At 37.8% G+C, this 70107-nt stretch overlaps 2 protein-coding genes across 2 annotated transcripts; one reads left to right on the forward strand and one right to left on the reverse strand.

Moving 5' to 3' along the window:
• The first annotated feature begins 14340 nt into the window (after positions 1-14340).
• Positions 14341-31040, forward strand: LOC145772056 (solute carrier family 35 member F6-like). Its single transcript, XM_082583865.1, has 8 exons — positions 14341-14473; positions 15924-15996; positions 16823-16986; positions 19386-19606; positions 21474-21584; positions 22180-22408; positions 25844-25925; positions 27551-31040. The coding sequence occupies exons 1-8, from the start codon at positions 14400-14402 to the stop codon at positions 27746-27748; spliced, it is 1152 nt and encodes a 383-aa protein (XP_082439991.1). The 5' UTR covers positions 14341-14399; the 3' UTR covers positions 27749-31040.
• A 2089-nt stretch (positions 31041-33129) lies between these two features.
• On the reverse strand, positions 33130-52830 carry LOC145772553 (uncharacterized). Its single transcript, XM_082584415.1, has 11 exons — positions 52494-52830; positions 50701-50762; positions 49374-49516; positions 46012-46122; positions 44225-44300; positions 43378-43528; positions 38961-39157; positions 37429-37563; positions 35990-36118; positions 35063-35174; positions 33130-34605 (listed from the first exon to the last, which is right to left on the reverse strand). The coding sequence occupies exons 1-11, from the start codon at positions 52828-52830 to the stop codon at positions 34307-34309; spliced, it is 1752 nt and encodes a 583-aa protein (XP_082440541.1). The 3' UTR covers positions 33130-34306.
• Positions 52831-70107: the final 17277 nt, after the last annotated feature.

Consider the following 70107-nt stretch of genomic DNA (forward strand, 5'->3'; position numbering starts at 1 on the left):
GTAGTTGCGCATCCCGATATTCTACTGCCCCTAAATACTTGAAAGACTCAATCGGAGTTCATCTTCGACTTCAAGCCGAGAAGAAAACTTTGTTTTTATTGTAACCAGTGCATAAAATCCACATTCACAAAGATAAGATGTCGCAAAAGATAAAAGTATTTTCAAAGCTTTCTGAGACAGTTGTGGATACTCGTGTGAAGCTTGTATCCAAAATTTTATCAAGCTCACTCTCAGATGGATGCAACATATTCAAAGTAGTGTCACTGGTCAATTCACGGATTGGAAACCCATGAGAAACTCTGAACGTTCAAATCACCAGAGTAGAAATTAAATTTATCCTGCAGTGACTGAGTAGCCTACGGTCAGAAAAAAAAAATCATCAACAGTTGTTTATTGATTTCAGCATTTTATGGTTTCTCAGTGGATTCGTACAATTGATCAAACATGTCAAATTTGCCCTGCAATAATCTTGTCTTCCAAAGATAAAGTTTTTTCGTAAAATCAGACACTTTATCACTGAGGTTAATTAAATTTGTCTGCTTTCCTTGCAGCGATGAATCAAGTTTATTCAGTTGTTTAAAAATGTCAGCCAAATAAGCCAGAACAGCAATTCAGAAGTTATCGTTGAAATGAGCAACAAGCTTGAATTTTTTATCCAAGAAACTCTCTCGCCGCATCACGTAACTCAAGCAGTTGGTTCAACACTTTTCCCCTTGACAACCAGCGAACTTTGAGTATAGGCCTACATCAGTGGCTGTTCATGATCAAAATCCTTATTCAAACATAATGAAGCAAAGAGACGACAATTTAGTGGATGAGCTTTGATAAAATTAACAACTTTTATGCAAAGGGTTAAAAAACAACGATTTCAGACTTTGCTCGCGGACCACCAGGCAAATGCCCGCGGACCACTAATGGTCCGCGGACCATAGGTTGAGAACCGCTGGGCTAGTAGTAGCCTAGACAGATTTATCATTATATCTGCAAAATAGAACAATCTGTAGCAAAAGCAAACTTGCAAGCAATTTCCAAAGTTGTATTCATAGTTAGTTTTGTAGAGGTCGGTGGGTGTGAACAAATCACTGGAAAAATCACGATAATGAGACAATTACATTTTAATCTAATTGAGACAGTAGCCTACATGAGATTTCAGCAGTGTTGTACGTTGACGCCGTCAACTTTTTGTTGACGCTGAGGCTATAGCGCCGTCAGTTTATTTTTTTGTTGACGAAAGTGATAGCGCCGTCAACTATTTTGCCGATTTTAAGCGTCAAGCGCTATGCGTCATTTTTTGTTTTCATGGAAAATCTCGTTTCACAATAAGAGTTTCACAATGTATTCTGGCCAGCGCGACTCATCCAAATTACCCGCTTTCGCGTTGGTTGGAATGGCTCCCTGGAATACAAGCGGAAGAAGTTCGCCAAATGGTGATCACTCATATCGTGAGCAGTATCGAAAACGAGGGATCAAAGAGAGAAAGCGAAAAATCAATGTAGGCTATGTCATCGCCGAGGTTGAAGATACTTTATTTCAAGACCTCTATGCCCCTGAAAAGAGCGATGTTGGTGCAGTGGACCCAGGGAGTGGACCTCGTTAAAATAAGATTTACCGTATATAGCCTAGGCTATAGGCTATATTAGGGACAGTGGAATAACGGGACGACTCGCTTTATTGATTTTTCTTGCGATATGGACAGCTGGAGGGTCACTGCAAAATTTAAAAATTGGCAGAATTGCGAAAAGTTTTGCTTGCTTTTACGCAAATTCATTTTTAACAAATGAAATGCTATATTTTGCGCGAGGTTTAGGATGCTAGAACATCGACAGAACCTTGCTGCAGCAGTGTGAGGTTAACTACTGTTACCACTGTAGCGTGAAATCTATTGCTGCATTATTATAACTATAGTATAGCATTTCATAAGCATGATATCACATATTTTCATAAGTTTATTTTGGCAATACACACTTTGTACACTCGTAGACAGGTCAAACACGCTGCACCTGGGTTTGCGACATATGGCGGTAGACCTCAAGCTGTAGTTGCACCAAACTTTGTCATAACACTATTTTGTTTGTCGTATCCAGGCTTACACCTGGTGGTTGAAGATGTAGATTAAGTGGACGGGAAGGCAAGGAAGCCAATTTTCGTGTCCACCTTCAGGCGTGCCTTAAAGTGTCCTGCCAAAGACACAGCCGCATGCTCTTGAGCGGTGTCGAACCGGCGCCCTTTCGATTGCCGTTCCAGGCAGGGGCGCCGGAAGCGGGGGGGCAGGGGGGGCGGATGCTCCCTCTGCCCTCAATTTTTCTGCAGATGGAGGGGCAGGGGGGGCAATGGTGCCCTTTTAAAGTCATGTAAGCTACTGCACATTTTGCAATATAACAATTTCTGCTATTCGCTTTTAGCCTAATTAACTTATAATCTTTCATTTTTGCCTCAAAATAATATATACGGCACAAAATTTTGCAACACAGTAGGCTACAAGCTTTAAAACTCGTTTTTTTTTTCAGCAGCCATCGTGGCATACCGGGAGCTCCTTCTCGGCGGCCAAATCTGCGTGCTTGGAGGCCAAAATACAAAATAATGATAGCATAAGTAAATAGAATTAAACTTGCAACAACGCTAAAATGATCACTAGGCGTTGTTGAAGTCTGGGCCTGGGCGACATCCTACAATAGAATCGTTGCACCACGCAATAACTGCTTAATCGGGATTGTAATCCAGTACTGCGGGACCATCTAAGGACACTCGCACGAGTGTCTCCAATGTGGCTGATTTTAAAGAAGTTTGCCACTCCCCTAGAATTCTGTTTAGCTACGAAAAACAACGTCATCGTCAACATGTGTTGACGATGACGGCAAGGTAATAAAATAAGTATTTCAATGATGTGAAGGACATTACTAAAAGAAGCATAATTTTTGGAAAATATGATCAAAAAATGTTTTCCCCTCGGATGTCAACTAACCTAGTTCTCCTTTTTAACAACGATTCAATGTCCGACAACATCGAATCGACATAAAAGCGACAATATTGCCAGCAGATGTAAATTAGCACTTCGGATTAAGACTTTGTTAAAATAAACGTCTGGAATTACAAACAAGACTTACAGCGCTGGTGATCGCAGATGGATATATTCCATCAATAACAAATATTCTCGCACAATGCAACAGTGGCGATTATGACGCGCTGACCTAATTTTGCGCCACTCTTTGATACGGTACTACATATTTTCGACAGTTAATCCACGATCATTCTATTGCGAAATTAAATAATTGGCTAGAAGAGACCGACGGCTAAACTTGGCCGATTGAGGAGGTAGCTCCGATGGTCATTCAAGCACTACTTAGCGACCATGGCCACAGGCTGCTTTAAGGCTTGACAGTAGGTTACATCATTATAACATAGCATGATGCCCTTCTTTGTATACCGGACACTTGTAGGTTATCATTAGGCCTACTCAATACATAGTGAGCTGATAGATTAGCATTGTCGCTATATCTTATCTTAAAACTTGAAAAAAAATTGGCCTTTTAGTAAACAAAAGTGCCCTTTTTTCGTAATCTTGCCCCCCCAGTCAAAAATCGTTCCGGCGCCCCTGGTTCCAGGGTTCTCACCACTCGGCTATGCAGCCGGCATAACACTATGACCAGTGCCGGTCTTAGGGTATTTCGGGCCCTGTGCGGAATATGCTTTGCAGGCCCCAATGACAATGATCCAATTCAGTAGTGTAGGTAGGCATTTTGAAAGGGGAGGGGGTTGGTTTGACGGTCGGCGGGCGAAGCCTGACGGCGTGATCGCCGAAGGCGACACCCAGCGGCCGGGGGTCTACCCCAGAAAATTTTGAATTACTTTGGATTTGGGCATTCTGAGAGCATGTTCAACAAAAATTTAGGTATGAATATTGCTGTAAAATGGTGCTGTCCGTTGGCATAGAAAAAGGATCATGCTTACTTTGGCATTGGCATTTTTCGGAAATAAAGCTATGTCTCTATGTTGAGTCTGGATGCAACCTATTTCGTTCCCTGAAAAATTCGTACCCTGAAATCGGAGTAACAAAATCAAATTTTGTCCCCTGAAAAGATCGAGAGAAATTTTGAAAGGTTTGCGGCAACTCCGATCAGCTCCTTCGGCTCTGTTGTTTTTTTTCTCGATCTTTTTCAGGGTACGAAATAGGTTGCACCTGTTGAGTCTGTAGGCTATGTTTTCTTGTTGCTAATTCCTTTGTTCAATTCGCTTGTTGAACTTTTCCATTGGAAATGACAAAATTACTGCATTTTCTGGGTAAATTGCGGGCCCCCAAATTTGCGGGCCCTGTGCAATCGCACGGTTTGCACACCCCAAAGACCGGCACTGACTATGACCCTCCAGTTGTTCACCTTCTTTTTGAGTGAGCAATCCCCTACTTCTACCATCCCTATAGGCTATATGCTAAGCCATCACAGGCTTCACAGCACGCTTGAAACAGTGATAGGCTACCTTTCCGAGTAAACGTTTTCAAGGGTTGTTTTTAAATACAACACATCAATACCATTCAACGCTGTTGTGGAACGCATTTCGCTTGGAAAGGATATTATGCGTCCCAAACGCAGCAGATTGTCAGACAAACGTTTTGAAATGCTTGTATTTCTACAAAGATGTAGGCCTATGCCTAACTAATAAGCTAAAGCAGCTAATTACAATACAGTCTCAAAACATAAAACCTGCTTTTGAAACAATTCTGTTTTGTAAGACCCTGGCTAAAATAGCGCTAGAAATTAGCGCTGACGCCGTCAATTTTTTTAAGAGCTGACGCAGTAGGCTACTTTACGCCGTAAAGTTTTTAGGCAATTCGCGTTGACGCTGACGACGTCAATTTATTTCATTGACGCGTACAACACTGGATTTCAGTTTAATACAGAACGTGGAATATAGGTTTGAGTATCGATAGGCTTACCATACGTCCCGTTTTAGGCGGGACAGTCCCGCTTTTTAACGTCTTGTCCCGGCGTCCCGACCGGTCAGCCAAACGTCCGGCTTGGGCGTTCAGCCAGCCAGCATAATACACGAACATTACCAATTAGCATGTTCTCGTTACCGTATTGTTGTTGCTGTGTGGCGTACCGGTAGCCTACTTGCTGAAGGTGAATGCGTGATTTTGGGCAAATAATGGGCAAAACAATGCAAAGGTAAAAGGGCAAAATAATGTTTTCTTTGAAGTGAAAGAAAAGATCGAAAGAGATCTGACAGGGATCGGATGTGCAGCTCATATTGTTCACAACTGCCTCCAACATGCTGTGGATACTCTCCCTGTATGTGTCGAAAGTCTTGTGAAAATCTATAAATTTTTTCACATTTACACAATTCAATTCAATTTATTTTTTGCTGCTGGTGCAAACACGTACAAAACGGCAAAGTAAACATACGAATTTGACACCAACAAAAGGGAAAGATGGCAAAACCCAAAAGTTTAAAATATACATCGATAAAACAGTGTTACCACCATCTTAAAATTGCACAATGCACAGCCACCAAACCTAGAAGCGAAATAGAAAAAAAAAACTTTAGTTTTTGGAAAATAGTCCTACAATTACAATTAACACTTACAAGTGCAAGGGAGATTAAACTTTTTAACACAAAGAAAAAATCCAAAAGGTGACAAGTTTCCTGAACTTTCGCTTTGTGAGTCATCAAAAGCATTTAAAAAAAAAGTGATGCTATAAGAGACTCAGCAAGGCAAAATTACAGGAAACCGGCTCAGAGTGACTGCACAAATTTAGAAAAAAAAATACAAAAAGCAAAATTACGATTAAATATTTAAAAAAATACATAGGCTACATAGCCATATTACATTTTTTTTTCTTAGTTTTACAAGAAAACAAAAACGTGCATACTGTACAATTTTATTAAGTTACAGTATTAACACTTGCAACAAGGGCGATTTAAACTTTACCAAATTCATGACGTGAAAAGTTTCCCAAGCTTTTAAATTATGAAGTCTCAAGACAATTAACAAAATGAAAGTGTGATGTCATAAAGGAATGAGTCAAAGTGACAAAAGTTACATAAAAACGGCTCAGTGTGACCATATGAATTCAGAAAAACAAAATAATAAAAAGTGAGATATAATTAAGCGTAATAAAAAAAACCATAAGTGCTATTTACTTTTTTTTTTAGTTAAAGTTGTATTAATCAAATTCAATTCAAAATTTCCAAAGCTTTATGAAAATCACAAATAAAACAATTTTTTTGTAATTTAAATCGATTTACAATGTCATCAAAAGGTAGCCATAAGTGATAAAAAGTTAAAAACAAGTATTTAAAAGCAAATTAAGAAGAAAGATTATTGTTCTAACAGTTTGCACAAAAAATTAAGGCTACAAAAACCAGTTACGGTGATACGAATTTCAGTACATTATAATAGATCTAAGCACGTCTGGCAACACTACTTTCAAAACACAGGAGGCTAGTAATGAACCTTTGTTTAGTGACAGTATAATAAAAATTTAGTATAATTTAAAGTTCTATTTTAATCATAATGAATTGCAAATTTGTCTAGAACAGTTTACTTTTTAGAAGTCAATTTCCATTTGTAAGCCCACTTCATGTCTTTATCCACTTGTTGTTCCAGCAAATTTTTAACATTTCTTCAAATCGCTTTTTCTTCAACAATTCCTGATCAATTTTGAAAATGTTTTCTTCGCAGTAACCACAAACAAATCCTTTTATCAAAGTTTTCCAACTTAATGTGTCTCCAGGCCTTGATTATTTATTAGTCTATTTTTTAAAATTGGACCTGGAGAGCACAAATTTAGCTGCCCACGTTGAAAAGCGTGGGAAAAAAAATACACCGTTCGAGTTACTGAGCTGAAGATTTTTTGCGACTCTGTAGATATTGAGTATCAGCGTATCTTGCAACATGGCAATGCAAGATTTGTCTCTTTGCTACCAGCTTTGCAAAGAATACTTGAAATGTTTGAGGGATTGAAAAGTTACTTCAACTCCCAAGAAGGTTGTCCTAATCTCATCAAAAAATGCTTCGAAGAACCAACACAAGCGCTCTATTTGAATTTTGTTCATGGGCAGTTGAAATACTTCAACGAGACTATTCTAAAGTTAGAAAAGGAAAACGCTAGTGCCGTAGGCCTAGATGTGGAATATGTTCTGTCAGAGCTAAAGCTAAACTTACTTGAAAAGAAAGAAAACAACTTCATCCCATCTGCAGCATTGACTCTCTTAGGCAAACTAGAAGAAGCAGGTGAAGTAAACGTAAACTTGTTTTACAAAGAAGCAAGAGATTTTTACGATAAATGCTTATCGTATCTGGATCTTTATGATGGTTCTTATAAAGATGTGCTTCCTCGTCTTTGGATCGACCTAAACAAAGAAATATCCTGGGGGCGGGTGTGTGAGTCTGCGGAAAAGATCAACATAATGTTTGGGAAGCAGGTGATCCACAACAACTCTCTTTTTGACGAACAAGTAGCCTACTAGTGAAACGGCACATGTCTGAACGTTGTAAGGAAGAGAGCTGGCAAAATGCGTCTTTGGAACAAAAGTGAGTCGAGATGTTTAAAGAATTTGAAAAAAAAATGCATACGCGTTTCAAACTTTCAAAAGCTGGTAGAGTTCATATTTTGTTTACCCGGAACATCCGCACCCGTTGAAAGATTTTTTTCCATCATGAAGAGCATGTGGTCTGAGAGCAGAAGCAGGATGCTGGAGCAGAACGTGAAAGCCGCTATCACATGTAAAATCAATACTGATTGGTCCTGCTCTGACTTTTACGAGAATGTAAAATTGAACAATGTCTTTTTGAACAAGGTGTTATCTACAGAAAAGTATGATTGGGCGAATAGCCTAAGTAAATTCGCAAATGCTTGTACGCAGTGTTGGGTAAATTCAGTGCAATTGGGAGTTACTTATCGACTTGAAAACCGCAGGCTATTTTATTATTCTTTCTTCCTTTTGCTTTACAGAAAAAATCTAAATTCGAATTATTTTGTATCGTTAACGTCAATTCCTTTCTATTTTTCAAACTGAAACCGATTTTTAGACAGAGAATATGCGCATAAACTCTTGATGACAATACGCTCAATGAAGACAGCCGGGATGGCTTTAATGTAGGCCTATGTAATAATATCGGAAAATGTAAAGTTAAAAAGTCACAGCTAAGTGGTCTTGGTCTTTGGAGGCGTCCCGTTTTGAAGTCACAAAAATATGGTAAGCCTAAGTATCGACAATACCGTACTTTTAGGAAGACTATTCCATACTTTAACTTTAACAGCACTAACTATAGACTAACTTAAATAGTTTGTTGAGTTAGCGTCTTTGAGTAAAAGGGAAGGAAAATACGATCATTGTTCCATGTGGAAATTAATAGGGTACCGTATAGCCTACTTTATTGTGGCAATGGAATAAACTGTGTAAACATTCTGACTGTTTGTTGTGTTTCAGCTAAAACATAAAATTTTCCAGTTTTCACTGCAGTCTGCAGGCTCTATAAAAAAAGGATGATATCTGGATGAATACCTTGGGGGTCGTGTTTAGCAATCATTGTCATAAATTTGTCCTGCCCGCCCAGATAGCTCCATTGATTAGCGCGTGACTTCTCGAACGAAGAAGCTTCAAAATCAAGTGGCGCTGGTTCGACGCTCGAGGTGTGCGCTTGAGCAACTCACGTTAAGGACTGCTCTCCATTCAGCGGCATCTAATGGATGGAATAATTACCCAGCAACAAAACTTCAACAATCGGAAACTTCATTCTGTCAATCTCGGTGACCGAGCCTGTAGCCTATTAGTGATTCAAAGCCTTTACAAGTATGCAAAACTGCCAGGATTAAGCTCTGCAAGAAGCTTTCCCAGTCCGAGGATAAAGATTCAATCAATCTTTCTTGGTAGTCGAGTGTAGCAAGAATTTACAGATATATACACGTGTTTCGTCCATGAGGCTGGGCTAATCAGTATCCCACCACTAATTCATGCCATGCTGACGCCAGGAAGATCGCTCCTTCTCAACATCTCTTGCTCTACCATTTTGGAATATTGGTATTACTCTTGAGGGTAGTTGGGTTTAAGAAAATTCACCGAGAAATTGGCTTAAAAAGGTAGCCTAGTCTGAAAATTTTGCTTGTGTTGGTGGTATATTGTTCACCAGATTATAAGCTGCTGATAAAAAAATATTGTTGAATTGATCAGTTTTTGAAATGATCATCTCCTAACCACGAGGTGTTTAACCATTGAACAGACAACTTTCTTATCCCTCCTCAAATTTTGATCTGCATATTTCAATTTGAAAAATCACGTGATCGACCAGCCGATTACAAAGAAATTTAGAAAATGTTTTTGTTTGCTCAGTTGAGCACGCTCGGTCTCGGTGTTGCCCGATTAGCCACAGAGAATGAGAGTTCATGAACATGTCAGCAACTTCAAATAAGCTTTTTTGAGAGATAAACTTGAGATATTGGCAAACACAGCAGCACTAATGCTGCAAAAGTAGACAATCCATTAAATTGCCAGTGCTAGCTGCATGCTGATAAGTGTATGATTGAGGTACGGTACTAATTAGTTACAACTCCCTGAGAAAACAGTGTTAAGCTACAATACTAGTCTAGGATTCCATTTGCAAAGGCTGAGTTTTGAAACACAAATCATGGGTACTCTATGGAAACTACGTAGAAATCAGCAAATCTAGCCTATTCAGACTTTTGCCCTAGCAGATGAAATGAATTTGTCCACCCTGATAGCTCAGTTGGTTAGCACATGACTTTGTGAATAAAGAAGCTTCAAGATAAAATTGCTCTGGTTTTACTCTCGGGGAGTGCGCTTGAGAAACGCACATAAAGGACTGCTCTCCATTCAGCTGCTCCTTATGAATGGAATAATTCCCGGCAACAAGACTTTCCCGAAGGAATAATTCCCGGCAATCGGTAAACTTCACTCTGCCGATCTTGGTAACTGGCCCTACGTCAAAAGCCTCTAGAAGAATGCAAATCTACCAGGAATAACCTATCATGGCTTTGTCAGTCCGAGGATAAACATTCAAAAGCAAACCAATTGAGCTATTCTAATCCAGCAGCTTTAACTTGGGAAAAACTTTAAGAGCTTCTTGGATTATATAGTCTACGCACTTTGTTGAATATAGTTTTTTGGAATCTTTACAAGTATCCAATTCAGCTGTTAGATGAATTTCAACTGTACTTTTACTGTACTAGTAAATTCCACCTTTAGGTCATGGCGACATATACACGGGCCTTAGCCAACATGCAATTGCAAATCCATAAAAATGACTGGAGGCTGATGTAATTTTGGTTTTAAACATTCTTCTTTTGTTGGTAATCAATTATTAATTTGTTATGCGCCATCACCAACCTTTAACTTATAACAACCTATAAATAACCCCTTTTCTACAAATAAAAAATTCCCAACTTTTCTCTACAAAATTGAAAATTTTTGGAAAACTTCCAGCACTGCTTTAATTTTAGTTCGGTAGCCTACTTAGATTAAGTGATAAACTTTGTCATTTTCCAACCAACATAATTATACAGTATCTTTACCGTCACTATTTTACTGGTGTAATTATTTTTGGTGTTTGACAAATTGTTCGTAAGCGATTGTTTGTAAAGCAATTGTTCGTAAGCAATTGTTCGTATAACAATTGTTCGTAAAATTAATTTTTCGTAAAACCATTTCTCCCCTAAAACATTTTTTCGTGCATGCAGTTAAAATTTGATGTATACGAAGAAATGCTTTACAAAGAATTGTTTTACGGATTTCATTTTACGAAAAACAGTTTATGAACAATTGTTTTACAAACAATTGCTTTACGAACAATTTGCCTATAACCATTATTTTTTTCTAGCATATCTCCAAGACAGCAAAACTCTAACAATTTCTGTCTCATCCTAATTTCACATACTTTTTATTAGAGCTCGATTGATATCACTTTTTCAGGCCGATACCGATATTTATGAATTTTTTTGGCCAATGCCAATATATTTAAACCGATATATATCAAGTACGAACAATTTTTTACCAACAAAGTTATTAAGCAACAAACCAGTCCAAGAAAGTTTATGCATTGGTTGCTGTAATGGAAAAATCATTCTTAATCTTAACACTAATCACAAAAAAACACTAAACAAAAAAGAAACAACCAAATGCAATACTGTTTTGTGTTCAATTCAATAATCGAAGTTCAACAGTTTCAAATTGTAGTTCAAAAAACATAGTTTCTCAGCATTCATGCCAAGAAGAAAACATCTTTTGTAATCGTAAATCAGTCCAACACGACAAGAGTTTCTGCTAGGATTCACACAAAGACCGGCATCACCGCCACTACTCACTAGCCCGATAAATAGAAGCACAACCAGACAGCACCAACTAAATAGACAGCTAGAAGAGCGCCCTTCCACATGCACAAAACAAGACATTCAAAAGCATACCCACATGCTGCGTGCAAAAATCGATTGTGTGCAGCCCCTTGCACGTAATTAAAACGAGAGAGTGTAAATGCGTGTTTGAGCAGTTTGTGTTTCTTAAGGCATGTATGACTGGTTTTGAGTGTGCTTTTGCTGGCCGATGTTTATTGGTGAAAAATAGCCGATACAATATATCGGCTACTCCTGATATCGGCTGACCGATATATCGGTCGAGCTCTACTTTTTATCAGCTACAATCCTTTTCTTTACTTTTTACAATACATTTTATCAACTACTTTACATATTCATAATGTATTGCAATTATCAGTCTTCAATGAATACATCAACACACTTATGTACCCAATAGTTCAATAGTTAATCAGACATCTTCAATATAATCAATAACCCAAGAACCACTGGTAATACGTCTCCTTTAGCCGTGACTGGGGCTAAAGTAGCGTGTGCTACAGTTACCAATTAATAAAACTAGCGTGCTACCTAGAACTCAGGCTAGAGTAGCACAGGTCCAACCTATTTCTTCCCCTGAACACTTCGTCCCTTGAAAAGATCAAGAAAAAAACAAAACAGAGTCAAAGTCGCTGATCGGAGTTGCTGCAAATATTTCAAAATTTCAAAATTTTTTCAAGGGACGAAATAGATTGAATCCTTATTGAGAGTTAGAATTAGGTTAGGGTTATTTGTATTAGGTTATTTCTAACCCTTAATAAGGCTTCAACCTATTGGTTAGGGTTAGAAATGTTTCTATGCAATATGTTTCTATTCTAGAAATGTTTCTATGCAATATGTTTCTATTCTAGAAATGTTTCTATTTTTAACCCTAACCTTACTAAGTATTCAACCTATTTCGTCCCCTGAACACTTCGTCCCTCGATTTTGGGGGACAAAGTGTTCAGGGAATGAAATAAGTTGTATCCAAATAGCGCTACTGCTACTTCTCATGCTTTGTCTTAAACTGACATAGAAAGCACTTTGTGATGTCAATATGACTTCGAAATCGAATGTTATTTGTTTACACTGCCATTTCAATGTGGTTATACTAAACACATTCTAGGTGAAATTTATTGGTATGCAAATACGCATCTTTCAAAAACATTTCAAAATGCGAGTCGCTGAGTCCTGCTCGCTTTGGCTTCACCTTATCTTTTCCTATGGAGAAAAGTCTCTCCAACGCAGCACTGGAAGGATTTTGTATTTAAGTATGATACTTTTAAATTGGCACCAGAAAAGCTCAAGGATTTTCCTCTGCCTGAAAAAGGGGCCTCCACAATTAACTTTTTCTGTATCGACGTTTCATGCAATGGCACCAACACATCAAAAATTTCATCCTTAGAGTCATGACCGGTGTTGGTATCACTCTTGTTGCCTGTCGGTATCAACATCATCATGACTTGATGTTTCCCCGCAATAGTCAAATGATTTCTGCCATTTTATACAATGAATCATCATCATCGGCCATGCCTGAATAAGGCGTCGGCTACCGTGAGTCTCCACAACGATCGATTGTCCATACTTCTAATTAGGTTTTCAAAATTTTGGTTTGTCCATGTTGAAAGATTTTTGAAGATTTCCAAACGTGGACGTCCCCTGTGCCTCTAACCAGGAAATCGCCCCATCATTGCCGAGTGTTCAATTCCGCGTTTGCGGTAGACATGCCCGATAAATGTCATTTGCCTTTTTTTGATAGTTGTGATGAGGACGCCAGGGGTGCACCCAGAGCGTCTCCACACTTCTTCGTTAGTGATTTTATCCGTCCAGTTTATTCCCATCATTCTACGAATGAACCAAATTTCAGCACTGTTGATCTTCTCTATCTTCGGGCATACAGTCCAGGATTCACAGCCATATAGCAGAACTGACCAAATGTACACATGTAAAATTCTTATTCTAGTGTTTAGAGAGATTGAATTAGATTTCAGTATTTTGTCCATTTTGATGAAAGCTTGTTTGGATTGTGCAATTCTTGATTTTACGTCGCTCCAGCATCGACCATTCGAAGTGACCATAGAACCCAGATAGTTGAAACTATTTACTTGTGAGACTGTTGTATTTTGTATTTTGATAGTGCATACTGGAGTTATTTCTTTTGATGAAGTGGTTACAAAATTTCAGCTTACAAAATTTACTCGACATAGTCATTAAGCAAAGCGAGAACCTTGGACTTAATTTGAATGCAACAAAAACCTTCTGCATACAATGAATACAGTTAGCAAATTTATTTTGATGAACGCTTTCAGCCAGGGCTTTGGAGCAGGCGTAAATGTTAAATTGCTCCAGCTTCAGCTCCGGGGCTTTCTTTTATCATACATTAGCTTCTGCTTCGGCTTCTTTACGTCAAAAGTACCAAATGGGTCCATCGATACTATCAGTTGCAGCTATGAACAATTGAACATGTGACTGCTCTGCTGTCAAAATCCCTAGCAACTTAATAAGTTAGAAAGGTGGCGTTAAAGGGACAACAAATCTTTATTTTGTGAAGGGTTGCTGTTAAATTATGTGAATTCAGCCAATAGTAGTAGCATCAGTTTAAGAAATACATTGGAGCCGGAGCTATCTTTCAAACAACTGGCTCCAGCTGCACTTGAATTTCACATAAAAAACCTCTGGCTCCAGCTATGTTAAATTATACACGGCTCTGGCTCCAAAGCCTTGCAGTTTCCACAGATTTAAGTGATAATATCAGCCAAATTTTGTGAAATTTTTTGCTGGCCGATAGCAATATATCGTTACATCTCCAGCTTGAATGTGTATTTAACACAGATTTTATTCTCAATTCATTCTTGAACCATAACCTCAGAGGTTTTGGTTTCCTGTTGCAATACCTTTAACTGCAGTACTTGATATTTTTGACAGTAGAAAAATAAATAGCTGGCATAAATTTGTTCTTTATTATCGAATAAGCTGCAATTTGCAATTGTGTTTTATTGCAGATTCATGGTAGCTTTTTGGGTAATACTTTTGCATTAAAGTTTGATATAAAGCAGCAAGATGTGGACAACATACCAGTTGTTTATAGCTTTTGGAATGGTTGTTACTGGGTCGATCAATACTTTAGCTACCAAGTATGTTAGCTTGATTGTCAATTTTTAATATATATATACATAATATTTAGAAGGCTACTGCCATTATTTTGTATTTGTGGTAAACAAATATGTAAATTGTGCTGTCATAGACAAAAATCTTGAACAATGAATGTAAAAAAGTACAAAATTTGCAAGTCAGAAAATTTAGCTTTTATCATAGTAGTTATCAAATTTAATTCATATTTTTTATCTGAATTGAAAGAGTATTGGTATATACTATATATAAGTATAAAACATGTGAATTTCAGTTCTTAAGTTTTTTACCCATTTTTTATAGGCCCTCAAAGTTTGGCCTCCGAAAAATACATGTAGCAAATTGAAACCTATATAATCCCATTAATTAGTTCTCTGTAAACTTTTTAATCTACATTTTTGGATTCCTTGGGTCTTAAAATGTCTGTCTAGCAATTTTCAGCCAGTTTGTATGATCATAGGTTAAGAAATTAGAAATATGATAAGAAATCAGGCAAAACCACTGAAGCGGAACATGCAAAAATGGCGATTTTTCTGATGACCATAACTCTACTAATACTTAAAAAATTTAAAATTTTTTTTGCATTCTTCGTATTTCTTTGAAATCTACAAGTATGCCAAATTTCAATAAAATCTGTGGCATGGTGTAACCCATTTGCTCATTTGGCATGGAATGACCCAATGGCCAGATTATGCTACAAATGCGTTTATGAGACGGGTCGGGTTAATACTTCAAATGTTACATATACACCAAAAATTGCTTATTCTCAAGTTAAATATTTGTGCTTTTTAGTGCCCCCCAGTGAGTTAGTCTATGCCACTGCACTGGCCTGAATAAGTCACAGTGCGCACCTATTTGGCAGGCACTTATCTGTTCACCTAAAAGACGTGGGCCCTAAATCTGAGTGCCAAACTGCCAAACTTACTAGTAAAGTCAGAAACTAATGAAGCAGATTACTTTGAATGCATTTTTGTAAATGTGTTACTTTACCTGTTTAGCCAATACATTTATTAATAAAGTATATATATAACTAACTAACTATGGAACAAAAAACTTGCCTTTTATTTGTGGGTATTGTGTGCTGTCACTTACAGACTCTAGTAAATTAACAAAAATTCAGCTTTGTAAGCCTACCTGATTTTGAGGCGAAGTTATGAAGCTGTGAGCCTGCGACTACTCTATCAAGATCACTCGGCTTTTGTGCTGGCTTAGGCCAACGTAGGCAACATTAACTATTAATCTACACAACTTGAGTTTTGCTATTGTTGAACAATGAACATGTTTTGGTTTATTTCTGTTGGAATTTGTATATTTTGTATCCTTTTCACTCATAAACTCTTGTGAGCCATTTGTTGTAGACCAACAGTGGTTCACATGAACCAATTTGTGGTCTACCACTGAACTAACTGTGTAGAATAATATGACTTTATTTATATTGTCTACATATTTCTTAAGGTGGGCAGATTTACAATCAGCACCTGGTCCAAATGGGGCTCCATCCCACAAATTCGACCATCCTTTTTTACAGGTTAGTTGCAGTTGTCTTACTATGCACAAGTTAAATACACACTTATTTCAATATATACATACTTAAGATAGGTATTTTAACTAGTCTAAGCTTATTTCATTCCACTCACTTCAATACGATATAATTATTTAATGTAACACATGTTAGTTGATCATCTTTTTTTCTCAAAAACGCACAGGTTCTATGATTGAAGCTGATAGTTCACTTTTTAAATGACGTTTTAAGGCCAAGCTATATTTATTTTAAATGGTATATATACATAGTCAAGACAACAACGTGTCAAAGACAGTAATAACAACGTGTCATCATTGTGTTAGTTAGCCACTTGTCAATTTATTTAAGTCCAAGTTCGGTCTATTTAAGATAAAAGTTCGGTCTTTGATCATCAACAATCAGTGCCACGCCAACTTTGAATTTAAAATTATTGCCAAAGAAAATGATGCGATACTGGTACAATTACACTTGAGGCCATATTCATAAGCAGACAGAATCCAAAAATCAACAACCGTGCCGAAAGTGAAGAACTATGTCATCTAATCTACTAATCAACTGATTCAACAAAATTTCACAGCAATAACGTCTAACAGCACAGAGACTCAACAGCCAGCAGCCTCAAGCTAAACCAAAGAGCCACATTAAAGAACCACTCACTGACTTCAACACCATTTGTCATAGCACACGACTGGGGAACTGTGTTCCGAAAGCTAGTGAAATTCGATATTGCCACAGCGAACTCGCAGCATCAGGCTAAAACAGATTGTTAAAATCTACACTGTGACATTTGCATGTATGTTTGTTGCTTTAATAGCTTTGTCTATTTCTGTAGGCGGTTGGGATGTTTATTGGAGAATTTTCCTGCTTGATAGTGTTTCAAATCTGGTATTGTTATTTGAAACGCGGCCAAAGAGAAGAAGATGCTGGGAACCAAAACTTTTCACCTATTTTGTTTTTAGCCCCTGCCGCATGTGACATGACCGCTACATCCCTAATGTAAGTGTTTTTGACAGCAAATCATATCAATTGTATTTTTATGTAATAGTATTGCATATTGTACAGTTGTGTTGAACAGAACTTTTACAATGGTGGTTTTAAAATTCTAAGTAAGACCAAGCCAGGCCACACAATCACACATTATTGATATTCCTTGCTATCTTTAGATAAACATTTTTAATCTACCTGGAAATGTTTTGATTTTATTTACGGTACGTACAGCCTAAAAGTTGCTCCCATTGCAAAAAAACTGTTTCAGTAGTTTTTTTTCATTTTCATATAGTTTTTGTAATGCAGTAGTTTCTGTTTACATTGGTTTGAGAAACAAGTTAGTAAGGTACGTCATAGTGCCACTCGCCTAAATGTTTACTGAAACGCTGTGAAAAATATTGATCAATCATGTTTGCCTTGCCTCATTCTGTTGGAGGCTACGTTGTTGTTCAATTCTCTCTTGAATAACGTAATGAAACATGTAGCACTCTGTGGTGGAAATGTAAGGTTATTTCTCAATAACAGCGTGTTGCAGTGCCCATAGAAGCATTTTGTAAAGAGGTTTGTGCTCAGTCACAGTAGATGCACCATGCCGCGATTTTAAAAGTTTAATGCTGACACAATAGCGCCCTAGCATGAACTGCTGATCATGGCTTAAAAAAATGCAGTTTGTAATAATTGCATAACAGATTCTGCACAATTTGGCATTCTAGGCAAGCAGTTGTCATTCACATGCAATATCTGCTTATTAATTACTTTTCAGTGCGCAATGTGCATGCATCAGCATATGTCATGTGATTACAAATAAAACTAGCCAGTGCAACTTGAAAGAAAATCTTCAAAAGCAAACCTTAAGCGCTTTGTTCAAGCAGTGTTTAACACTGTTTACGTACTGTACAGCATCGTCACAACCCGTGTTAGGACACAATCCATTTCATAAAGATTATTGTGACTTGGGATCTCCGTTTGTTCTCAATGAATCTTAGTTGACGAGTGTATTGTGAATTGTGATTCTGAAACGTGACTCTACAACTTGAGTAGATCAGAATTTGGATATCGTTTTAATTAGTTTTGTTCTCTGTTTTTAATGTCATCGAAAAAGTTTCAACAAGACTTGATTTTGCTGTTATCTTGCAAAGCTTTGAAGTCTCAAATACATACATTTCTGCAAAGGAAGGCCTGTTTGTGAATGATTAATTTACTGCAAAAGTGAGACAATTTGTTCCAAGTTCTGCGACTTTGGAAGTAAAATTCGCTCGACGCAGCAAATTAACAAAATCAGTAATTAGCGCAATTTAAATTATACATACCTTCTTGAACTTATTAGTTAATAAATATTTCAGTGCATGACGACAACACGGTTCGACTTCCATACAGAACTGCTATGTTTTAAATAGCTCTTTTGACTTCAATTTTTGTACTTCCGAACCCGAATGGCTCGTTTCAGTGCCGCCTGGTGGGAATCATTTTCGATGCTGTTTCTGTTTATTTGGAGAAAGTGTGGAGATCATTTACTTCTAAGGCGAACTGTTTTGCAGTGAGCCGCCACTGTTATAATCAGGGTGGTAAAACACGTTTCTTTTTAATAAAACCCAGCCAGCCGGATTTCTATGGGCTAAAATGGGATTTTTGGCAAAAAAACCCTTACCCACTACAACCCTGGTTATAATATTAATTGGCTGCTGCGAAAAAAGGATGTACGATAAACCTAAACACAATGTACAGTAAAACTGTTGAAAAGATGGCATAATTGCTGTCATCTTGCGAGTGGTTCTCAGCCTTTCAGTTTGTTGCCGAGCTATGCATTGATAAAATGTGACAAAAGATAAGAAAACTTTTAGCAATAACACCAGGCGTTCAGTTGCTCTTGCTCTACCAAAAAATAGTTTTGATTTTTGTTGTACCGCATCTTTTAATTGTTGAACCGCATCTTTTAATTGTTGAAAGCAGTTGCGTTTATCTTTTTGTAACGTTTGTGTTTAGCCACGTAAACAAGTTCGAAGTGCAATTGTGCGATTTTGAAAGAGTTTTTAAACTGTTCAACGAGAAGGCTAAACGTTCTTTCTTGAAATTTTTCTAAGCTTTCAAAGCCGCTGGAGCTGAGCTCTAAGATACACATTGTCAGAATAAGTAGGTTGATTTGATGATTAGAAATTTTAAGATAGTTGTTTGCTTTTCAAATCCTTGCACTCCAATTTTTATCAAGTATTGTATTACTGTATGGAAAATTTCAACTACAAGCACAAGTGGGCCATCATAAAACACAAAATTCTTTTTTAAGTCATGCCAAAGTTTACTTAATTGTCCAACTTCAAAAATGTCATGGTCATTACCAAATGAAAAACATCCGATTCGAATTTATTGAAACATTTATGTGCCAGCACTAATTCATAACATATTTGGCTCAGGTACATTGGGTTGAACTACACCTATGCTTCAAGCTTCCAAATGCTCCGTGGGGCAATTATTGTCTTCACTGCTTTGTTATCGGTGGCTTTCCTTCGAAGACATATCCAGAACAAGTCTTGGTTTGGAATATTTCTCGTTGTTGTCGGCCTGGCGTTGGTCGGTATCTCCGACCTTGCATTTGCACAGCACAGTGGTCATGGTATCAACGAGATTTTAACAGGTACAGTTTTCTGATGACATTCGCCGACTTGCAGACGTTATCCAACCAATGCATTTTGAGATATCTAACATTCTTACTGCATCTTTATTAGTTTCACGCTTCGTTTTAAACACTTTTTGGTTAACAATGGCATGATAACCATTCAGTATGATGCGTTAGATGATTATAAAATAGGGGTATGAACATTTTTTCACTTTATATCCCCATATCATATTTTGTGGAGTTTTATTGTGCGAATCTTGAATATGTAGGAATTTTTTTTATTTTACTTAAAAAAAACTTCATCCTCTAATTGTGAAAACGATCATCTGACTTTACAATACTAATTGCATAAACAAATGAATTAAATTACTCTTTCAATAACGCGCATTTGTAAAAGGACATTTAATATGCTGTTTTTCAGTGGATTTACAGTGTGGAAGCAAGTTTTGCATTGCATATCTGTGCACGCTTTGCACAGATATCTGAATGTTGTATCGGTATAGGCGTTAGCTCTATAGACCCAAACTACTTAAATGACTTCAAAATCCTTCGGCACTTTTTACACGTTTCTGATAAATTGCCAACATCAGCAGGATTGAAAGCACTGAGCAGAAACTCAGCTCACATGCCGCTTCAGCTGTCTACATACCAGGAACATAGCCAGGGGTAGGGGTTTGAGGAAGCAATCGCCCACACAAAATTCATCTTGTCTTTAATACTATTAAAATACTTTAAGTTTAATGACATTGCATTACATGGTGAATGGCGTTTTGACAACGGTTTTATTTTTTTCGCTGAGACATCATTATTTGATTAACTATGATATTATAATCTTATTTTTTTGAATAAACAGATACCGCTGTTAGATTTCAGAAATCTCCGAAAAAGGCTGTCTCTGAATTGGATTCTCCAAATAGTAGCAGGCCAGTTTTACTTTGCCTGTTATCAACACAACTCTCTTCTTTTTACTTTTCACACATAAACATAAAGTTTTGTATCTATCCAAGATATATTGTTCTTTGGAATTCATAGCATTTAATCGGGACTATCCGCATTCCGCAGTTGTATGCTTTTTCCAAGTCTTATCTTGGAATCGCACCAAATTTAAAGATGTTTTCTTTTTTTTTCCTTTGGAGGTGCAGTGCATTGTTTCAAATTTTTAGCTCTCATGTTTAAAATACTGCACGAAAACCGTTAAAACACACTTACTTTAATATATTTTATTAGCATGCAATGAGAGAATATACGTGTAAACGTTTTCAATATGGAGGGTGAAGTTTTTTACTTGCTAAGCTTTGTTAGTACTGTAGTAGTAGTCCAGTTTTAATCCGGTGATTTTAATTTGATTTTAATTTGTTACTGATATTTTATTTCAAAATATGAAAACCCCCACTCATGATAGCATGCCATGGGCAATGAAAAATTCGCCAAACAAATTTTTTCATATCCCTAGGCTATTGTAACCAAATCGAACAGTCCTACACGGGAAGGTGGTGGCATTTTGACCTTTGTTTTTAACTTTTGATTAAACATACTGATTACGATAAATTATCTCGTTTGTATGTATTTAAGATTTCGTTCCATAAAACAATCTTTGCGAAACAGCTCCTGGAAGTGTGCATTTGCTGAAAAGCAGCTCTAAGAAATTCTAATTTATTGCATGTGATCGTTACTCAAATGCTCAGCTATCTTGGCAGTCAACACCCAGCATTGCGCAACTACCATTGCAGAAGCTGCCCAGTTTATTTTTGTGTAACGGCTTGTCACGATTTGTCAAAATCCTACAAGTTTCGTTGTTGTCAGATGTCAACACTCGTTAGTTGATCAAGTGGCAGGTTTTTTCTCCGTTTTACGTTGCGTAATGTAGCAATTTTATCTGTTATAGGTGACTTGATTATTCTGGTCGCGCAAGTTGTGCAAGCTGTGCAAGTCGTTGTCGAAGAGAAGTTTGTCAATGGCAAGGACATCAACCCTCTCCAAGCCGTGGGATGGGAAGGTGGGCAATATCTCAAATTTTGAACATCCTTGTATTTTTTAAAAGCAACATGCCTGTTTTTGAACGCTACCCTGTAATTTACTGCTTCTCAGGTTGGCTTTTAATCTAAAAAACTTACACGCCAACTGCGAAATGGCAACGAGAATTACACTGAGATCTATTGACCAGTATTCGCTTGTATATATATTGATATACTGATATTATATATTGATATTAGAGTGCCTGATGGTTGAAGAAGCTCTTTTTCTAATTTTTCCCGATATATCTAATATCTACAAATCAATCTGTTACCACCAGTAACGTGATTATCCCAATCATGTCCTACTAAAAAAGCATTTGCTCTTCTACACTCTTAAAATAAGGAAACGAAAAAAAAATGGATTAGCAAGCAAGGCTAGGATCGCAGCAACAAACTTCATGATTTTAAGCTGGATTAATAAAACTTCATACAAATTAAACACTTTCGCTGAGCAAAAGATTGTGCAATGTGCATGCTTCACAGTTTTGACTGTAACATTGCAAGATCTGATCTAGTCTAGATGCTGCAGGATGTTTTAAAAACCAAGCAAGGAAAACATTTATATTTTCTCTAAAGGATTTTTTGGCATGACTATTCTTGGTCTCCTCCTGATCCCGTTTTACTACATCCCTGCTGGAGAGTTTAGTGGCAATCCTCGTGGAGTCCTTGAAGATGCGATCGATGGACTTTATCAAATCGGTCAAAACAGCACCCTGGCCATCGCTCAGTTAGGCAGCATCTGCAGCATCGCTTTCTTCAACTTCTTTGGCATAAGCGTCACAAAGCAGTTGAGCGCCACTACCAGGTAACGCCTGACCCAGCAACTAAAATTCTTTCGTTACATTTTACATTTATAACATGTATAGTTGTAATAACAAAGTTATATTGTAAAGCGAGCGAATTTTACAAGCAGGAGAATGTAACAACTCTATGTTGCATTTGATTATTTCCAGTTTAACAGCGATGCACTTTGATTATATTTTGGCTGCAATCTGTGCAGAACATCCTTATGTCTGTATTAGTTCAACGGATCCGATTTGACTTCATGAAATTTTGCAAGAGAGGCATTTATCTAACTCTGTGAAACTAAGAAGCGAACGTTCTTGCACTTTTCTTAAGTGCTAGTCCGTTACTTCTTAACAAGCACAATACTATTTATATAATGCTATACTAAATATTGCATGAGTGTTACGTAGGCGCAAAACACTGGTTAGCTAATTTTAAAGAAATTGCTTGAAGAAATTTAGTACATATTCAAGGTAGAAATTACACACGTTAAACGGTACGCTTGCTAATGTTCGACTGGTTGGCGGTGCTGATACTTTAGTGAACAAACCGTAACCACATACAAAATTGCATGCGCTCCTTATCTTTATCGATAATGAAATTCTAGAAAAAATCTAGATGGGGGCGTAGAAAATGCATCCGATTGTTTTCATACATGCAAAAGTGACCTTTTTTGTTCAATAAGTTTGCACACAGCCACTCAAATGCTTTCCCAGCACGCCGTTCGAGTGCAGTAATGCGCTTTGTTGAAGTCCTGTTTTGTCTTTCGCAACGGTTCTCAACCGGGGTGCACCTTTCCAAAAGGTACCATTAAAAATCCCCTTTGCGAAACAAAAAAAAAACGCAAATCATAGTTAAATTAAGTCACTGGTTTTCTATCGGCTGACTTGGCGCAGAGGGTTAGGGCGGTGATAAGCTCTAGTCATTTCATTGACGTGGGTTTGATTCCCACCACTACTATTGCTCTTTTTCTTTTTTAATTACCTAACAAACTTCAAAGGCGATTTTTTAATGGTACCTTTTGGAAAGTTGCAACCGGGGTCGGCGAAGCGATTTCAGGAGGTCCGTGAAAGTTTCCGAGTTTGCAGTATGACTGATAAATTACAAAATTTAATAATTGGTTGCGCTTTATTTGTGTATCACCGTGATTCTCAAACTGTACGTCGCCACGCACTAGTGCGTCGTTTGAAATTACAAAGGATTCCCTACTAAAAAAATTATATAAATGAGTTAAATCTTTCAATAAGGCTATGTTGGCTATGTTTAACTTAATTCTTTTGAAGCAGCGTATTATTAATCAATGCTTAACTTAGACTGCTGACTAACGTTTCCATGTCTATCAGCACTCACAGTTTACCATGACTGTGATTACAACAAAATATTGATTACAAATGAAAAAAGGGAGAAATTCTTTGTATCGTATATTAATTTGTAACGTAAAATTCTATTACTTGATCACGTTACTCGGCTTCGTATGCCTATGGTTCAACAAGACAAACTCTCTACCGAAGCTCTAAAATTCTATTAATTTTTGATAAAATTTCTATAAAAACATTAAATCAGCATATAGACCACTGATTTTTGATCCTATGTGCCAAATAACGCATAACATAACTTTGTCAATGTCATCAATCGTCATACAATAAGAGCGTCGCGAGTTAAGCAAATTCTTCTAAGTGTGTCGCTTCGAAACTTATTATTATTTGTTATTTGCTTCAGGCAAGAATGTCCATATTCGAATTAACCTACCAAAAAACACTAAAAAAACGGCATCCAGTTTAACACAAACAGCAGCGGCGTAAAAGTAACCAGAAGAGAATTCAGCACAAACACTGGCAGTTAGGTCAGCTCAGCAAAACTTGACGGATTCTTCTCATTAAAGAATGAGAACAATGAAACATTTGATTCCGTTACGAGACGCGATATATCAAAATTCCAGATATTTTTTTTTATAGTTTCGCGACCGTTTCGAGGCACCAAAAGGAGTCCGCCAAGACAAAAAGGTTGCGAACCACATAGTTTTACTAATTGTGGACCAACAAAGATCCCTTTGATTTTTCCTTTGCTTAATTCAGGATACGTGTTGCAAAGAAATGCAAATTCATTAGAATTGCTTATCCCCAGCTGTTTAACAAAGCTCAAGGCAATTTCATATGCAATGGAAGCAATTCGTCTTTGGGCTCAACCAAAGAGGCTCTTAAAGATCTTATCGTCTCCTGAAATGCACAGTTGCACACTGTACAGGACTCTTACTGGCCAGTCTTGACAGCACAACGCTCCATCCATTTTGAATAATATTCTGTTTATTGGTAGCTTCTGTACACAACGTATTTTATTTAGCAAACGCGTTACAGTATTTACGTATTTCTTACCATTGACCGTTGATCAACAAGTAGAATGTTTTTAAAAACGCCATTGATGTCAACTATAATGCATGGTAAAATCTGCAGTTTGCAAGCTTTCATCGGCCAAACTCTCAAAATGGAAGATGGAAAAACTAAAACATATGCTTATTTGTCTAATTTGCTGCTGACCAGTGTAATGCTTTAAGTGATTTTGCAGTTAGAACATAGATTGACACCATTAAACACGGTTAACCTGCGAAAAACACAGTATTGTTATTTTATATCATTGTGATTGAAGTCATGCTAAAGAGCTTAAAAATGACTTCCATCTGCCAAATTTGAAGATACATCAATGGAACTTCAGCACTGAACGTTTAAAATTTTGTTGATTTTCCATTTCTGTCACCAAATTGCAAGGTTTTATTGTGCAACTCGCAGTCACATGTTGATGCGTTATTTAAATGCGGGCAACGATCCAAAATCAATAGGATGTTGCGAACAGGGTTGCTGAACATGCAGTTTCAAAGCAATTTGTTATTGTCTTGTTCTGCTGCAAACTTTTACTTATATTATGCACCATAGCTATGTTTGAGTCTTCACAATGTGTCATTTTTATATTGTTGATGCTTTGGTTTAACAACCGGCATAAAATATTGTCCTACTTCTTGTTTAATATTTGACCAGTGCTCCACACGTGACACGCCGAGAATTCCCAGCTAGTAAAAAAATTAACATTCTGCCAACGTCTGCAGGCGTTGGAGTAACGTAAAAAGGACTAATTTTGTCAGCTGGTGGTGTACCATTGGTGACCGGTTCGGATTTCACCTACGTCATTGTGAATAGCCCAACTGCTGATAGTGAAAAGTTACAATGATTTTTCACTTTTATTTTCAAATGTTTATTTGTTTACGAGCATCATTGGTTCGAAATGCATTGATAACCATTCTCTTGTCACAGAAGCATTTGTTAAAGCCACCATAGCTCTTTGCACACTTGATGCTATATTTCTTTTCAAAAAAATTTACATTTTCATTGTCACCAGTTGGTAATTTGTTACAAAATTATTTTGACCTGGTTTCTGACAAGCTTACTTTACACATCTTCTGCAGGATGGTTCTCGATAGCATTCGCACGTTGGTCATCTGGGCCGTCAGCCTCATCGCCCAGTGGGAAGATTTCCAATATCTGCAGGCAAGTCGACGTGACAAAAGTTTAAATAATGCACTTTCAAAACAATGTCAGAACGGTGCGCAGAGCGGTGCGCAGATAAGACACTTTCTGTTCCGTGAACCAAGTTCGACATCCGAAAATCGTTCGGATTGTCGACAAACCTGGGCATGAAACGAGGCCTATATAAACATAGGAAACTGAATAACCATGCCCGACCAAGGAAAAGGTGAAAGTTGTTTCTTTGCAGTTTATAGCAATCTGGCTTTCTAGCCTGTGCTGTGAACTAACCGGTTTATTCTTGCGCTTGATGCAGTATTTCAACAGTACATCAACGATCCACATTTGTTCAATAAATGTAAGTGCGACGATGGCCAAATTAGAGCAGTAATTTTCTAAGTGAACAATGAACTTTCAACAATGAACAATGAATGTAGTTAACAAGTTCAGTCATATTTAGTTGCCGGTTTCATCCTTCGAATTTGGCGTCGGCAATTGTCGAGGTAAAATGCCGAAGTACCGTAATCGAACAAAGTGTGAACTTCGTCGCAAATTTTTGAACACACGTGATTTACTGAAATCCAGTCAGCAAATCAGTCTGTAGATGTTGAATCAATGTAAAAAAAAAACTGCTGATTTGCTGTCTGGGTCTTCTCTCCGTTAGTATTGAAACTTCCTTTCTCCACTCGCGTTCGTTCATTCTCTTATGTATTATCGTTCATGTATTTGGAATAGATGGTCTAGACACCGTGCACAAGTCTTCAGAACTGAAGGCTGAACTCGATTGCAGATAAAAGTAAAACTTGGGTTGTACATTTGTCTTTAAAGATTTCTTCAAGTGTTTTCAGTGCTTCTTTTTTCATTTTGCAATCTGAATTTTAGCAAATTGGTAGTTAAAAAAGTAACACCCTCCAATCAAAACTATTGAATCTACATTTCTATTGTTTGAACTACAGTAATGACTTGTGTTTACACACGGCTTGATAAAATGCTATTTCTTTTATTATATAAAAGCTTCCCATGGTAAAAAAAGCATTTGAACACTGAAACAATTGAATAAAAACACTTGAAAAAAGCATTTATGCATAGATAAGACCCAAGTCACACGTTTATCTGTACTCGACTTCAGCCTTCAGTTGTGAAGACGTGTGCACGGTGTCTAGGCCATAGCAGTGCATTTAAATACAACTACAAGTATGTTTCAGGACGTTGTTGGTGCTGTTCTTACCTTAGTAAACGCAAAACACGATATCAATTAACGGATTTTTGAAAACACGAATTTTTAACGGAGTTTTTATTCTGGTTACCGGACGCGAGAATTTGGCCGCCTGGAAGCTCTGGTAGGCCATGCTTGGTCGCCGGAACGATACAGGAGCGTATAGAGACCTGAATGAACATGCAAGGCATGCTTTTAAAACGGATCCAGCAGACCTGGTTTTGATAATACACGTTACGGGTTATAAAAAATAACGCCGAACTTCGCGACTTATAAATTTTTAAAATGTATGATAATGTAATTTTTCATGTAATGTTGTTAGTCGCATCATTGCGATCATACGCTTCCTTCATCGCTGCTTCATCAAGCAGGTCAATGCTATCGGTGTGTTGGTAAAGGCGTCTCTTTTATCCTTATTTTCGTCTCTTTTCAGGTAATCGGTTTTGTTGTACTTCTTCTTGGAACAGCAGTTTACAACAACCTCATCCCACTCCCATGCTTCAAGTCTCCTGCTCCTGCAGAGCTCGGCATCAATGCAAAGAGTTACGATGATGAAGATGAAAATGAGAAAGAAAAAGCTCCTCTTTTGTATAATACAAGAGGAACCCTGACTGACAACGATGGCCAATAGTCCGATGCATTAAAATATCACAAAAGAGCAATTGCAAGTTTCGTTTTGAGATTCCACTCCGACTTACTTTTATTCAACATATTGTCATCTGATTCTTGTGACTTACACATAGGGCCGCTTGACTGTAATAAACTAGTAAGCGGTGGCCATGTTTTTAAATAACAATTTTGTAGTTTTTCTTTAGACCACGTCAGTTTCTCTCAGTTTGTTATCGTTAAAAATTTTTAAGGGCTGCTGTCTCATCAACCCCATGCTAGTTCAGCTCTGATCATAAGTTAATCGGGCGAATAATTTCAACTTAAAGTGAACAGTTTAAAGTAAGTTGACAGTAGCCTATTTTTATAATGCATTTTTATTTTTACTTTCATTAGTCGCCTTGTAGCATTTAACACATGCAAAAAGTGGTCTTTACTTTAGAGAAGTTTTACATTTTATATCAAGAAATTTTAACTATTGCATCTTTTAAACGATGTTTTAGTAGAATTACCATCAACATTTTTGGATACCTAATAATTGATGCTCGATTTTATTCTCTTTTGTTTTTTGCAAACATATTACCTGTGTAATAAGTCACAATGCGGCAGAATTCGAGCAACATTTCAGATTGCCTTTCATATGCTCTTCGTCTTGAAATGTTGATTCAATTTCATTGAGTTGTTGCGTACCATGGTATATTCTTCGTTGTCTCGCACATTTTTTCAACTTTCTAAGAAATGTGAACATAGTTTGCACTAGAACTGACATTCTTTGAAATTGGTTTGCAATACTTTAGCCAACAATAGTAAAAGTTAATGCTATTTAGACAAAATTTCCTTTCAATATGGCCACCTGTATTTTTAAATTCTAACCTACAAACTCTTTTTGGTTTGCAAGCTCAGTTTTCAATTGGTGTAGTTAACTGGTGGTACCATTTGAGTGATTCAGCAATCCGGCATACAAACGCACCTTGAATAGTCCACGTTCATCCAGCAATCTGCCATGCTTTGGCTTGTAGTTTTAGTGGGTCAACGTTTGCTGACAAAGTGTAGTGCCAAACTTTATTCGTGGTTCTGGTCCAAACGTCATACACTGGCCTTGATAAACAATGCTCACTTTACCTTGACTTTCCCAACTAAACTTTAAAGTGCACACCTCCGTTTCTTCCATTGCTTCAAAGGTAGGAAAGTTAAATTACGAACGCTGGAACATTTTTCACAGGGTATTGGAAATCTTTCCCGCACCCATGCACTTGTGTTATGGTTGTGGACACAACCAACTTCTAGTGGTCTTCTGGATGGCGTGTGGTTATTCTTAGCGTCTCTCTGCCTCGTACTGGAGAGTTGAATCAAGCTTGTGTTTTTTTTTTCCCGAAGGAACGCACAGTAGTTGGTCAGGGAAGTAACTGAGCCGGCTCATGGACAACTACCAACAATCTTTGGTTATTCTTCTTCTGTGGTCTGATTGATCATCTGTGACCTCCTTTATACACTCCTTCCATTGTGTCCTATCTTTCATTTTTGTTTTTGGTTTAAGTTTATTGAACCGAAATACCGTATCTGACATATGTACGTAAATTGTTGTCCACCCATGGTAGCCACGTTTTTCCTCCTGACAAACTTGTAGTTACGCCACTACTTCAACGTGAAAATGCAAGCAGCCACATTTTGTTGATAGTTGAGGATCTGTGGTGATATACACAGTACAGTGCCATTTGGACAGGCAAACACAATTCAACACGGCTAAATCGTAACACGAACGAATAGCAAGAAGTGATATTACATCCTTGGTGAAGTTGGTTCACAACAAGGCTAGAGTCTTCAACACTTTCAATTTTACATTCCATAAACTTGCAAAATTAAATTGAACATTGAAATCTACGTCTTTTCACGTAGCCAATACACGTCTGTGGTATTATTGGTTTGCTTCGATAAGCCCAGGGTGTAGCGGCATACGAGCATATCTGAATATGTTCGATTCAATGAAAGAAGCCATGAAATGATTTGCAACTAAACTGCTGGTACATACGCAGGGGCGCGGATGCCCCCTGCCCTCAATTTTCTTTAGATGGAGGGGCAATGGTACCCTTTTAAGGTCATGTAAGCTACTGCACATTTTACAATATAACAATTTCTGCTATTCGCTTTTAGCCTAATTATAATCTTTCACTTTTGCCTCAAAATAATATTCACCGCACAAAATTCTGCAACACAGTAGGTTACATCATTATAACATAGTCATAGCATGATGCCCTACTTTGTATACTGGACACTTGTAGGCTATCATTACTCAATAGTGAGCTGATGGATAAGCATTATCGCTATATCTTATCTTACAACTTTTAAAAAAATTGGCCTTTCAGTAAACAAAGGTGCCCTTTTTTCATATTCCTGCCCTCCAGGCAAAAATCGTTTCGGCGCCCCTGTATATACGTTTCGAAATTATACATCTTTTTGAATAGTTAATGTCAACATTGTCAAAATATGAAAATATACGCTTGTGCGTAAATTGGCAAAACAGCTTGGATTTCATTTTTCTTTGCTTAGTCCGGAAAATACAAATGTCATCCCCTATAAATCTACATGAATGTTGTCAACTCTAAGGATTGACAATGCAAAAGTATTTTATTTGCTTTTGTGTTACTTTATCGAAGCTTTGATGTTTGTGCTTGGTGGAGATTCTGTGTTTCCAGGTTATTTTGACCATTTTTTAGCATTAGCGTCTGAAAAGTGACGCAGGCACCCTTTGGTAACTGTTCATATCCCGTTCTTGCGACAGTGGAGCGAGTTTCCAAATTCACGATTTGTAAATATTTCAATCAAGCCCTTTTTCCACTTTCGTGTCGTGTGGCTACTTTGTGTCTCTGAGCACCACGCGATGCTTTGGTTGGTGTACCTCCTGTCTTGTGCATCGTGACAAATCGCGAGTAAACGCAATTGCAAAAAGATTCCAAGCAGATTGTGCAATTTAATGATCAAACTCGAATATTTGTTGCTGAAGAAGATTTACGTATTACATCTTGTCATATAAGTTGTCGTGTTTGTGAGCTGCTTGTTTAACTTTGGAGCTGTTGGAATATCATATGACACCATTTCCTCCTTCCCTATATGTCACCAAAGACAGTTTTTTTTCTACGGCCTTAGTATAACTTCCAGCTCTGACCCCTCGCCCCTCATGTACTTCATATGATATTTGAACAGCTTTGTTTTGCCTTTTCAATTAAATTGAACAGTGTTTATATAATGCGTTTTTCGCAAATATATATTGGTTATCTGTAAAATATACCATTATCATGCAATGTGTTATTTTTACGAAATTTGGCTTGAAGCTGATTTTGGATATTTCCACGAAAACAGTGTTTCTCGGCAGCCGAGTGTAGCAGGAACTCAGCGATAGACACGTGTTTCGCCCATTAGGCTGGGCTCATCAGTACCGCACCACTAGTTCCTGCCACATATTTCTCAACCGCTGCATTTGTCAGTGGTATGGTTAGCGAAACACAATGCTCGCTGTTCTATAGTGATTAGTGAGTAGTCAGGTAGTGCTGACGCCAGGAAGATCGCTCCTTTTCAACAAAACAGTGTTGTTAAAGTTAGCTGAACACGCAATTTTGAAACTGCATGCAGTTATCTACAACCTTCACCAAGCAACTATTGCACAGAGTAGACTAATGATACAGACGTGCCCAGTGGACGTGATACCGACCAATGATGACGTGCCCAGTAGTATTTAAATATTCAATTGTAGTCGCAAACATTAAAAGCAGGGGCTCCGGACACTTTCTGAGAGTGTGGGGGTAATTTAAGCAGGGGCGGGAACGATGTTTTGACATCGACAGGGGGCTTATTGGATTATCGCATCACATATACTTCTGGGAGGTCGCCACCCAGACCCTCCTTCGCATTACTGAAAGCTTCAGTTTCTTATACAACGTCTTAGGCGGCATGTTGCGCGCCGAAGGCGCATAATTTTTGCCTTTCTGCACGATTGAAAATCGAAAATTTGTTGCAACGAATCCAAAATCGCGAGCAAAAGCTCTTTAACATTTGCCCCATTTTTTGAGGTTTTTAGACAATTTTGACTGGAAGAGCGGACGTACGCAAAAATTCCTCTCTGTATTCTTCCTTGGCTCAAGTCCTCCAAATTTTGCACTTCAGACGCTAAATGGTTAGATTTAAAACAGGGGTTCCCAACCTTTTTTACACCGTGGCCCCCTTTGAAAGTTTTGAAAAATCAATGACCCCCCTATTTTTTCAACCTTTTGAGAAAATTAAGAAACGTCATTTTAATTAAAGAACTTGTTTATACAGTAACCGGTAGTTAGAATGATAAAATGTTATAAATACAACACACAATAAACATGATAGTACATTAATAATATTAGTTATTACATGTGCAATTAATGTGATGGTTAGATCTTGTTTTTGCTCTGACAATGTCTTAATTGGTGGTGGAAAGAGCAAGCCGCATGTCATATTGTATAATAATCCAAGACACTGCGCTGCTTTGTCTTCAGATTGAATTAAAGACCATTTCATGAAGATTTGGGCAAAATGCACTAGTATTTTTATTAAATTTTAATTTATTTCTTTTGTTACATAGTGTTGGAATGGACATAGAGATGATAAATTAAAAAAATTATTATTTTTCAATTTTTTTCATTGCCCCCTTGAAAAAGGCTAATGGCCCACTAGTGGGCCATGGCCCCCAGGTGGGAACCCCTGATTTAAAAGACCAAAAGCGTTAAGGTCAAAGCTTTCTATAACTTAATTTACAATTGCATGAATAGGCTACAACACGATAACCTGTGCCATAACATCCGCAGTAAAAGAAAAAGTTTCAGCATCTCTAGGGTCTATAGGCCTAACATTCAATTCAGAAAAAAATAAAGGCTAAAATGCATTAACTTTTACAACAACCGAAAACATAAAGACATTGAAACAATGACATCACACATAGCGCATTGTAATGCGTATTCAGGTATTTTTGACAGGATGCATATTGCATAGTTTGGCCATAGATGACTTGGCGTTTTCTTGCGAGTCGGAGTTTCCAAGCAAAAACCTCAAAAGTTATGCAACAAATGAAAATAAAACACAAAAGTAAGAAATATATTAAAGATGAAATTTTTATCTCTACATTAGTAGGGGGGGGGGGGGGTAATTTTGCATTGGTTACCCCCCCCCCCACTCCGATTGGTGCGGGGGTAATCACCCCCGCGCCCCCCCCAACGGAGCCCATGATTAAAAGCCACAACATGTAATCGGGAAATTATTGGAGTGTGCTACTTGACTTCTCTTATTATCTAACAGAAAAACCTAACGAACCTGATCCAGCTTCCAGATTAATAATTTTTACCATAAACAGCCAGGTAGTTATACAATACTGTCAGTTTATTGTGAACAAATTGTGTGCGTACCGGTATTAAGAACATTGTACAAGTAGGACTTATACTAATTACAGCAATACTATTTTTGCAACATAAACTAGCCTACGCAGCCATAAGGGTTTGCGTTGGTTATCTCATTTAAAGCCAAAAACATCGATACCGTACTCTAAATGTCTTTTGAAGCCACTTGCGCCGACAAAAACGGTAGGCTGAAGAAATGAAAGTATGTGTCGTTTTGTTGAAAAGTTCACATTTTTCGATTGGTGCAATCTCGATTGAAAATGGCTAAGGACGGACCTGCAGGTAGGCTATGGCCACTGAGGCGTCAGTGCGATTTTATTCGAAGAGTACGGTAATGACTTTAGTAGACTAGGCTACAAAGTAGGACTCGTTCATCTGCCTCTACACTTTTTTTACATCAAAGTTCCAGGCTACAGCATATAAAGTAAACAGCTGCAGCATGTAACTATAAGCTGCTAGCGTTGGTTTCAGTTGATCAGCAGTTTTTAATCAGTAAAACTAGGCTACTGGTGTAAGCCAAGTCAAAACATAACCTCAGCCTACTTGGCTTATAAATTAAATTTTAAAAAATCGGGCTGACAATTGGCCAGACAACTTATATTACCTACTGAAGCCTATTGTAAAAAGTAATGTCAAGTTTTTCCGCTGTGAAGCAATCATTCTTAATCTGCATGCCAAATGAAATGCTACTCAAAATAAATATTTTGAGCTCGCTAACAAATCAAAAAAATTACTACATAAAAACTGTTGTTATCAGAAATTTGTAAAAAAAAAGCAACTAATGTTCTGTTGGTTTTAATTTGTAGGCTATATCGGCTTGTTACCATACAAAAAAAGAAAGGATGATGGAACAGGCTATTCATTACTCGCTCCTCTAGAGATAAAGAAGAAAAACATGAGTGGAGCAAATACCAAGACCCTAATCATCCCACTCGTCCTTAGAATCTCAGTGGCTATAGTGTTGTGTAGGCCTATTCATGGACCGAAAAGGAAAACTGCATTGCTTGAAAAATTGTTAAAAACATTATTTCGCACACAGCGCTCAAAGTTAGGTAGACTTCAAATAAGAAACAAGTTTCTTATCAGACAGCGCATGCATTCAAATAGGCTATATCCTACACAACGCCGCTTAACAATAAATTAAAAAAAGAAGTTGAACGTTGTCATCAAAGCTATGACGGCTTCAGTACATGCCAATAAGTCACTGGCTGGCCTTCTTTGGATAGAGCTTGTATCCACTGTTCATTTCCACTCCAATGATCCACGTTCTGTCCAAGTTTGACTTCTCCTTTAGGCATCCAGTTTCCTCTGTCTTTTACATAAAGAGTAGCTACAATGACAAGTTGATCATTTGTCATTGCAAACATAAAAGCTTCCTGGAAAATTGGGTCTTTATTTTTTTGGGACATCTTGGTTTGTTTTTTCATGCTTTTGTCATGCTGTGGCTCTTCAGTGAGAACAATATAACAATCTGAAAAAAATAAATGGATTAGGTCAGCCAAACGTGGTTTATAAACTGATAAGTTCAGACATAGAAAACATGGTTCAACAAATTTGGCATTAAAATTTCACAATAACCGGTGGAGTTAAGAAACCTAATATATTCATTGCAAAGTAGCCTACAGCTTTAGATGTAGACTAGGCGTAATATTATTGTCGACAATGAACGTATGCTCTGTTGACGTTCTTTTCAAGATGATGCTTTTTCAAAGATGCTAATAGCCTAAATAAATTAGTCTATTTGGCAATATTGGTAACTAAGTGTTGGCTATATAATTTGTGGTAATTCCCAAAACATTGCAGCAGTTATAGGAGCGATTATTTCGTGTAAAAAAAGGATAACTCACACACAAGTGATAAAAATGACGAAAGTGAAAACTTTAAATGGCGCTATGTATATTCCAGAAAAAGTTATGCTGTTTATTGACCTTGATGTCTTCCAAGATTTCCTTTGGGAATGTTTCGTGCAGAGATAACTTCGACTGTGACAAAACCTAATACCGCGTGGTAGCACAGAGACATTTGAATAAACGTTTCCTCCTAAGAATAAAAAAATAACGTTTCTGCAGTCTGCACAAAAACTTTAAACTGATTGAATAGCCAACACATTACTGTAAACTGAATAAACTTTAATTTTACCTGATTATTTACAGAATAAGCATTCAAGAATTTATTTTAGTAGGCCTAGCCTACGTTTGCTTCAGTACATTTTTCTGAAAATCTAAATAAACAGTGGGCTATATAGGGCATAGGCTACACTTGGAGTGTAGTATTATTATAATAGACAACTAAATTGGCTAGCCTAGGTTTCTAATCAGAAACGCAAAACACTTAAAATAACTTAGACTTAATTGTGTCTACACTTAGGGACTTAGGCTACAGTCTAGAGCTGTAGGCTATAATAAAAAAAGCAAACAGGAGTAGACTTATCACTTTTTAATTTAAACCTAAAATAACGACTTTGTTTGTTTGTTTTGTTTGTTTGTTTGTTTATCTTTATCCTGCATTGCGGGAAAGCGGACCTGAGCGCTATGCATCGGTGTACGCCTTCCGACGTACACCTGACCCACGCTGCAGCCGACGGCAATGTCTGTTTCCGGTTGTCTACTCTACTTATGACTTCAATTTGGTACTACCCATTACTCGAAATCGATCACTGGGTAGAGGCAATTATCGTAAAGTTTCTTGCCCAGAGAAACAACAGCATTTGCAGGTGGCTGGAGTCGAACATGCAGGCTCTCGACTGCGAGCCCAAGGAGCTAACCACTCGGCCACTGCTGCCGAGTATGTTGGTATGTGTTATGTATGTTATATGTAAGGCCTATCTAATTTCAAATATAATTTTTCTAATTTACTTTCAGAGAAGTATTGACATCCAACCACATATCATTTGGTGCTTGCTTGTTGATGTCACACAACGTAGTAATGCATCTTCCCAAAACAGAGGTGTGTCGAAGTTTACTCGGCTTTTCTTTACAGCGTATCTGAAATTTGCACAAAGTTACTGAAAATTTTACAGATCTTTCCGCGGTGTAAGTAACCTTGAAAAACGAGTCTCCTACAAGTCAGCATAAGTTATGAACTGATTAAATGGTAGTTGAGCAAGTTACAACTGAGCCAACAACAATTCAAGCGACAGTGGCTAAAGGGAAATGATGAAACTGAGCAAGTAACAACTGACTGAGCAAGCCGAAACTTGGTATGTTACAAGTCAGCAAATCCAGTTTAGCAAGCGAAGACCAAGCAAGTTCAATGCTAGCTGAAAATCTCATTTGTCTGACTTGGACAGCATCTGAAATATAGGTAGGCTACCGGTACTTGCTGAGTTGAAGCACTTGCTGAGTTGTCGCGTGCCGAGTGGTCCAAAGACCTTTCAAAACTTGGCAAAAGCACTTTAGAAAGTTTAGGTGGGAGACACGATTCTCATGTTGAGGAATTAAACAGAGAAGTTTGAGAAAAACAAGTAAATTCTGCTTGGAAGACGTCGAAGGCTCTTGCTGAAAATGCCTGAAACACTAGGCTACTGAATGTGCGTGTATTCAGCCATGATTGCAGTTAGAACTGTCAAAGCTGTTAGCTGATTAAGATCAGCTCTTAATTTGCAATCGCTAGCTGTGAGCATGATATCACCAAATTATATTTTTTTGAAAAGGTTAGTTATTAGATGTTGCTTTGAAAATATTCGCCAGGACTTTATTTACTTTAGAACAAGGGTTCTGAACCAAGAGTGCAAGCACAACCAATAAAGGTGAGACCTCTTCCCAGGAGATAAGTCGATGTTGAATCATTAAGGTTTATCATAAAATGACGTACAAAGCTATGCTTGTTTACCTGGCTTTTAACCAATATTCTGAATCTTAGCCTACGTAAGTTTTACTTTACCGCCTTTCTTCGCGTGGCTGCGAGAACTGGTTCATGATTTCAAGGTGGTGCCAGCAACGAAAAAAGTTAGGAATCAATGCTTTAGGCGTAATGTCAAACAAATTTGTCATAAATGGAAGCAATCATCTCTTCTTCTCTAACAAGTTACAAATGAATAAATAATTCAATTGCTTTTAACTCAGATCAGTCTTTGCATGGACTTCTAAATAGTAGCATCTGGACTGGAAACTCAGTGGGCAACATGAGGCCAAACAGTTGGTACAACAGTTGGCCAACAGTGGGCCAGCAGGGTTAGTTACTTGGCTGTTGGCCCACTGTTGGCCAACTGTTATACCAACTGTTTGACCTCATGTTGCCCACTGAGTTTCCAGTCCAGATGCTACTATTTAGAAGTCCATGGTCTTTGCCTTACTTCTAAAGAGACTTGAGGCATATCCTCCTCTTTAACCGATTCGAATGTTAAGCGTTCTCGAATCTGCACCAACGGCCCATCAACTTTGATTGGTTCTGTCCGATGGCATCCATATAAGCGAGGTAGCAGAGTGATCTAACAACAACAAACATTCATTTGCTTTTTATCTTACTTGTTTAGTGATGATGTTACGACTTGGTTTATTAGACTTTCTATTGTTTACATTTACGGATTTAATGTTAGACTTTTAAATCTATTAACTTCAATGTAGGCTAATATTATTTAAAAAAAATTCTTGACTTGAATAATGATTCTGTTGAATTATTTATACCAAAGGTGGATCTCAAGTGATAATGCAATGTTATCGTTAGAGATGTAAAACTATAATTAAGATATTTTAGTCAAACAAATTGCTTATAGGCGGATCAGATACCCACTAAAACATTAAAACGATTTTTCAACAGATTTAGGTAGATATTTTAGCTTTTATTCTGTTGTTTGTGTCATTGAGGCAATCAAGTGACTGTTTGTATTTTAAATTTATGGAGCTTTTTGTAAATTAATTATTTATGATAACATTGTTTCTTAATTATTGCAGATGGATATCCTATTTCATAAATGTAACGCAAGCTTGTTCGATAAAAGAGCCAATCTGAAGAAGAGCTTTTGTGGCTGTGCTCTCACAGTCACACAAGCCACCAGAGAATCAAAGAAAAAAATCTTATATCTCTCTTTTGCCTTTCCATCAGAATGCTTGACCACCTCATTGCGAACTTTTAAACAAATCCAAACGGTAGGGATAAGTTTTTACGTTTTTACCTTGAAGCCAAGAGTAAGCTAAATGTCAAGATCAATAGAAAGTTGTTATTCTTCTACTCTTAGCCAAATTATCGTACGTAACAGTAAATGGATCGCCCACATACTGTTAGCACTTGGTATCACTGCATAAAAAATCTTATCTTACACTGCATTATTAAAAGTAGGTTGATAGGCTTGATAAGTTGCCATTGTCTTACAAGGGTTGTCACACCACGTAGAGCAGCACTATTTTTTTATTCTTCTGCAGAGTACTGTGCTTTGCTTAGTACAGAATACTATACTGTACTGTGCTTGCAGGACAACACCAAACACTCTGCAGGGCAAGTAGGCTAGGGCACTGTCACATCATCAATCCTGTCACCAAGGGGGTGTTGTGTTTTGAAGCCGGATGCTTAGACAATCTCCCAATTGTAACAGACATTTATCCAACTGAGCTTTCAACGAAGGAAGTCTATTTTGCCTACTACTAAGGTCAACTAAAAGTCTACTAAAGTAAATAACTTTTCGCAATTCAAAAGCGTATGCTCGTACAAATCAGCATATTCAATAACGCTATATATTTCTAAAAAATAAACTGTATGACAAGCTTAAAAGAAGCATCTAGTCTAGACCTATCAGTAACTGTCGCAAGCTAACTTATGTTTCAACGTTTCTTTCTTTTCGTGTTAAACGTTCCTTTTAGGTTAAAACAATCAAACAATTGTTTTGCCTACCTTCAGATAAACTTGTTTTCCAACGAAAAAGTTTTCAGCTTCAATTACGGAAATGTTCATTTTTTGCTGCTTAGGGAGGTACATCAGTAAAAGGTGAATTCGAGGAGCTCCTATTGAAGCACATGGCTCCTCTTCAGCTAAGTTGATATGGTTTTTCATGGCACCTGCGGCGCTCGAACTACGTTTAACAGATTCCCCTGGAATCAATATCTTATGTTTAACTAAAAAAGGAAGAAGTTATTTACCAGAATAATTCAATATGAGCAAAGCAATCAATTTAATTAGCAATTAGTTTGTTTTCGAAATCGCCAGCAAAACCAAGAAATGTTACTAGCCTAGTGCATGGAACGAAGTGGGTAGCCTATAGGCTACGTGCAAAGCCAAAAACAGGAAGCACCTATCGAGACAGTTCAATATGAGAAACTGCAATGGGCTTGCAATATTGTTAGTAAGCAATACATTTATCAAGCAATCCATCAATCTACAAATAATTTATCAAACTAAAAACAAAGAGTTCAATTATTTGTTGTACTGTAATAATGAAGGTTACCGCAGCGCATAGTCTATGCTTAAAACATTGAGAAATTTATGACTGTAGCCTATAAACAAGTTTTACGAAAAAAAGTTAAAATAAACAATAAAAAATGAATTGCTCAAAGTTGGTATTTTTGCTTTAAATCGGCTTTATTTAGGCCTACCATATTTTCATCGCCTGAAAAGAGGACACGTTTCGCCAGCAAGTAAAGTACAAGCAGAATGTTACGTATGAAAATTTTTTTACATCCTTTTGAATAATTATAGACGTATGCAGCAAAAGTTACAGCAAAAAACAGACAAGTTTGTTTGTTTCTCGAAAGCCAATTTGTTAGATTTGTGTGACAAAATGAAAATGTGATGTGATAACTGATAATGTCATAAAAATGTGACAAATCAGGCAGTATCTGCAGGTAGCCATGCCTTAACTTTTTTCAGAAAAAAAGGATCAGCTTTAACGGAATTATAAAATTACTTGCACGAAATATAATTGAAGTTGTATACAGCTGTTAATGAGATGCTAAGGACAGACTCAGCTAAAAGGCTGTTTCTTTCCTTGTACCATTGTGGCTGCATCAAAGTCATTCTACATTTGCACTCACATAAGTTGTAGGCATCCATGCCACGATTCATTTTGAAGCCAAATAGCATAGCGCACTTTGGATTATTTTTCGATTTGCTTCGCTTGACAAATTAGCCAAACTATTAAGTTGGTAATCAGCAACGTTTACAAGCGTCAATACAAAATAGATCTGGGTACAATAATAATTTATTGTAAAAGTGTGAGAACCTTAAAATGTAAAACTCTTTTGCAAGTTTTTGCGTTTTTTAATGTTTCATTTCTTTGTAATTTACTCCATTTTTTTATTGTCCAATTTTTCATTTTCATAAATTGGTTAATCCGATGTCCTCAAATGAGGAAATTTCCTCACAAGTGGATTTGCAGTTCCACTCGCACTCATCGCTGACCATTATTTGGCTTTTTTAAGACAATCGCAAAGCAATGTATAGTATGTTTCAATGAACGTCTAAGATTGTTTAGAACAGCAGATCAAATAGTACGTCAATGTTTTTTTGAAATCTATAAATCAGAATGTTGCATTGGTACAGAAATGGTTGGAAATTGTGAAAAAGTCACATAACAATGAAATCCTGTTGAAAATATGAGCAAGAAAACTGAAAATGTGAAAGAAGAGGACATTTGAGCATTTTTGGGTGTCCTCGGAGGACAACGTGTTTTTCTTAAAAAAAGATGACAAATCCTCTTAAAAGAGGACATATGGTAGCCCTAGCTTTATTGCTTTGTACTTTATTTGGCTAGTAACGCAATTCAATGACAGCTCTCTATTCAGCGGCACTTCGGCTAGACTGAGAGTGTGGAATTATTTACAAAGAACATTTTAACTGGCCTGTGTTGGGGGGCTTTTCAGGTTTAAGATCGGAATTCCAAATATTTCTAAGCATGTGAAAGCAAGGCACAGAAAGGTATTGCACAATAAAAACCACACCAGTTTGTAGAAGACAAAATTTGTATGAGAACAGGCACAAACTTACTGTCATTGTTTCATGTTTTTAAGATTAAACAAAACTATATTTGGCAAGACCTTTACGTGAATCTACAATATTGCTATAAAAGCTAAATAACATAGGCTACAAGACTATATACAGGGTGCAGACGAAATCCTTGGACTGCTTTAAAGTGTAATATGTCTGTAAATAGTGAATAAAATTGCAAAATATTGGTGGTATATTGCCAAGACAGTAACTAACAATCGTACAAAGTTTTATTCAATATGTCCCCTCTGACCTGAATAACGCGCTCAAGTCTACTTCTGAAACTGTCTACCGCTTTACATAGGGTTTCTTGGGGTATTTTGCCCCATGCTTTTTTGAGAGAGCACTTCAACGCCTCAACTGAGTCATGGTATGAAGCACAGGCATCTGCCTCCGAAATGGACCAAACACAAAAGTCCATTGGATTCAGGTCTGGTGATGAGGGCGGCCAAACGTTCTTGCTCCAGAAATGAGGAAATGGTTCTGGCACTATTCCTGGATTTTCTTGGACGTGTGAGATGGCGCACCGTCTTGTTGGAATGTGAATGGCTTATTTTTGAAGTATTTTTTAGCCTCTGCAAGGGCAGGAGTCAAAATCGTCTCAATGTACGAATTGGTGTTAACTTTAGCGCCTTGTGGAACAAAAATGAGGGGACATTTCCATGTTTTGGAGACAACGGCCCACATCATGACAGAAGACGGTTTCTGGCGCCTGAAAACTTTTTTATGGAGTCAGGAATGTCTGCAGAAGACTTAGCAAGGATACGATCATTTTATCGGTTATACCCTGCTTCGACATTGAGCAATTTTTCATCTGAGAAAATGAACTCTCCCGTCTCCGTACCTGACTTCATTTTGTTCAGAAGAATTTTAGCTCGAGCGAGTCTCTTTTCTTTTGGAGGTCTGTGAGGTGTTGGGACGTTTGCGTTTTGATGGGGACAACTTCAGATCTGTTTTAACGATCTTCCTGATCGTCTTTTCATTCACATCCATTTCGCGAGCCATTTTCCTCATGGATCTCTTGGGATTGCGGCGGATTCTGACTCGAACCGCATTAATGACCTTTGGGGTACGAGAAGTTAGTGGTCTCCCACTTCGAGGGCGATCTTCGGCACTGTTCAGTTCTTTAAGCCTGCTAACAGTGTGATAAACTGTTGATTTCGGTGCTTCAAGAAGCTTTATTATCTCTGAATTGGTCTTGCCTGCTCGATGAAGCTCAATGATAGCTGCACGTTTATCACTTTATACTTGAAAATAAAGCTAAGTTATGATAAACTGATGACACATTCTGAAAGATAAGGTTTGATACAATAAATATGCTATATCAAACACTTATTAAATATATTTAAGGACATAGTAAATTAAAATTTAATCTCAGTCCAAGGACTTTGTTCGCACCCGGTAGTATATATAGACTAAGCTAGACAGCTTTTCATGTAACCCGGACTAACCCGCACGCAATGGCGTTTTCTACAGAACACAGAATTAATTATGAATGATAAGGAAAGATGAAAAACAAACGCTTAAACATAAGCCAATGTTTTGGATGAAGAAAAGTACACTTAACATCTTATAAATAACAATGCCACTATAAACAATGAAGTAGTTGGTAGCCTTTTCTTATTGTTGTTGAAATTTTGATTTGTAATTTAACTAACTAGGCTAATTTGTGATTGAAAGAAGAACAAAATGATTCAAAACACTTTAGCTTCGACTAACAAGAATATTGGGGAAATCTCTGGACGGTGTTTTATAGTAGCCTAACAACTTTTAAAAGTCCCTGGATCTGGTAAAACTCTCGTGGGAGAATAGCTTGTTTTAACCTTATTAAACCATTAGTTTTGGAAGGCACCATGCACTTTTATACGGTTTGAAAAACAAGGTAGGCTAACATTTGAAAATGTTACAAAAAAATCAATAGAGGAAACTTTTTTAAAACTTACTTTATGAAATCCCAAACCCATCATCGTCGATTATGTTTCGACTAGGGTTTACTTTCACACTGTTTTCAAAATTTTGAAGATGAGTAGGCTGATAATAGGGTACCCGGACATTTTTCTGAAAGGACATTTTGCCGAAAGACATTTTGCCGAAAGACATTTTGCCGCAAGACATTTTGCTGAATGGACATTTTGCCGAAACTCGTTTTTGTGTTATATGTATCGATATTCTCCACAATGTGTTTTAGTCTATGATTCACAACCTTAGTCCTTTCGGCAATTTGTCCATTCGGTAAAATGTCCTTTCGGCAAAATGTCCTTTCGGCAAAATGTCCGCGCACGGATAATAGTAGGTCTAACCTACTCAAACTTCAATGAATACGTCTTACTTTTTGAATCTTGGTTGTCATTTCTTGCGTGAGACGGAGATGTAGGAGACTTTCCATTGATTTCACAATGTTTTGACCGATTAGATGGTCCCATTAAATTTCCATCGAATGTGTTAAAAAAATTTACTTCTATGCTTTTCTTCTTAGATGCCTGTTTAAATGTCAAAATAATGGATGGAATTCTTTAGACATTTTCATCAATAATTCAACACCTCTCTTACTCTGCATGAGTAATCCCGGAACGTGTCTGAATACTTTTCGAAAAGCGGATAAAAAGTGAAAAAAGATTGTGAAATGCATTTCCAGAATATCAAGAGTAGAAGATAAGCTTAATTAGCCTAAGCTGAAGATTTGACGATTTATCGTGTTTTGCATTTTCAATCAATTTAAATTAAATCGAGAACTTAAACTGTACGACCACATTTAGTTTCAGAAACGTAGGCTATGATGCAAGTAGAGATTCGAGAAGATACGATTTTCATAATATTTAGCTTTCGGCACTAATGAGAGTAAGGCGGCCCTGCTAGGCTGAGTAAAAATGGTTCTCATACTTGATCCAAGCAACCGGTAATAAAAAATACATTCTCAAGATACGAAGCCTTCGGCACTAATAACAGTGGGCTAGAGTGGCCAGTTTTATTTTATGGCCACGTTTCCTTCAACAACTATGCCCACCCAATTTATTACATCTTGGGTAGAGGCAAGCAATGTTTATCCACAACCAGCTAAAGCCGAGTGTCGAACCAAGTTGGCATTATTGGAAAACCAGCACCTTTACCCCTTCGCCATCGCTCATCGACCAAGCATATTGATAAAAAACATAAATCCTTGTTTTTCTTATATTTACCTTTCTGGAAATAGCAGGTGATGCGTAAGGAGTAGAGTGATTTGATGAGTTGTTGCTGTCACTTTCAACTGTGCTTCTACACAAAAAATAAGAAGAGATTCAAATAATGGCTCAACCATGTTTGGACAATAAGCCTTTATCTGGTCCTGATCCAGTTCTTTGGAAGAAATCAATTGTGTCTAATTCATGAAACGTCTTAAATAAATGCTGATTAAGTATTATCACTTAGAAAACTGCCTCATTCCACACTTTAGCCTTGTGATTGTTGATATCTGCGTGGTGACTTAAAGTTGGGCAGGAAAGTGAGGCCTCACCAAGCCTATATTATTGTAATATTAGGTTAGCGATTGTTTTTAAACTGCGGTTCGGTTGCCTTTATAAAAAAGAATTTCTATTTTTCCGTTTTCAATTCGTTCGTCCTTGTTCAGTATTCGTTTCACAAAATGTTGTTTAGCCACTTACGTGGATGCATCGTCGAAATTTAATGCAGCCATGGCCATCTAAAGATATGGCCTGATTTGTCACATTTTGCAGAAATTTCCAGGTTTTTCTAACTTTGGGCAAACGTTTAAATAAATTTTTCTAAAAATTATATTTTTACGCATTCTTTATTCTTTTCCCCAGATGACACAATAGGTTTTAACATTCTCACATTTAAAAAAAAAAAAAAAATTGATTTCGAAGATTTTAGTCAGACTGTTAATTTTCAATAACAGTCTGATTTTGCATTTTTCAACTTACTTTTTCTCATTTGCTAGTGCTTCCCCAAGGCAACAAAAAAGTTTTATGTCATTAGGAAACCACAAAAAGTAAAAACATCTCAAAAAATGTCAGTCAAGCAATAGCAGTAGCTGTAATCAAAATCTGCAAAATGTGACAAATCAGGCCGCATCTTTAGGTGGCCATGATGCAGCTAACAAGTCATAACATTCGTTTTAGGAAATCGACTATCTCTGAAGAAGGAAGAATTTCGATGTCGCCTACAGCCTATTTGGATTATAGAATAAGAACCAAACTTTCAAAATTGCTAAAAAAGCGAAGAATTTTAATGTCTGAGACGGGGCAAATTTGGCATTCTCCGAAACCTCTTTAAAAAGTTCCAAAATTGGGCATTTTTCTGAGTAGATACAGCATCAGTAATTCTAGTTCAAAATAAATTTGTGACGCTTTAGAGATAAAACGTTTTGCTAGTCGTTCCTATGATGTATTGCAGACTACAAACCAGTATCATAAATAAAAACACGGTAGTAGCACATTTCAATATTGGATTTAATTTTAATAGCAGAACAAACCAAACTTGGACATTGGCGATGTTTAAAAGTGGGCCTTGAAAAATTGAAGTAAAACTGCTTCTCAACGATATGGATTTCCAACATTGGGTAGACTCAATTTTGAGTTGTTAAAAGTTTGGCAATCAGTAGGGCATTTTTTGTCGGAGCCTTCCTTTAAAAGGTTTCACAAAAAATCCTGATAACCCATTTCAATTTGTGAAAACTTTTGCGACTCACTAGTCACCATAAGCTATCTCCCCACTCATTTTTAAATTTAAATTTTCCGCGGTTTTAAAAGCTCCATTTTACATAGAGCTTGTTATCAAAAGTCAAACATTGCTGCTTCTAATAGCCTTCCTAATGAGCTATAGAAGTGATCAATATCACCATGGCTGTGAACTGGATCGTCTTACAGTAGCTCAATGGTTGATGTGTGTACAAAACTCAACTGGATGTAAACAATTAAGATTTCTTTTGGTTATATCTGATTATTTTAACTTGCATCTTGAGACTCACCTTCCAAATAATCGTTTGTTTCGCCATTTTTCTATCAGAGGAGATGAAGTCGGGGAAGGATTTCTTCCTGTATCTGAATCGGAACTGGAATCATAACCGAAATCTTGCTGTCTGAAATAATATTAACGAAACTGTAAGTTGTAACCCAGCTTTCTGTTAGCATGTAGCCTAATTAGTTTTATCGGCAGCAGCAATTATCTTACATTAAACACTTCAAAAAGTTCTCAACGCAAAAAGCTGGCAAAAAGAGTTGTAAAGTTTTAGCTTTTCTTTTCTAAAATCAAGATCAATTTTTAATTTAATGCCTGACAAGAAAAAATTTGAAAGCTGTCCATCAGTTAGATTTGTTTTTGGTACAGTTCAATAACGTTAGTTTTGCGTTATGATTATTGCCTTAGTGTAAGTGCATTGCACCGAGTCACGTGCGCTTGATAACTTCGTGCCTCCCTGTGGTTGTGAGTTGTTCGTAAATCGTAATTATTGCAGCAGGACTTGGTCACCGCACAGTGATTTGTCACTTGTACAGTAGGCTACACATAGCTCTACTCGTTTCTTTACGTTTGTGGGTTTCTGTAGCTATCCTGCAATAACTACAAGCGTAACAGTTTCATACCCAGCCAACAAATAAGCTTATTGTATTGATGTAAAACGCATTGATTTTCTGACCGAATAAAGATTAACATTTTAAATTTCCAAACATAAACTTCTCTGTCTGGTGGCTTTGCACAAATAAATGCTGTTTTTATAACGCTAAAATTTTAATTATCAGTATTTGTTCTGATTTTCTCTGACTTTAAAAACATTATATCTTTGATCTTTTGTTTTTTTAGAAAATTAATTCTTGTAACGTAGCTATAGTGACAGATGTAAATATCTTTAGACGTGATGTCAAAATATATCGATTGCGTAATTTTTATAGGTATGCGCTACAGCGTGACGTAATAATAAAATTCGACAACTGTAAAACCAGTCCCCAGAAAGAAAACGTGGCAGCGTTTAATTTTTTCGAATATTTTCAACGTCAGCAAAAGCAAAATTTAATGTAAAGATGGACTCAAAATGACGGCCTCAACACTGCTGTATTTTGGCAAATAAACCCTTGCTGGTAAAATAAACTGCAATATTTGACAACATTTTCAAACAACATATCAACGTTAAAATATTTTCAAAATAAACCAGCTCATCTACAAAATACACAAGAAACGACGTAACTCACAGGCCTTTAATTTCATATTTTCCCAGTCTTATTTGAGTTAGGGCTGTTCGAAATAAAAATAGTTCGACATTTTTAATTGTGGGCTATGTGTAGCCAAAACGTAAGCAGTTTTTGTTGCTTTATCATGTTGATTGTCATGTTGTTGCTTGGTTTTGTTTACTTATGGTTTCGAAAATGAACCTCTCTACCCCGGCCGAGGGGGAGGGGGAGTTTTGGGCTCACTCATCTCATTTTTATTTTTTTGAATGTATTTTGGCTATTTGAAAAGAAAAAAGTTAAAATACTGTTATAAAAGCTTGTTATTCAATAACTTATATCAAGCAAGACCGTGTTAACCACCCCGTAACACCAGCTAGGGGCATGACTGTTTAGAGGCCCACTCAATTGTAGTCTGCAATGTTTTTGGCTATTTGGAGAAAACAATCCTACAGTAGCTCGATATTCAAAAGCTTACATCACTCAAAGCCGTGTTTTTCTATAGTGGTAGAATAGGCCTTTTACGAACACTAAACGGCTAAACGCTCATAAAATGAAAAAAATGATGGATAGTCTAGTCACAGCCAGTAGCGTTGGTAGGGGTGATCCAAGGAATAGTTTTGGACCCGAGATGATTTTATGGGCCCATAATCTTTTTACGTGTTCTGGGCTAGGCTATTGTCCATTTGACGCTATTGTCCATTTGTGGCCCCTAACCTCCATCCTAACAGCCATAGAGACAAGTATTTCACACAACCACTGATAGGCCTACCATAGTGAGTTATTAGTGATGAGGACCTCTCCTAAAAAATTTTGAAGAAAATGTCTTAAAATTGCGCATTCTGAGAGCACTTTCAGCCCAAATCAAAAGTAAAACTCTTTTAAATGATGTTGTAACAAAGGGTAAAAAGTTTCTTTAAGTTACAGAAAACCAAAACAACTGTTTGTTTTGTTTTGTTTATTGGCGTCGTTGCGAGACCTGACACTCAATCAATGAATTATTTATCAGAAACATGACATGTTCGAAATATGCAAGTTTTATATGCACTGTAAAAGTGGCATAAGTTCCCATACTGACAGGGAGACAACGAAACGACTATACGGTCTACTAGTCAATTGCCACCCCAGCACAGAAACGATAATTTTGGCATTTCAGACACAAAAAAATGTAATATATAGCAGTTTGTGCCGGAAATGTGAGGTTTTCGGTCTTAGTTTTCTCGCTACTTCAATACTAAAGTCTTTACCAACAAGTCGAGTTTCGTAAAAAATGAGTTAATTTTGTGAGAGCCATCGCAATTTCTGCTGAGGTGGCCTACATTTACCTACTTTCCCTTCCCTACTTTACTTTGTTAGAACTGGTTGCCAGAAAATTTTACGTTATTACCAGGTGGTGAAAGTTTCTCCATTATAGGCCATATTTTTAAATATATGAGGTACATCTTAAATTTTAAGGCCCCTAAATCTTGAGGTCTTAGGCCTCAGCCTTTCTAGTCTAATGGTAAAGTATAGCACTGGCTATGCGTCAATGGTTTTGTCGTAGACGCACAAACAAAGGGTGGCAGTTGAGTCGGAAGAAGTTTGGCGTCTTCGCAGCAGAAGTAGACTTTCTCATTTTTTTTAGATAAACTCCATAGCCCTTGCATTGTTACGGAATCAAAAACATTATAATCTTCTGAAAGATTGTGCAGTAGCCAGTCGATTGTTTTCGATGCGAATTCGCAACCCGTGTGTGAAGTACAATACTGTATTGTCTTAAAAAGAACTATTCTTTTCTAGAGAATGTGGGAGAGTAGTCTTTGCTAAAATGATGCAAGTTAAAGTTTTATCTCACTTCCATTGAAATAGTTTGCAGCTGTAACTTAATGTTTATTTGCCTTCTTTTTGAACGAGCCCAGTATTTGAGATACACCATTGCAAAATATTTTTCGCATCTTTACTAAAAAAGTAGGAGCCCACCTGTAGACTTCGGGAGGAAGGGGCCGAGATGGTGTGCACAAGACACTGCTCTCTACCCATATTGTATGTTTACTTTTGTTCCGACGCAAAACTTCTTGCCTTAGTTTCGTCTCGTTTCATTTCGAATTAAATTTCTTAGTGAAGAATTTTTCTTGATTTGTTTGACTGTCAGCCGAACTATAAACATAAAAAAAACTTTACTTACTTTTGCTCAGCCAAGGGAGAAATTTCGTGCAGAGAAAAGTGAGGAGATAAAAATAACGACTCCTTGCGGCGAGTGTTGGGGCTCTCTGTAAGAGTTGAAAAACCTGACTTGGTGGAAAGAAGATGAGACAAGGACAGTCCAGGCTGGCTCTAAAAATACAAAAGTTTATTAAAATTTTACAACTGTTACATGAACAAGAACGATTGTGGTTTTAAGTTTGAAAAATGCTTCGATTTGTTTGAATTTCAAAACAGAAATATTTAATAACCATTATTTAAATATAAAGTTGGTAGAAAAAAATCGCCTGAACTGAATTAAAAAGCGGCATGATTGTTTTTCTCTAGCATAGCCTACAAATATAAACTAAAAATTTACCCTCAATAAAATAAAAAAAGAAGACTAATCGAATATTTAGTAACTGTGATGTCCATCAGCAACAGTCTAAATGATGTCCAGCTGATGCCCAAATAAAGTTTATTTCAATGGCGAAAAGCAAACTAAAACTGGTTTGGTTTTGAATCATTATTCTCGGATTGACAAGGCCTTGATAGGTTACTTCTGGTAGATTCGCATACTTATAGAAGCTTTTGACGTAGGGCCGGTTACCAAGATTAACAGAGTGTTTTCCGATTGTTGAAATGTTGTTGCCGGGAATTACTCCATCCACTAGGTGCTGCTGAATGGAGAGCAATCCTGAGAATGCGTTGGTCAAAGTGAACACCCCGAGAGTCGAACCAGTGCCGCTTTATCTTGAAGCTTCTTCGTTCACGAAGTCACGCGCTAACCAACTGAGCTATCTACTGCATTTGTTGTTTTTTAATAATTCCCAAGATACCAACACTTTTAACAATAAGCGGTAACTTCACTATACCGCTTTCGGTGACTGAACCAGTTTCAATATTTTAAAGCCGCCTACAAGTATGTGAACTGGCAGGATAAGGCTTTCAGAATGCTTTGTCCGTCCGAGGGTGAAGATTTCTACAGTCAATCCATCAAATCTTATGAAGAAGATAAAACAAAAGCCTATTTATTAGGCTTCATGGTTTGAGTACATTTTCACTCTTGACATTTACAGTAGCGCAACTTGATGAAAGCCTATCACAAAATTGATACTAAACATTGTTTCAAACAGGAAAATATTGTGGTTGTTGTTCATTGACGAACTTTCAGAAAATCACTGCTGTTGTAAATCTTCGTAGGCCTATAAACATCAGGTGTCTCAAACAACAATCATTTTCAATTTTGAAGAAAATGCTTAAATAGTGTTTATGTTTTCTGAGCCTATCTGTGTATTTAGTTTAAAAGGATAGAGAAGGGCAAGACTGGTTGTCACCTGCTGATCCACGCGTTTTCCAGTCGTTGTATTTCGTCTACTTTGATTGGATGGAGAGTGATCTAAAAAAAACCGCTTTTGTTTAAACTTTGTCACAACGAATACCAATTAGTTTGCACAGTAGAATGAAATGACATTATTTCATTTTTCCTTTCATTTCATTTTTTTATTTTTTGTCGTCCGGGACGAAAAAGATACTAACTACAAAAATCGATATAGACCTACCAGCACGTTAATGAACGGGAAACGGTGCAAAACCTTGAAAGGTTTAAAACGTGCCTGAATGAAAAATTATGTAGTAGGCTATATATCAGTAGTTAGCACGGCCACAAAACCCAAAAAACAAATAGCAAAAAATAAAACAAAAACAGAGAGAAGCACACATGTAGTAATGAATGACAGCCTAATGAAAAGTGTTGTGGATTGAATTTGCCAGTTCCAATATTGATGTGGATGAGCAGTCATAATAATAATAATAGGATGGAGAAAGAAAACCGGACATAAAAGAAACCCATCCTCAGGCAAAAGCCCGTTTCAATGTGGCCTACATTAAATCGTTTTACTATTTCCATACTGAATGTTCAGCGTTGAAACGACAAGGTTTGTTAGCTGAGATAAGAAGTTCACTACATAATGATAAACAGCAAACAGCTGCTGATTACTTGTAGTCTCTGATCAGTCAAAATATTTCGGCCACCTTATTTCGGCCACCTGGTTTTGATTACCATTCATTAGCCTAGAATTGATTGTTTGTTTTCATTGTACAGTAGCCTACTGTAGGATTATGTAACCATTAAATAATCACAGTACTCTGTGCATTGATTTAAATTGATGTTATCGACAGACAAGAAAAACCCTTTGCAAACATAAAGAAATCAAGACCCGTACAGCTTATAAATATTTTATGATTTTTCATCGCAAAAAGCGCATGAGGAAAAAACAGAAATCGTAGAAATAGAGTCACAGGCTTGCAGACAACATCAAATAAACGAAAATGAAGGTTACAATAATATAAAACTGTTTATTGAACTGGTTTTCAAAAACCTGAGAAACGTAAATTAAACAAATGCAAATGAGCCCTAGCTAAAACAACAAAACGCAAAAAGAATTGATTTCTCGCAGAAGGCTGCGACAGGCTTACAATCTGTCTAATGCAATGATTAAAAAAGCTTTTCACAACACAGAACAAGGTGAGTGACTATCGTGGTGGTGACTATCCATTGAAAACAAAAATAATTATGCTGGTTAGAAGCACGTTTTTTTATTTAGTAGTTTCTACCCGGATTTTATGAATCAGGAATAAACTCCTCCTCGACAAAACAATCCACTTTGCTCGTGAGTCATAATATCACTCTTGTGCTTATGAACGATTACTGGCCCGCCTTCCAAGCCTGCAAACTCAACCTCTTTTCATACTAGTTCAAGTTGAAATGTTTTATTTTCAATATTTTAAATGGTTTTTTTTTGCAAAGTTGAGTTCGTAGCACTGCGGCTTAGGCTTACCTACAGCGAATCCTTCTTTGGTTTTATTTCATATCAACAGGCCAAAGGATAAAGCTGTGTAGGCTGGGGTGTTATTTTGTAATCCAAGAACACTTTCCACTTTCTCATGAAACTTACTCCATAAGAAATACTATGACGAAACTAAAATAGACTAAAGCTTTCACGCTAATGCTTGTTCAACCAAGCAACAGCATGGCAGTTAATAGCATTTAATTTATGTTTTAACTAAATATCAGGAAAACTGTTTCATTTAACGGTAAATAATGTTAACTGTGTAGCCACTTAGTCACCTGCAACCGTTAAAGAGGCATTCTTCAATGACACATCAATTTGGCCGAAGCTGTTTCGCGGCTGAGTACTGCTGGATCTTCTTGAAGGAGGACTTGCAACTTCATCGTTTTGCGTTTCGTCATCATTGCTTGGCGTCACCATGATGTCATAAGGCATCAAAGGTGGAACGGTGAACTGGGGAATACTGTTTGGGGTGACAACATTTTTCATAGCATCTTTCTTTACTGCTTGCGCTTGAGAGTCAGCATGATTTTCATGGACTGAAAATCGATCAGTGATGTCCCGAACAAATCCTACTGCATGAGTGGACACATTTTCTTTCAAGCTCTCCCACATCGCAAATGCTGAAGTGGAATTTATTGCAGTTGGTGAGCATACAAAAACTAAGTTTTTAGCACACTGCAAAAAAACATATAAAGTGATGAAAAAATTCTTTACAGGAACACCAAGACAAACATTATTTTGTTGATGGAACCCAAGAATGTAAGCCTAATCGAAGTCAATAACTGCAAGCTAGCTTCACTGTCTGGTCATTGTAGGCTATTTACCTGTTATTGACTATGCTACAATTTACACACTTGTAAAAAAAACTTCATTCTTGTAGGCTCTCAAGCTCGTTTCACAACAAATAAAGAATTAGTAGACAGCAAAACTAAATTCAATCCACGTAATTTAAAGATAAAAATAATTTTTTCTATTTTGAAACTGCTTAAACATTTATAAAGTTTATATAACTTCCAAATTCTATCTGACTGCATTCAAATTCTAAGAAAAAGATGTCATGAATACCAAAAGTCTAGCAAGAAGGAAAAAAGAACAAAACCATTGGGTTTTTTATAAACATTTTCGCAATGTCACAAATCGATAAGTCGTTTTCAAGAGATAAATTTTACCATTAGTGTACATAGAAGCCATCCGATCGAGCGCATGTTGCTAAACATTGACAGACTGGTTGACGAAAACCGAAGTCCTTGTTTTCCACATATGCTGTGTTTTCACGGCAAAACACAGTCAGCGAAAACAAATCCAATTTAAAAACGGTCAAAGCTACCAATACAAAATCTACTCGATAATTGCATTTTTTAGACTGGTTTACGAGATTTCTTTTAATATTTCATGAGGAATTCTTAAGCAAAATTTTTTTTCCTTGTTCAACATGCTAGTTTCGGTTGATTCAACAACAAGAAAACAAATTAAAAAAACAAAAGTGTTAAATTCCGTGGTTAAATTTAGTTTTTTACGTTAATTCAACTCGGCATGATCAAATCCACGAAAGGTGTTGGCAGCAATAGTCCTTTTATTGGCTTACAACACCTTGGATTTTATACCGTTGGTAGACTGCAAATAAAAGCTTTTTGTTGATTTAGATTTTGCTAAAACAGGACCTTTTGAAAAAATCTATAACAGCCTTTTATACCAAGCCAACTAAATCCGTCCTTTCTTATTTACTGCATGTTTGCAGACGTTGAATCAATGGATAAAAAAAGATTTAACTGCCTTGGTAAGTGTGCTACCCAGTCACTAAATCAACTCCCTTTTTAGCCTACATTGATTCAATATCTGCAGACGGATGTCGATTTTTTAGAAATGGGAAAAGGGTTGCTACTCGGCTTCGTAAAAAAAAATTGGTGACGCTTTGTTGCAGTATTTGAGATCTCAGAAATATCTTGGCTGGCACCACAAAAAAAGCGAATCTTCTATGAACTTACAGCTTATTTTTTACGTATTGTACATTTAATTTTCAACAAAATAAACCTGCGTCTTCAAACATTTAATTCAGCCGCCGCATTGACTGTTTGAAAGTTCGCTGCGTTACTTACTGCACAATGCAGACGCTGAACTAAAGTTTCAAATCAAATAACAGTTTTTCAAGCTTTTATTTATCCCTTTTCAGTTCAATGTTTTATTTATTGACGATCGGACAGACTTGTTGCTATACTTCCTCTTCACTTGTGTTAAATCTATCGTTTTTAAACGTCAATACAGGTAAGGTTGCAAGAGTTTTTTAAACTATATCTTAATATAGGCTACCCACTGTCGGCTCATGCTGTGTTAACTCTGGCTCTGGTGTAGTTCAAATAATAGCCTGAAATCGAAATCACACAAACAATCAAGTTTTCGTAAGATTTGCTAAATATCATTTTGCGATTTTTTAATTGTTACGAGTAAGGTTTTACTCTTACTAACTTCTGATTGTTAAATCAACCGCCTCACCAGCATGTGTAACATCTATTATCTCAATGTAGGTGTAGCTTGTAAGTGAAAAGGCCTGTCAATCATGAATAAGTAGGGCAGCACGTCTTTGTTGTTCATCAAAGTATATCTTAGATAAATATTTCCTTTCATCAGTTTGCTGAGATATAGTATCTGTTCGATAAACTGTACAAAAAATATTGACTAGCCTACCTCCTGGATGACATTTTGAAAGCTTTCGTTACCATGAAAGAATGATGCGATAAAGATGAAGGTTATTCCAGGAAAAATCTATTATTTGCAAGCATACATCAACGAAAACCTGTTTCAAGGCGTTTGCTCTAGGCACAAATCTTGAATAACAGATAATAGACTTCTATGTGCAAACTGCAAACCCTATTGTGCCAATATTTATCTTTTTGCAGAGTGACTTTCCGTGCATCTACTGTGCTTACCCGCCTTACCGTAGCTCTCTTCAAAGAGTTCAATCTAACACTATACATATCAAAATGCTTCAAAGGCTGATAAAACCTTTTTTTCGGTTTGTATGAACAAAATCACTCTCTCAAGAGATAAGATAATTGAACCAATGACTAAGAAAGCAAACCTCCAGCAACAAATCTGTTGTAATTGGATAGTAGGCTGTTGGCAGACTGAACAAGCCAACTAGAAGGCATCAAACCAAACAACTAAGAGGTATTAGCTGACTTTTGATAGACACGACTTGCAACTTCAAACAAGCCAACGATATCACCTGCTTGTGGCGTTTTCAACGTTGTTAGCTCCAATTAAGAACGATACGAAGCCTGAACAAAAATCGATTAACCTAGAAAAAAATTATGATTTATTGTAAAGAAAGCTATTCTCGCACTAGGAAAGAGCGTTGTTATGAAGTTACGTTCAATTATGGTAATTTTACGAACGAAGCCTACTCGTAGAGACTTTGAAATAGCCACAGTCGTGTTGACCTCTGTTGTCAGTAGGCTACATTATTATCATTTTTCCACCAGCTCGGTTCAGTTGAAGAAAGAGCAGTTCTTCAACTGAACTGTTCAGTTGCATAGGCCTAGAGAAAGAGTTTGGACAAAGTTGCTGGTTCTTGTCGTGTCTTTCTTTATATCAGAGAATATTTATTAATTGAAAAATTGGGGAGGAAAGGACGAGTTTGGTTAATGTGCCCTCAATCGATTCGGCCAAGCAATTTAGCTCATTCTTATGAATTAGGTTTGTACGTTAATCCAGTTTAATCACTTCCGTAGCCTGGATTGCACAAAAATTGCTTTCAAACGCTTTTTTGATTTGAAAAAGGAATTTGGAAAAGCACGCCTACTTCACAAAATTTTTGAAAGTGATGTATGACTAATCACATGACAAGATGATTTCAAACCAAAAGTCAAACACGTAGGCTTGCCTGTGTTATTTCGACGTGCTGGTCTTGCAGGCTAAAAAAGTACCTTTAGCCTACACTGAATTGGGCTACAAGTTTTTCAAATCGTGCCTCTTCAACTGCAAAAAGTCAAACTAGTTCGGGAAATCTGTTCACAACTCCTAAGTTTTCTACATCACAAGTGATATAGCTTAAGCAGGTTTTAAACCCAGACTTGGGGCGCAGAGATTGTTCCCGTGGGCTGCATACCGCCCACGGCAGCATTTTGGGCACTCCCTACTTTACTTCGTTTGCCAATAGGAAAAAAAATTGTGGCTAATCATATGTTACAAGGAAAAGGATCAAAAAAAGGAACGACATGATAGTTGAAATTTTCAACGGCAAAGATTTAAGTAAGTAAATTGGAAAAATTATGACTTGTTTTGCTCTAGAAGCATTAATAAATTTGACCATTCCGATCAAATCAAGACAAGCCTTCTAGCAGTTGGATTTAACAGTTTTTTTTAAAACTAATGTTGGTTGAAGTTGTGTTTTTTGAACAAAAAGTAGACTACATACAGTTTACAAACTTATATCGTGGAATAAAAGCTTCCAAACCCTTTGCTAAAAAATGAAACACCACAAGAGCATTAGCATAGGCTAGTAAGCTACAATACACGCTACGGTAAGGGTCTCAAAAACGCGGCCCGCGATGCATTTTTAAACTTTAAAATACTAAACAATTACAGTGCATTACTGTGTAGGCCTATTGTGGCCCTCAGGATAAGTTATAAAAGTGTTCATTTGGCCCTCGGAACAATTTCAGTTGGAGATCCTTGCGCTAGGGCTAAACAAAAGCATCGTGATCAATAAATCTGTCAATGAATTGTGCGATGAGAGTGAGACTGCCTGAAAACTGGAAATGGAAATAAAGTAGCCTAACATATTTTGCAATTTTCCTGGCAACCCATCCCGGAAGAACAGTCACTAAACCTGAACTAGGATTATTAGCAGAAAATTTTCGTTCTGAAATGCACTTGCAAAGGTGATCCAGTATAAGGCCTACATTAGCCTACAGCACAGCACAAGAAGTTTTTCCAGTCCGAGGATAAAGATTCAATCAATATCTAAATTGAAAAGAGAGCATGTGTGCTTAACTGAGCTTTTCGATTCTATATCTAAGTTTTGTTTGCATCATGTAAAGCAATTTTCTTTTAATGACGACAGATTTATTTCAAGGATTTAGTTTTTGATGAAGTTCTAAGCAGCCTCGCATTCATGTGAATAATTTAACGTTGATAAAAGACAACCTTTACCTCACCTTTACTTCCATTAGGCCTACCATAAGCTGACTTAAGTAGCCTATAGTTCAGTAAATTTTTTCTTCGTTTTTTTAGAAACTCATGATAATGCTATTTTCCATAGTGGATCTAGAAATAAATAAATGGGGGTACATCAGTTAATTCAGGGGTTCTTAACCTTTTTTGTCTCGTTTACCCCTTGCCGAATGAAAAAAGTAAATTTTACCTCCACCGTTTTATTGGCCCCTTGTGATGTCATCGTGTCCAGTCAACCATGCAAAAAAATGCAAAACATCCTTTTTTGTCTGGATTTACCATGGACATCTTATAATAAGATGTCTGTGGGATTTACCTTGGCAAATATCAAAAACAAGCTGTTTATTTGGCGAAGACACGATTGTTCTTGATGGGGTCCTGTGAAAAATAATTTGCGTTCTTAAAGAAAAAACTCGATTTCGCTATGATTTCACCATGTTTTTCGAAAACTCGAGACAAAACAAGACCCCACCAAACAAAGAGAGCCACCGAACTTCGGTGTGATAAAGGTGAACAGAGTGTTCTGAACCCTTCTGATCACAAACCACTTTCACAAACTCAAGATCACAAAATGCACACATTCAGCCACATGCTTCAATGCTGCTTTCAAATATTCTGGAAGGGATTTACTTGCCAGTGCATGTCGATGAAGGACACAGTGAGAAGAAATGATGTTCGGTGTGCATTTTTTCACCAGAGTTGTAAAGCCAGACTTAGCACCGAGAATAGAAGGGGCGCGTCTGTGCAAAGTGAACAGTACATGATTCCAGGATATATTATTTTGTTGAAAGAAATTATCCATTTTTTCCAGAACATCAAGCACTTTGGTAGTCGTCTCTAAACTTTCGCACATCTAGAATTCCTCTTTCAACTCACCAGCATGCACATATCTACAGTAAAGCAACAAATATGCACAGTTAGACACGTCAGTTGACTAGTCTAGCTGAAGACAAATTCTTGCCTTACTAGCTCGAATTTCGTCTGCTACCTTATTTAAAATATCCTGGGACATGTCACTTATACGACAACGTACCGGTACTGCATTGCATCGTTTGACAAATAAATTTTCTCAAGTTTTCTCTTTTGTTCTACTCCACAAACAAGTTCAACCATGTCCATAGCGCACGGTTTAATAAGTCGTTCACCAATTGTATGTGGCTTCTTTTCTTTTGCTATTCCATAAGCAACATGATATGATGCTTCTGGTCACAGCGGTAAACCATAATTTCTTCGTGGGAAAATTGTAACTTAAAGTTCCCGGATCCTTTCGTCTGCATATAATGACCGAAGAAACACACACTTGAACTTCTTTTCAAACAGTGTATTTCTGTAAAAAATTAGCCCACGGCTACCAAAAACGAGGGGGTGCAACGCGTACACCACTTAAACTGTCACTACACAACAGATTACTTGGTTAAAAGACGGAACCTTTGTCCAGCTAGCAAGCACTAAGCCAACAGTTAAATGTGCGGCCAACTTTCAAACAATCATTTTACGAATGACCAGAATAGATAGCAATATCTCAAATTCACGTATGCAGTACTGTGACGCAATAATGAAAGACAATTATGAAGTCATTCCAACAGGTGTTTAAAGCTGATGTAATATTTCCTGTTTAAACAGGCCCAAACAGGTCTTATGAACGATGGTGCAATTTTGGCACATGCTTTAGGAATTTCCATGACGTAATATTCAGTAGACTTGAACGGTTTTATATGACGTTTGATTTGTACAGAGATTGGCCGTAACATAGCGGCCCCTAGTTATGACAGTCTAACATGGCATAACTAAAAAAGAATTGAAGGACAATCGTGAGCCAATGAATAAAACACACGATACACAAATTGTTTGAATCACTCTCGTTTAAGTTAATACGCAAATACAAAGGGCATGCAAAGAATGAACAGCAATAAGAATAAACACGACGATACATGAAATTGGTACCATAGGTACACGCTAAATGACGCTATATACAATGGTTGCGCTAATAACCGACTGTTCCGGGCTCAGACAAGTATCGGCCACCGCAGACAAAACCAGGCTCAAACCCTAACACTTAGGTGTTCTTTACGGGGGCGAGGCACGAAATATCCCTCAACACGTAGTCTACTTTTACTTTCCCCGTACTCTCATCATAGTTGCAGACGGCAACTTTGGCTCTACGAACCACAGGCTTCCCTTTCCTAATTTGTGGAACTACCTCATGCACCCTCCCAAGTTGATACTTCCCACGTTTACCAATGTCTTGGAGAGAACCTACCACTACAAGTTGACCAGGCTCCAAATTCTCGGCCATTTTTAGCCATTTTTTCCGGCCCTGAAGACCTGGCAAGTAAAAATCGATCCATTTACTCCAAAACTGATGAGAAAGTGACAAATTGAACCGATAATCCCTTCTTAATTGGTCACGATCATGTGGTTGCCCAACAGCACAGTATGGGTCTAAGTATGGGGTCAAAAGTGAGGCAGGGGTGATGACAGTAAAATCCCTAGGGTCGTCACTCAAAGGTACCAAAGGGCGTTCGTTCACGATCCGAACGGCACTGCCTGTGTACGTAAGCAGTTCAATAAAATTGGGCTTACGTAATGAAGAGTCCAAAATGTGAAAGAAGTATTTGGTCATATCGGCCACGAAACCAAATCTACTCAGCCGAAATCCAGCCAAGAGATCTGCCAGAGGATTTAACAAATCAGGACGCGAAAACATTACCTCATTAACACAAGTTCCTCGAAATTCAGATTGTTTTAAAGCCTTCTTCCTTAAAGCAGCAGCTCTATCTGACGCCAACACAAAATTGTTAGGTAGATCAATAACTTCCTTCAACGGAACAGGTATCTCAAATCGACCATCTTTCAACTCAATATTCGGTTCGACAAGTTCTCCAGCCAAATTATCATTGCGAGACAATTCACAGGTTTCATTTTGCAAAGTCAAATCCTGAATGACTTTATTCAGGTCTGCTATTTCCATATCACGAGACTCAATTTTACGCTGAAAGCCAGAGATGACATCCGACTCTGAAGACGTCTGCACTCTGCACACTTTAGCAACGCTTTCAACTAAGGGTGACTTACCACCACAAGCCAACCAACCGAGAGGAGTGAGTAAAGCATGCGGTTCACTGCGATTTTCACCAACACGTTCTTCTTTTGCCCACATCAAATAAGCGTTGTCATTGCCAATCAGTACATCTACAGTACTACAATCATTCAAATGAAACATATTCACGTCATGGAAATGACGGAAACCACTTAAATCTTGTTTATGGGGTAAAGTTTTAACATCGTCAGCCCAAGCTGGGTTAACCACCGAAGTTATATCACAAAACAGTTCATTCGTCTCTAACGACTGAATGTTGAGTTTAACAAGGTCAGCACAAGTAGGTTTCTGACCAGCCAGAGTATCCATTTTAAACGACGCTTTATCATACGGTTTAAGACCAAGTTCGCACACCAAGTCACTCGAAACAAAGGTCAACTGCGAACCAGGATCATGCTGACAATACACCAACTTCGATTTGCCAGTCATTGGATTCAAAACACGAGCAGCAGTAACGCGGTTAAAGGCTGCTTTAACATTTCCAATCTTAACATTACGCACAGGAACTCTGGCACCAGCATCATCTTTACCGACCGAATCCAGAGAATCACGTGACGTCACATAAAAATCATGCAGAAGAAAATAGTGTTTCCTATTGTTGTTAGGCCCACACTGACGACAGTTGTTTGCATGATTACAGTCCTTAACCATATGCTGGCGCAAACAGTTCAAGCATTTTCCAGCTTTCACAATGACATCTCTCCGACCTTTAGGTGTCAAGCGCAAAAATTCTTCACAATTAGACAAAAAATGATATTCAACTTGACCACGTGACGAACAACAAAAACATGCCGGTATGTCACTACGTCTGGCCACACCGCCGCGCGGTGCGCCAACAGCAGTCGAGTACTGCGAACTCCCTGAAATCACATTATCATGGGGTTTTACCGACGTCTGCCTAACCGGACATGAAGGCAATTTTCCTTTGCCAAACTTTTTAAATTGCTGCGACTCACCAGAATCGCCCATTAGCATAATGCTAAAATCAGTCGACTTGCGCGTTTCCTCTCGTACTACAAATTCAAACAAACTCTGAAAGGTAGGTTCCTCAGTGCTACCATACTGATCACCTAAAAAGTCAAGATAACGCTGCTTAGCGTCAAACGGGAGTCGCTTAGCCAAATCCAAAACAAAACGTCCTTCTAATTTATCACGCTGACCATAAGCTTTCGCGTAAAGCAAACACTGCGACAATTCATCTTTAAACTCTTTCAAATCACTGGAAGAGATAGAAGTCAATTTGCTACCATAGCGATACTTTCTAATTTCTGGTTCTGCGAAAAGACCTCCACGAACTCCAAAACGTTGGGACAAGCGAGCTAACGACATTTCTATCCTGTCTTCCTCTGACAAGCCAGGAGTGTCAGAAACCAAATTAGCAATCGTTTGTGCAGCTGTTCTAACACAAGCTGCTTGCAACAAAGTCAAACGAGTTCCCTTAAAGGGCGAAGCTGCCATCAAGGCCATAACACGATTTTTAAAGAAGACAAATGGCATATTATTACCATCGTAACCAATCAAGGCCGCCTTATCGAAGAACGTCCTACTATTTTGGTATTCAAAAAAGCAATCCTGCTGTTGAGAACTCGATTTAGCGGGAGAAGACAAGCTATATCCCTTAAGGGGCTGAGTGGGCTCAGTCACATGCACAGCCCGATCACGATCCTCAAACACGTTAAAATCAGGAGACACGATACGCCTCTCACAACCACCCAAATTACGTGTAGCTGGGCGATCAGCAACTAGCGGCGCAGAAAACTTTGAAGGGGGCAAAGCATTACTGCTAATGGCGGCCCCGTGACCTGTACGCTCTGGGGGAGGAGTTCGGTTGTAATTTGCAGACCTTGGCTCTATAGCCTTCGGAAGACCCTTAGCCGTGGCCCCGAGACCTCCTGAAACAGCTGGAAAACATGTGGATTGTACAGGTCCACTTACGGATTGAACAGGCGTGTGGAAAAGGTTAGGTAAATTAAACTGTGATTGATGTTCACTTCTGGAATGCCTAGAAGAGCCCTTCCTAGAGCTACGCCGGGAGCCCAACTCAGAACGATATTCAGCTAAAACTACCTCTTTACGTTGTTCGGCCCTCAACTGAGCGTCTTTGAGTGCGAACTTAGCAGCTCTCGCTTCGGCCTCAGCTCTCGCGATGGCCTCAGCTCGTATGGCCTCAGCTCGTATGGCCTCAGCTCTCGCGGCGGCCTCAGCAGCTCTTGCTTCGGCCTCAGCTCTCGCGGCGGCCTCAGCAGCTCTCGCTTCGGCCTCAGCTTGGATCTGGAGCTCCTCTCGTCTTAACTGTAGGTTAATTTGTGCAACTATTCGTGACGAGCTCTCAGACATTCTAGTGCTTACATTTGAGGCGCTATCCTCAGGATGTATGTCAGCATCCAACCTATCTGACAACTCACTTTCTTTTTGTTCGAAGTTATTTTTTAACGAGTTAAATTCGGGATCTACCCTATCACGAAGTTCTGCCAAGATTGCAGAGTTAACAATTTTACTCAAAAGAGCATGGAAATGCCGTAATTCCTCTTCTAAAGTAGATAAGTTAGACCGAAAAATTAACAGTTCCTGCTTATCACTCAAAGAACCTAGGGCCACAGAAAGTTTCCCAATTTGAGTCAAAATATCCCGTCTAAGATGCCGGGCCTCTCGAACTGACTTAGCCTCATCGTTAATGGGTCCCTCCCCAGAATGGCCTGCCCGACCGCAAAGAACATCATCAGGCTTAAACTCAGTCGAGTCGACGGCGGTCGAGTCCCTGTCACCACCGAGTGTAGACATATTAAATGTTAGGGCTAAATTTAACAATTAAAAAATTAAGTTACACAAACACACAAAATTACAGTAGTTATAAAAAACTTAACTGCAAAGACCGTAAAAATACAAAAAAGAATTTAAATGCACGATACCGTAGCTGTACGAGTATGTGAAGTCCAAACGTCCACAAAACTTGCTTGGATTCTTCCACTTGAATCTTCAAGCACAGATGGATTGCCTTTAATCTTCTTTCTTGCCAATAAATGTCAAAGTTATTTTTCTTCTGTACCAAACTGAGAAGAAATGTCTTTACTTTTCTTTACTTCTTTAGACTACCAACCAATAAGATCTTCTTTTATTATTTCTTTGCTTCTAAGTGCTTCTTGGCCTACCAACTAACTAACTTCGTCTTTTATTTTTTGCTTCTAAGTGCTTCTGTGCCAAACACTAGACAGAGAATCGTCTTTTATTTTTTTTATGCTTCTAGTGCTTCTTGGCCTACCAACTGACAAGAACTCGTCTTTTATTTTTTATGGTCACAGCGGTAAACCATAATTTCTTCGTGGGAAAATTGTAACTTAAAGTTCCCGGATCCTTTCGTCTGCATATAATGACCGAAGAAACACACACTTGAACTTCTTTTCAAACAGTGTATTTCTGTAAAAAATTAGCCCACGGCTACCAAAAACGAGGGGGTGCAACGCGTACACCACTTAAACTGTCACTACACAACAGATTACTTGGTTAAAAGACGGAACCTTTGTCCAGCTAGCAAGCACTAAGCCAACAGTTAAATGTGCGGCCAACTTTCAAACAATCATTTTACGAATGACCAGAATAGATAGCAATATCTCAAATTCACGTATGCAGTACTGTGACGCAATAATGAAAGACAATTATGAAGTCATTCCAACAGGTGTTTAAAGCTGATGTAATATTTCCTGTTTAAACAGGCCCAAACAGGTCTTATGAACGATGGTGCAATTTTGGCACATGCTTTAGGAATTTCCATGACGTAATATTCAGTAGACTTGAACGGTTTTATATGACGTTTGATTTGTACAGAGATTGGCCGTAACATAACAGCTTCCAATCCTGATTTGTCTTCGGAACAGAATCCTTACTTAGGTAGTGTTTCACTGTTCTTGCAGCACGAAATTGAGCACGTTTTGCCAGCACAGAGTTATGGTCGTCATGCACACGTGTGGAATGGCATGAAGTACAGTAAAATGAGCTTTTAAAATTGACGGCTTCATAACATCATTACCAAGCACTTTCGAGCAAAAGATACATTGAGGTTTTTGAACATCATCTGTCGTAATGAAGTCGAACCCAAAGTCAACATATGATTTTAAATAAGTTCGCTTCTTCGACATAATAACTGCAGATTGTTTAACTTATTTACTCACTTCAAAATAATTCATTTGCGAAAGACGTTCACTGTGCAGTCTGTCCACTGTCCTCCGATGAAGTATGAGACAAATGGAGCTACGCCACGTTTTGATCATTTCGAAAACAATGCACTTCTTTGAGCAATAAGGAAGTTGCAATCTTAGGTAGCCTATCTCAATTTACCCCCTCGGTAGGTGAAATTTACCCCCAGGGGGTAAATTTACCCCCGGTTAAGAACTCCTGAGTTAATTGGTAAGTAGGCTAGTTGAGAGAGCAATGTGTTTACTTTGAAATATTACATAGCTAAATTTGGTAGACTTTGAAAGCCACGTAAAAATGTTTTTTCCTTCTTAAATCCAATGCTGATACCCTGCGTACCGAAAACCTCCTGTTAGTTTAATCATATTGTGTTGAGCAAGCGAGAGCGCTTTGCAAAGAAAAGTAATTAGGTCGCATTTTTTTTATACAATTTCGAAAGGGGCACGTTCCCAAGCTCCCCTATGAATCCGTTACTGGCTACTTTTCTTGTCTTTAGATCTGCTACTAAATTAAAACACACTGGCTGCTAGGCCTATATATTAATTTGACGTAGTTGTTATGTGATGGAGTGAACAAAGCGTGCAGAAATTTTTGAACTAAAAAATTAACACCTCTCTTTTTTTCGTTTATTGGTGAGGCAATTTAAGCTACCATGCGTTCCCCTTGGCTCGTTTTCGAATTTCGTTTCTATGTGTAGCGTACATTCTATGAAACTAACACAATCGAGATGAGTTTATGGTCGAGCCGCCTTGTCAAAACGTAGCCTATTAAGTGCGTTCAGAATTTATTCCTGATGATAAAGATTCTAGATTAAGCTGGCAAGAGGGAAAGGAAATCAGTTTTTATGTCCAGGCTCAAGCATATTAGTGTCTTGCAGAGAGGCATTTTATATTGAAAATACTCCCAGAATGCGCAATCTTAAGTTTTTTTTCAAATTTCTCTGGAAGAGAACACCCGACCCCCTGTGGCTGCTCCGCCCTCGGTGACACGTTGCCGGACTCACTCACATCTTCAAAAATACTTATCTTCCTCCCCGAAATTTTGTGATGGCTACGTCTCTGGTTGACACTTTTCTGACTAGACTAGTATTGGAGACACGGTCGATTTATCACATTTTTCAAACTTTTATACAAATTTTATCAACTGTTCATAATTCCCTCGGCCATGGCTAACTGAAGATACGGCCTGATTTGTCACATTTTGCAGAAATTTTCAGATTTTGCTAACTTTGGGCGAATGTTTAAATAATTTTTTCTAAAAATTATATTTTTACGCTTTCTTTACTGTTTTCTCCAGATGACACAATAGGTTTTAACATCCTCAGATGTTGAAAAACAAAGAAAATTTGATTTCGAAGATTTTAGTCAGACTGTTAATTTTTCAATAACAGTCTGATTCAGCATTTTTCAACTTACTTTTTCTCATTTGCTACTGCTTCCTCCAGGGATATCTAGAACAACGGGATTGCTGACTTTGTTTTGAAGTGTACAATAGGAGGGTTACTGCATCATTACTGCACAAACTAAAATGTGGATTTCTCCACATACAACCCATTTCTTGTTTTTAAAATGATGCTTGAAGATGAAATAATTTAAAAAAAGCAAAAAAAAATTTGAAAATGTGGCCGTTTTTCTCCAAACCGCCATCAAGTGGGGAAAAATACACAAATTTTAAACACAAATATTTTTAATACCACTTACTGGATTTGAAACAAATTTTAACAGAATGTTTATAAGTATCAAGACTGAAGCTCAATGGAAGGAAATGAAGATATTTTCAGAAAATAAAAAGTTATTCGAATTGTTACATTTTTTCAAAAATTTTTGATCCTCGGACATGAAGCAAATGGGTGCCGACAGCATCATGGACAAAATTTCCAAAATTTTTTGACCAGAGGCTTTGCATGTTTACTCTGTCTGATAGTGTTAAAAATTTGAAAGCGATTGGCAAATAAATAAAAGAGATATTTGGGATTAAAATTTGGTACTTGGTCAAAAATCACATTTTACGAAAAACAACAACTTTTAATGTTTTTCTCCTGGCTTTGGATGTGTCAAAGCTTCTTTTTCTTGATTTGTCAAGTCAAAACTTGTCGAGTATTTGGCAGATTTCTGAATATGCAGAGATTTTGCCACTGTCTTGTTTTCCTAATTTTTTTTGCTGAAGTAGAAGGTTGGCAAAAAGGGCTTTGATCTTCTGTTGTTGGATGGCTTTCTGGTGTTACAGGAAAGGTTACACTTGTGTTACAGTAACAGTTCATCAAGTCTACCACCATTGTTAGACTTACAACCAACCTTATCCAACTTTCTTTGTTTAGCAATACCACGAAATTGAATTTTCTTACTTCTTTTCATGTTTTTTTTTATTTCCTATTTTTGATGACTAAAACTTGCCCAAAAGTGATGCAATAAACAATTAAATATGAAAACTAAAGCTGTGTTCAATACTCAATAGTCTTGGATGACTAACAGCAAAAGTTTGCTTTAAAATGATCTTCTTCTTCGTCGTATGAGCTGTTCTTCCGGACTATATGTTTGGGCATGATGTCATCAGCCACTCGACAGTCTCGTCATCCAGGGCCTTCAGTCCAAGCGTTCCATGTGGTGGCTGATGGATTGGGCAGTCATGGACGACATGATCTACTGTCTGGTCTGTGGCGCCACACTCGCAGCCCGGTGAGGGAGCCAGGCCCCATCTGCACATGTCTGAACGAAAGCGACCGACGCCGGTTCGTAGGCGGTTAAGCCGGACCCACGCAAGTCTTGCGAGGGACATTCCCGGAAGGTGGGGATCGACGTCGGGTAGGAAATCACGGAGTCGGGAGGTTTTGTTTTGCCACTCCATGTTCCATGTGTAGTTCGTCCAGTGTGCCGCACTTATTCCAAGATCTTCAACGTTGTTCAGAAGCTGTCGTGCGGCGGGCACAAATGGGCGTCTTGATTTCAGTCGCTGCTGTCCTCCAGGTAGGCGCTGGAGTGTACTGTGGAGGAGGTGGCCGGGGTCCAGCGCGCGACGAGCAAGGGAAATCATGGCTCCTTTACGGCGAAGCTCAGCAGGTTGGATGCCTGCAAGGATGGGAAGGCAGTCCGTAGGAGTGGGACGCAGGCATCCAGTCACAGTGCGTAGTGCGTCATTGATGGCGGTGTCAATGTGGCGGGTGTGAGAGCTGCGGCACCACACTGGTGCGCAGTACTCAGCGGTAGAATGGACGAGGGCCAAGGTAGCTGTGCAAAGGGTTTTCGCATCAGCTCCCCAGCCGGAACCCGCCAGCCGCCTCAAAAGTGCAACGCGCGCAGATACTTTTTTGCGCAGTGACTCCAGGTGTCGTCGGTACGTGAGTGACCTGTCCAGGGTTACGTCGAGGTAGGTGGGTTCGGCGCAGTAGGGGAGGTGTTCGTCATCGGTGGTAATGTTGATCTCACGTTTTGCTTCCTTGTTGTTTAGATGGAAGGCCGCCGACACTGTTATTGCCTTGCTGAGCTGTAGCTTCCATTTCTGGAGTTATGTTGATATAGTTGACATGTCCTGGCTTAGGTTCCTCTCCATTGACTGCCAATCTCCGGCTAGATGCAGGAGAGCCAGATCGTCTGCGTACGCATACTTCCTGGAGATGGTGTCAGGCAGGTCATAGATGTAAGTGTTAAAGAGGAGGGGAGCCAGGACAGAGCCCTGTGGGATGCCGTTCCTGAGTCGACGTAGTCTACTTCGTCGGCTGCTACCGGTGGAAAGGGTAAAGCTGCGGTTTTAAAATGATGATCTTAAGTTATAGACAAGGCCAGCCATTAGTTGTTGCTATGGGCGTTGCTAGGGAAGATGCCTAGGAGTGCCCACTTTCAAGACCTTATTTTAGCTTCACAGCAGGGATATCTAGAAAAGGCGACTTCTCAACAGTGTAATTGACACGGGCTTTCGCCTTTTTCATTTTCGGGCGTTAACAGCGCTGACCCTTCTAGTGTCCATCGCTTTATCGAAATTTGCAAAGTCAGCAATCCCGTTGTTCTAGATATCCCTGGCTTACTCAAGGCAACAAAAAGCTTTTATACCATTAGGAGACAGCAAAAAGCAAAAAAATCTCAGAAAATGTCAGTCAAACACTAGCAGTAGCTGTAATCAAAATCTGCAAAATGTGACAAATCAGGACGCATCTCTAGGTGGCCATGCCTCGGCTAATTAAAACCTTGAGCAATAGACTGGTCGCTAAAATAGTAAATTTTTTGGAAGGAGTAAGTTTCGAGTTTTGTAAAAATAGCTTAACTTTGCCAAATGAGATTATATAATGCGCAGGCAAAAAAAAACATAGTAGGCTAGCTAGCCCACAACGAAGGAGAGTGGAGATTAGAAAGCTTTTTCTACCGAAAAATTAATTCATTTCGGTTACGGTACTGTTCGAAAAAGATCTTTTTGGTTTTGCTTTACTTCAAATTGATTTTATGAACAAAGAAACGGTAAGATCACGGGTGCTGGTTCGACTCTCGGGGTGTTCACTTAAGCAACGCATTTCAAGGACAACTCTCCATTCTTCGGCACCTAGTGGATGAAATAATTCAGACAGCAACACTTAACGAGCAAAAATTTTCGATCTGTTAATCTTGGTAACCGTGCCTGTGTGAGAGGTTCAAAGTCTCTGCACTGCAAGAATGCTGTGCACTGACTGATTTGATGTTTGGGTATGTAGCAAAACTACGGCTGTTTAGGCAACTTAAATGCCTAATTAATCATACACGATAATTGCAAATAAATTTTCTTACAAACGAAAATAAAGTAGGCTATGCGTTTTACATCGACTTCCTGTTTTTTAAAGAAACTTTCACATGCCTTCCATGTAGATTACTTGAACACAACGAAGTGATAAAGAATTGTTTGGAAGCTCTGAACAAGTCTATTGACAGATTCTTTTTAAATAGGCTACCGTACAAAATACCGACGTAGCCTGCATTTTCAAAGTTAATCCTGGGTTGGTTATTTGACACAAACGTCCATTTAACTCAAGAGCTGGCTGATAAATCAGCGCCAAGTAGGCCACCCATTTAGTGGTTTAGTGACATACTTTTAACAAAAAATCTGAAAAATATCCGGTTTTACATTTTCTGTTCTCATTCAGCTCCCATTGATATAAAAAAGAGTTGATTTGTTAACTGGTAAAGAAGTTACCAATCAACTAACCTTTTCAATTATGCAGCCTTCACATTCCCCGATGAAGTTGTGGTGCCCAGCCAGAAAATCAATGCAAAAGAGAACTAGTTTTACGGTCTGGAAAAAAAGTAAGTCATCGAGAGTGACATTCATTATTTCACTGTTACTTCGCCACTTGACACTGAAGCTTTTGATGATTTTTTTAATGCAATGAAGTTATCCTTAATACTGTAGGAGTTTTCTGAAAGTTTTTGACAACGCCCATTATTACAAGGACTTATCATGGACTTATCAAG

Source organism: Aplidium turbinatum, chromosome 6 (genome assembly GCF_918807975.1).
Source record: "Aplidium turbinatum chromosome 6, kaAplTurb1.1, whole genome shotgun sequence".
NCBI classification, from domain to species: domain Eukaryota; kingdom Metazoa; phylum Chordata; class Ascidiacea; order Aplousobranchia; family Polyclinidae; genus Aplidium; species Aplidium turbinatum.

Excerpts from the sequence above, each read along its gene's own strand:
- LOC145772056 (XM_082583865.1), top strand. The coding sequence starts at position 14,400 with ATGTGGACAACATACCAGTTGTTTATAGCTTTTGGAATGGTTGTTACT. Across the intron at positions 19,607-21,473 it reads TATCAACGAGATTTTAACAG|GTGACTTGATTATTCTGGTC; the intron begins GTACAGTTTTCT and ends TATCTGTTATAG. Across the intron at positions 22,409-25,843 it reads CAGTTGAGCGCCACTACCAG|GATGGTTCTCGATAGCATTC; the intron begins GTAACGCCTGAC and ends CATCTTCTGCAG.
- LOC145772553 (XM_082584415.1), bottom strand. The coding sequence starts at position 52,830 with ATGTGGGAGAGCTTGAAAGAAAATGTGTCCACTCATGCAGTAGGATTT. Across the intron at positions 44,301-46,011 it reads AACAAACGATTATTTGGAAG|AAGCACAGTTGAAAGTGACA; the intron begins GTGAGTCTCAAG and ends TTTTTTGTGTAG. Across the intron at positions 36,119-37,428 it reads TGCCTCAAGTCTCTTTAGAA|ATACGCTGTAAAGAAAAGCC; the intron begins GTAAGGCAAAGA and ends TGCAAATTTCAG.